The sequence below is a fragment of the Terrapene carolina genome, unplaced genomic scaffold, assembly GCF_002925995.2.
Source record: "Terrapene carolina triunguis isolate 2854851 unplaced genomic scaffold, T_m_triunguis-2.0 Scaffold66, whole genome shotgun sequence".
NCBI classification, from domain to species: Eukaryota; Metazoa; Chordata; order Testudines; family Emydidae; genus Terrapene; species Terrapene triunguis.
The window spans coordinates 4,535,599-4,600,037 of NW_020664417.1; the positions used below are offsets into that span (position 1 = coordinate 4,535,599).

Consider the following 64,439-nt stretch of genomic DNA (forward strand, 5'->3'; position numbering starts at 1 on the left):
TCACACACGCCCCAAATACACACACTTTACACTCGTATATAGGCTACCCAGACTGTGGGTCTGCATGCATGAGCATAAACAAGTGCTGCATACCCACTTGCTCCCCCCACACCTGAAGAAGGTAGTCTGGGTTGGGCAGAGCCTTGGCCTCACCCCGACCTGCTGCCCAGCACAATCTGTGCCGAGGGCTGTCATAATTTGCTGCTAGGATCAAATTATTACAACTCTCCTCAGAGCAAAAAGGAAGGAGGAGAGGAATTGAGACTTAGAGGTATCACTGAATCACAGTGTTTCCCAGGGGTGCTCCTGGAGTGGTGTTGTTTATACATCAGTCTTTGCTCAGAGCAGTGCCTGAAGTCACAATCTAGTCATTTCTAGGATTTATGATTCTATATATATGATCGTAATTTGTGTTTTTTTGGATTGTTCCTGCAGATTTACCCTAGCAGATTTAGCATTAGTAGTTCATGTTAATTATTAGTTCTGAGTCCAATCCTGCATTCCTTTTGCCCCCCAAAAAACTCCCATTGTCTCCTCAGGAATTTTGGATGCACACAGTGTACACTTAAACAAGTACAACTGGCCCTGTTGTCAGCAATGGGTAATTTTCATAGTGTAGAGAAGCTTAAGTGAATTTTGCAAAATCAGAAAAGAAGAAGACCGTCAAAAAATTGAACTTCCAGTGCCTCCACAAGCACTTGAAAATAGTAAAGTAATGAGGTTTGCCCTTGTCATTGTATACAGTAATGTGAAAGACAAATATAATTGTACTTCAGCGAATGTGGCTACTGATTTACTCTGATAAACTATAGCTGCTTGTGCTCTTTTGTAAAAACAAAAGATGCCCAACACTTTTTTAAAAGGTTAACATAACTGTCATAGACCTGGCTGGGTCCGCTTAAATGAACGGGCACCAGTCTGTTGCAACTGAACCCAATCTTTGGATCCCACATATTTCCACACCAGCATGGTCTGGGCAGAATGCAGCCACTGGTTCTAGCTCTGGGCCTCTAAGATGTACACCTAGGTGCAGACCCCCAGTCTGGCACCTTGGGGAATGGGACTCCACACTACAACTGTCCTGTGCCCCAAGACCAGTGGTGACTCCCTCTACATCTCCCCAGTTGCTTATGTATGCAGTGTTCACCTCTTTGGCTGCTCCGCTTTAAAGTTTAATTCCTCAGAGACAACATGCCAGGTAGAGTAAGGAACACAGGCTGTGCCCAGGAGTTTCTAAACCCATGATAACTCTTACTCGCAGAGCATACCAGAGCTATACATCTATAGGAAAAACAATAAAAGCCCGTGAGCCTGTGCTCAGCCCTTTTTTTGTGAGTTTAGTCCCAGTCCATACATCAGGTGGGTATGCCTCCTGTATGCCTTTTCTTGTCAGGTGATGGTCGGCCATTGAGAGAGGGAGATCCTGCCCTTAAAAAGCGTTGTCTTGTCTGTCATGTGACCACCTGATCAGCTGCAGAACCCCTGTCAGGTGGTTAGGTGGGAGGCCCCAGCCCCCCTCAAGTCCCAATTGCAAAAAACTGTTTCCTTGAGTCTGTGCCACTCCCTGTAGCAAGACCATTGTCTTAGGGAATGGACCCCTTTGGCTGGAAGATAATCACAGTTGATTACACTTGTGTTAGCTTTGAGATCTACTAATGAAAAGTGGTATATGAGAAGTAGGTATTATTATTGACCACTTATCACTTCGTCTGCCCTTATCTCTAGGCTGTTAGTGACAGTCAAAATGTAGCACACATTCTTCAAAATGTCAGTTATAATGTCAATTGAAGGCCACAATTTGATACTGGCATGTACAGACATTTTACCAATAGTAACATTTTAGGTGCTAGCAGTAATGATCTTCGTGACAAAGGAGCAAACTGCTTTTACAGCTGCATGTGTGTGGTGAGATCTCTATGGGGAATTCCCGGGACACCCCAGTGTGCATTAACAAACTTTGCCGCAAGACCCCCACTGCATAGCTGCACAGGCATGGGTGGCGTGCAAACTGCAGGCTGAGGGAGGCTTGCCCCCAGTCCGCCCCTTCCACCACCCCCTCTGGAGCCAAGTCCCCCTTTCCATCCCCCCGCCAAAGCCCAGAGCTGCCCCTCCACCGCTGCCACCGGCCCAGTCCCACGGCTAGCCCCCAAGGAGCACTGGGAGGGCGGGCGCAAGGCCCCAGCCTCCCCAGCCCCACAGGGCAGGCGGTGTGCAGCCTCCCCAATTCCAGGATTTTGATACAGTCCCACATGACATTCTCATAAGAACACAAGAGCAGCCATACTGGGTCAGACCAAAGGTCCATCTAGCCCAGCATCTTGTCTTCTGACAGTGGCCAATGCCAGTGGCCCCAGAGGGAATGAACAGAACAGGTAAGCACCAAGTGATCCATCCCCTGTTGCCCATTCCGAGCTGCTGGCAAACAGAGGGTAGGGACACCAGCCCTGTCTATCTTGGCTAATAGCCATTGATGGACCTATCCTCCATGAACTTATCTAGTTCTTTTTTGAACCCTTCACAACATCCTCTGGCAAGGAGTTCCACAGGTTGACTGTGCATTGTGTGAAAAAATACTTTCTTTTGTTTGTTTTAAACCTGCTGCCTATTAATTTCATTTGGTAACCCCTAGTACTTGTGTTAAGAGTAAATAACACTTCCTTATTTACTTTCTCCATACCAGTCATGATTTTATAGACCTCTATCATATCCACCGTTAGTCGTCTCTTTTCCAAACTGAAAAGTCCCAGTCTTAATAATCTCTCCTCATACAGAAGCTGTTCCATACCCCTAATCATTTTAGTTACCCTTTTCTGAACCTTTTCCAAATCCAGTACATCTTTTTTGAGATGGGGTGACCACATCTGCATGCAGTATTCAAGATGTGGGTGTAATATGGATTTATATAGAGGGAATATGATATTTTCTGTCTTATTATAGATCCCTTTCTTAATGACTCCCAACATTCTGTTCGGTTTTTTTGACTGCCGCTGCACATTGAGTGGATGTTTTCAGAGAACTATCCATAATGACCCCAAGATCTTTCTTGAGTGGTAACAGCTAATTTAGACCCCATCATTTTATATGTATAGTTGGGATTATGCTTTCCAATGTGCACTACTTTGCATTTATCAACATTAAATTTCATCTGCTATTTTGTTGCCCAGTCACCCAGTTTTGTGAGATCCTTTTGTAGCTCTTCGCAGTCTGCCTGGGATTTAACTATCTTGAGCAATTTTGTATCATCTGCAAATTTTGCCACCTCACTGTTTACCTCCAAAGCACGGGAAGGCAGGTGGCACACAGCCCCAGCTCCAGAGCACACGCCACCTGATGAGCCTTTGTCTGTCCCACATCCTCCTCCAACTCAACCTCCTCTTCCACCACTTTGTCCTCAGGGTTGACTCTGCTAGCTGCTGCCTCCAGTCCCCCCAAAGTATCCATGGGGCTCTTGGCGGTTGAGCTGGGGTCACTGCTGAGGCTGGCCTGGAGCTCCTTGTAGAAGTGACATGTTTTCGCTGCTGCACCGGAGCGCTGGGTAGCCTTCCTCGCCTTCTGGTACGCCTGCCTCAGCTCCTGGCTCTTAGCATGGCACCTTTTCTGCCCCTTCTCATCCATGCCACGAGCAATCTGCTCGTAGGTGTCAAAGTTCCTACAGCTAGAGTGGAGCTGCGACTGCACAGCCTTCTCTCCCCATGGACCAATAGATCCAGCAACTCCAGTGTACTCCAGGCAGGAGTGTGTTTGCTGCAGAAAGCTGGCAGGGTCAGCTGGGAAGATGCAATGTGAGCTGTCCACGCCAAGCAAACAGGAAGTGTAATTTCAAAAATTCCCAGGGCTTTAAAGGGGGATGGGTGCTTGCCCTGGGTACTTAGCTACAGAGCAGTGGAATAGAAACTGCTTACCAGAGCGGTCATGATGGGCATTGTGGGACACCTCCTGGAAGCCACTTAGGTCACTGCGTTGTTCTAACCTCATTGCAAAAAGCTCTATGCTGCTCGTCCAGGTGGTTTTATGATGTCAGCGTAGCAGGAAAGTTAAATGAGAAGGAGGAGCACTGTTGTGTGTACACCTCCACTGTTTTGTTGACGAAAACTGACTTTTGTCGACAAAACTGTGTAGCGTAGATAAGGCCTTAGTCTTTGATAATAATCTTATGACTGTTTTCACCATAAATATACGTCAGTGCTGTAATGTTATATTGGAGCTGATCCTTATCTCAAACAAGTTGGTGTGTCCCCTGTTCCTTTGGGGACAGCCTACCTGGTGATTTCTGGGAGAGTTCAGGAGTTAAGGGCTGAACACTTCAAGGGCACTCAGGACTGCAGTGTACCTATTGTTACCCCTGCAAGGCAAAGTAAGGGCTGGCAGAGCTGTGAGGAGATTGTCTGGTAACTTACAGACTGGAGTGGTCAGAGAACGGACATCCAATTATGCAAATCTTCTTGCTCGTGGCAGGGGAGTAACAAGGTGCCTCGCAGTCCAGGGCACCCCACAAAAATGTCTTAATCTCTTAGTGTGATTAACCTCTTATATCTCCTCCCAACCATTTGAAAGTCAGAAATCCATCTGTTCATTCATTCCTCCCACCTAGTAGCATTTCTCAAATAATCTAATGCCAAAAGCCTTTTAGTTTCCCATACATTGCAATTTAAGCTTGCACTGAAGCTTGAGAGCTATAAAACAGCATTTATTACACCACAGATTTATTCAAGCATGTTAGTAGCTTGGCAAAAGGAAGCTGGAACAGACAGCCGTACACACTAATGCAGGCATCAAAACGTATTCCATTGAATCCAAAGTATTTAATCACAAGATTAACAAAAACTTATTTGAGCATATGGTTGAGCAGTGGAGAGGTAGGCACAGCTGTGTACATATGTTGAGAAATTCAGGGATAAATGTTCAATAGGCATGCAGGATTTTAGGGGCATAGCTCCCATTCATGTCAATGTGTATTGAGCATCTCACTACCCACACATTAATCTCTCATTTTACAGTGAAAAAATTGGATTTTAGATCCACAGGAAAAAACCTAATGGCCCATCTGGCCCAGATTCCAGGTTGAGGATGTGCTATAATAGGGAAAAAAAAGGGGGGGGGCACATTAATGTGATGACCAAAGTCATTATAGTGAACAGGAAATAGTCTGAAGAGCGAGAATACTAAAAACATTAAACCAGTGACTCGAGAAAGAAACAATTCTGTATAGTTATGGGCTGACAAAGAATATATAAAACAATAGCACCACCCACTGGCCACAATGCAAACTATGCAAGTGCTGGATTTGTGTAAAATATTTTAAATTCCGATCTAGAAAATTTAAATTTAATCTCCCTTAGACAGAAGAAGCTCTGCTTTAATATTGCAGATATTAAAAAGACTATCAGCAAGTCTTTAAAATAATACTTTGCCCCCCCTAATTCTGCAGAAGGAAAGAATGACCAAAATATGTAAAACATTGTTTGAAAGGGATGTAAGTTTGGGTCTCACAGAAGAGAGAGACTTCTCAGTGGCTAGCAGCAGAAGACTGGAGGCTTCCCCACTGAGCTGTCATTCATGGTGCTCCCAAAGGCAAAGGCTGTGAATTATGACCAGCTGTGCAGTGATTTCTCGACAGTCAAATACCTAGCAGAGACAAAGGTGCAAACATCACACTTACTAACACTTGTGACCTAATCAGGATTTGAACCCAGGTTTCTCAAAAGTGATATAATAGCGCATTGCTGTTCCATACTTAGCAAATATTACTTTTTAAAGGGTATAGAGTGAAGGATATTTGAGAAAAAATATTTACGGAATCATTAACAGTTAAAATGTTCCAGAGAGAAGAGAATCAGATTCACATGCCAGCTCTGAAGATGTGGCATTATTATAAATTCCCTGAAAGCAGAGACTACAACAAAGACTATGACAAGATGAATAAACTTCAGAGTCATAATCCTGATCTTCATATACATCTCTCACTTTCATTTCAATACACATATTAATGTTATTTAAAGGGTTGGACTGGAAGGTTCAGAGCATTGGTAAACAGCATATACAGTAACTCTTCACTTAACGTCTTCCCAGTTAATGTTGTTTCATTGCTGATCTATTAGAGAACATGCTCGTTTAAAGTCGTGAAATGCTCCCTCATAACGTTGTTTGGCAGTCGCCTGCTTTGTCCACTGATTGCAGGAAGAGCAGCCCATTGGAGCTAGCTGGTGGGGGCTTGGAACCAGGGTGAGCCAGCAGCCCCCTATCAGCTCCCCTAAGTTCCCTGTGCCAGGCTATCTATTGCCAGGCAGTTCAGGTGTCCCTCCCCCAACTGCCATGTGCTGCTCCTGCTCTCTGCCTCCTGCTTGCTGTGCAGGGGGGAAGAAGAGGGGTGCTGATGTCAGGGTGTCCCCCTCCCCTGCTCTTGTACCTGTACCCCATCTCTGCAAAGCGGGGTGGGACGGGGGGACGACAGAGCTTAGGATGGAGGGAGCTTGCTGGCAGCAGCTCCTGTCTGAACCTGCTGATCTACTTGAAAGGGCAGTGTACTTAAAGGGGCAATGTGCATGTCTCTCTCTCTCTCAAACACACACGGTGTGTCTCTGTCTCTCTCACACACATGTACCCCCCTGGCTCTTCGGTGCCTGTGCAACCATGCATGCGCCATCCGGAAGAGGGAGTGATGTGCTCCAGCAGGTTAGCTTGGGTTCGTCATCATGTTCAGTTTCCGCAGGGAAGTGTTTGCAGCCACCGCTGTGCATCTATTGTGTCTCCTCCCTCCTGCCTCAGTCCAGTGTTGCCTCGTAGAGTCTGAGGCTACATTAACAATGTGTTAACTCTTGAGGGCGCAACTGCGTGCTAGTTCATCATTTAGCAGCAAGGCATTCCCCAGGAAATATCCCACCCTCTGACTCCACCATCTCAACCAAGCTTCACAATCATCATTGCTATGTACAGTATTAAAATGTTTAAAAATTTTTAAAAAACACTTAGTGTGTGTATAAAATGTCTTTTGTCTGGTGAAAAAAAGTTTCCCTGGAACCTAACCCCCCCCTATTTACATTAAGTCTTATGGGGAAATTGGATTCACTTAAAGTAGCATTTTTCAGGAACTTAACTACTTAAGCAAGGAGTTACTGTAGTCCCCAACTCATAGGCTTTAAGCACATGCTAACATTCCATTGATTCAATTAGACTTAAGCACATTGTCAAGTGTTTTGCTAAATCAAGTCTATACAGCAGTGGTGGGCAACCTGCGGCCTATCAGGGTAATCTGCTGGCTGGCCACCAGACAGTTTGTTTACATTTGCACGGCCACTCAACTCCCAATTAGAAAGTAATAAAATACAATGCACCATATCACCTGTGAGCAAACACTTTTTCTCAAAATGATGATTCCATATCTCATCTCTCAGTCCTTGTCCTCAGAGGAAACCTGCACAACACCTTCAAAAGACAAGCCCGGGAGCTTAAATTCATAACTTTGTTAGACATTAAAAAAAATCAAAGATACTGGATTTATGGCTCACTACAACATTCTATAACCCACTCACCCTCCTTTGTGTTATGATTGCAGCAGTGTTAACTGCCCACTTCACCTAGAATGGTCTCTTACAACATGTTAACTCCTTATGCTAAACAGATTTAGCATAACCTTGTATTTAGCTGTAACACCCTGATTACCTTTCCCAGATCAGAAGAGCTCTGGGTAAGATAGAAAGCTTGTCTCTCACCCCAACAGAAGTTGGTCCAATAAAAGATAATACCTCATCCACTTTGTCTCTTAACCTAATGAGTTATTCAGCAATATCCCAGGCATTTGTCGCCCATCTACTATGCACTTGTAGCTAGATTTAAGAGAAGTGAAATGAAATATGGGTTAAATCAGATTCGTCCCTTATTGCTTTTTCAGGAATCCCCTTTGACAGCAATGGTTTAATCGGTAAATAAGAGCCAGCAAAAGTTCCAGCTGTCCTGGAATCAAAGGGATAAAAGGAACATTGATATCAAACAGTGCTGGTTTGTTATCCACAAATAACAACATGCCCCACATGATCCTGCTTAGTTCTTATCATGAACTCTGAGCTGCACAGCAAGTATTTCATTCTATTTCCACTTGGTGTTCGTAGTTAAAAAAATCAGTAGGAATATTTAATCTAAAAGGCTGAATTATGTCATGGAGGAATTACAACACGTAACTCACAAGTAAATAATAGATCCCTAGCTTTAGTTTTAACAAGAATTTATCGGAAATCCAAATAGAGTGAATTCATACTTAATGCCTCATTACAAACCAATGGAGAAGCTGTCTGAATAAACTAGGTAAATCCCAAGGATTATTTCACATGTGCTGTAAGCAAATCAGTACTAAGAGTAACATCTCATTATGAAAATAGGCTATGCTGCAGTGTCTTATTTTGGTTCACAGGTAAATTTGAAAGAGAAGCCCTGAGGCACAGACTGGAAAACTTGGAATTTTAAATTTGCTTTAAAAATAAAAAAGTGCCCTTGACAAATGAGGGGCCTGATTCTACCACCCTTACAGCAAGTAACCCCTTACTGTGAGTACAGAGCAACAGATTCCATTCAGACTACTCAAGCTGTAAGATACTCTCTCAGTGTAAGAGAGAATTGTAAAATTCATAACACTACAAAATGATACGATTTCAGGAAACAAATAAGAAAAATGGGGAGGGAGAATAAGATTCCAGTCCCTCAGAAAATCATTTGTTGTTACCGAGAAATTTTTATATTTTATTCACTATGTAGTTTAAAATTTCTTGGCTGTGTACAGTTATTAGGCATTCCCAGTAGTTCCATCTTTAGTACTTAAAAAAAAAAAACCCAAACACACCTTAGTACTCATCTATTAAGCCAAATACCAGAACACCTCAATTAAATAACCCTCCTCCCTCCAGTTTTATTTCCTATTCACAAAGAAAGGTGCAGTGGTCAGACTTTTTAACAGACAGAGAACAATTTAAAAAAAAAAAAAAACACACATGGAATTTAAAATACCTTCCTGGCTCTGCATCTTCTGCAAATGCTTTTTTTTTTTTTAAAAAACAAAGATTCTTAGGTGACAAACATTGCAAATGAGGCCCAACCAGAACCTGTTATACCAGCACCATTATCTGCTGCATCTTTTAAGTGATTTCCTTCTTCATAAATCCTAGCAGTAAGACTACCTGGTTTAAATCTGCAAGCATTAGGTTTGTTATGACCTTCACACCTTGCTAGCACAGCTTCAAATGCCAACTGCTCACCCCACACCCTTCTACCCTCAATGATAAATGGACAGTACAATGCAGGCTGCTGCTAAGATGAGTCTTTCAAATTGAGATGTTAAAAAAAAATAAAAAATAATAAAAAAACCCACAAAGGTTCTGCATTGTCTCAATTAGTGCTGCTAATGCCATATCACTTGGAGTTTGTCTCTAGTGTCCCAGCCAAAACTTCTCCTCCCCACAACTATACATGTTGGTTGCCATTGCAGTGGGGCTATAGGCTAAGACTTTGGAAGTGAACTGGGGCACAGAAGTGTGCTTTGAAAGTTACTGGCTCACATTACTGCTGCCACATGTTGCCTTTACCTCCCTATGATGGAACACGGATAACCAGGAAGGCCTGGCAGCACAAACAGGCCATCAGCAACAAGGCACTCTCTAGAGCTTTACATAATAAATGGTCTTTTAAAAAGCAGTGGCACAGGCACAGAACAAGAATACACAACAGTCTAACAGAGCATGAAAGGGTCAGTGGCAGGGCACCGGTGGGGAAAGTAAATTTAGATTTGAAAAGCTGTTACTCAGATTTGCAATTTCATCTTATCACACCTTCTCTGTCTTGTAATTTTACTCACAATGAGTGCTGCTCCAAGGACCAGCTACAGGAACAAACTGTACCTATTCACCAGTATCAACAGATGCCACCCTCAGGAAAGGCAAACAGTGTCTTCATCCCTCGTGACAGATTGAGAAAAGCAACAGGTTTGTCTACAGGAGAAGTTAAACTACATAATCCTTGCATTGAACACTGCATGTCAAGAAGTTCTCCATTACAGAACTCCAGTCTAACTGATATCTCAAAGAGGGAAATATTGTAGCTGTTGCTAGTATTCCCACTTTACAATTAAGGTTGCCTAAGCATTTCCATTCTAAGCCATTCATAACCTCCCAAAAATGTCTAGACTCTAATCTTTGTTCACAAGAGTTTTTTTGTTTTCTTTTGCTGTCAGGCAAAATGATTGAGCAGTTTGAGAAAGTGAAAAACACCCATATTCCCTCCACTTCATTGTGACTTTTTATAGAAAACAAAAGCCAGCTTTAGCCCTCAAGCAGCTGGAGTAAATGGCTGAAGTTTGGCAGAGAATAGTCCTCACTAAGAAGTGCCTTTGAGCGGTCCAGTAAAAATTTATGGTTTTTTTTAGAAAAGCCAAACTTTGCACAAGTACAGTACTTTTTTAAACAATAATCATGCTAAGCTTGTGACTTTCAGCTAAGGAAGACTGGGCTACTCATGGGTGGCTAACTTAGCTACATACTAAACATTTTCAAATCATACCGTCCTCCACCTTCTAAGAGCCCCACTTCATACACTGCACAGCTGTGTATAAATTAATTACAAGGGTGTTTGTAGCATATGCATAGTACACAAAACTACACCCATATATCCAAGGGTGCAGAAGTATATAATTTCTCTTCCTTTCCTTTGTGAAACAGAGCTAGTTTATAAGCACTACGTAAGTGCTAGGTATTATACTACTGTATTACTTGAGTATCAGAGGGGTAGCCATGTTAGTCTGGATCTGTGAAAAGCAACAGAGAGTCCTGTGGCACCTTTAAAACTAACAGATGTGTTGGAGCATAAGCTTTCATGGGTGAATACCCACTTCGTCAGATGCATGTATTACTTGAGAAACATTTGCTCATGTTCTCAAACCATTGTAATGCATACAAACATGCAAGCATAATTTACGTATATCCTGACTGAAAGTGTTTAAACGATGCAACCATAATGTTTTACATCTAGATTTGATGGAATATTTAGGTAGTTTCTCCATTGCCCAGATTCTGGCCCAGTTGATACCAGTCTGCATCACCATCTGGTGAAGGGGAGGAGTTGTGGTTAAGGCACTTTATTACAACCCATGATATATGAATTCAATAACCAAGCTCTGCCACTGACTTCCTGTGTAACTTTTGGCAAGTCACTTAATTTGTGTGTCAGTTCCCTGCCTGTAAAATGTAGATGATAGTCCTTCCATATCCTCATGTATGGACCAAACAAGTGCCTAACTAGGGATAGTAAATCAAACTACTCTCATAGTTACTACATAGTGCAACTATTTCTGTTGGTTATCAGTCAAGATTAACGCAATATTTTCTTAAAATTGAGTAGAGGCAGGGAAGAAAGATAAATAGAGAAAGATAGTGGAAAAAATAAAGCATCCTGGGGAAAAAAGCTATTTTAATGGATTAGACTTCAGTTTACATTTACTTTAAAATAATGTTTGAGTTTTATGGTTATGATTTCAATCCTTCATTAGAAAGTTACATTTCAATACTGAATAGATTTTGGTTTTAAAGAACTGAAGTACTCTGCTGTGAGTCAATTTCAATAGCACTTTTTAAAAAAATGTGGAGTTTCTGCAGTTGTGACTGAGTGACTTATGAGCTAAGTTTTGAGCAGCTGTTTATAAACATCTTTTGAAAGCTAGAAACAGAAATCTGTTTCTCTGGTTGTAACTTTATTCTCCATCATACGCACACATTGATTTGATTTACAGGGTTGCTCATGAATGCTAAGCTAATGGCACTGAATTTAAAGGTAGAACGTTAAATAAGAATTGTAAGGACTTCCTCCCCTCAAAAAATAAGGGAATAAAAGGATTAGGAAAGATCTGGGTGTGGAATTTTGATACGTACCCCAAGTTCCAGAAGGAAAAAAATATCACTGTACAATTTGCTGTAAATGAGAACTGTGTTACTCTATCTATTCTGTCCATGCCAGTTCCAATATGTAAGTGGTGACTGAAAATGGGGAAAGATTTGAGGGTGATGGACAGGAGAAAAGTGAAAATTCAAGACTGAAGACTCTTGGCGCAATCACAGTCATGGAGATTTATGTGCTCTTGGCATCTGTCCTACTTGGGGCATGGACGGGCAGCACTGAGACACCTCCATTGCAAAGAAAAGAAAGACAAAGGACTGAAGAAACTGTACATCCCTGGGATTTCACATGCAGTACCCTATACCTTATTGAGTATACCTTCTTCCAACAATGTTGCTATCTTGTGCCTGGTTTACAGGACCAAATACACAACCTAGAAAAGCAAAAAGGGTGCCTAAAGCTCTCCCCTGACACCAATCCATCCATCTGGAAGCCACCTATCACATTATTACCTACCCATTTCCAAAGCACTATGAAAACAGAAGACATTAGGTGCAGGGTAGTAGGATCATTTAACCAATCTGAAGAAAGAATGGATTTTTTGCTTGTCAAAATAGATACAACTGTGTTGGAGAGGGGACAGTTTATTGGTACGTTATGTTTCCATTGATAGCTCACATTGTTGTTTAGCAGATTCATTCTAATAGCACCAAATACATATGAAGGATAATTTTCCTTAGTTCACAATTTTAAAGCTACCTTAATTTTTCCATCAAAATGAGTTACCATAAATGAAGTTTAAAAAAAAAGAGGTTAGAGACTAAATTTTCTTTCAATTCTTCTTGGAATGTGTGGATTTTCTCTACTTCAGCCAAACATCTATAAAAAATTGTGCATGAATCTCCATGAAGAGGAGAACATTCGCATAGTCATAAGAGGCACTTCATAAACTCCTGGGGGCTGGGATGGACAGACTTCTGCTTGGGTGCCGGTAGGAAGAGAGACTGCATATCACTTCAACAACAAGATTTTCATTGGGTCTTTTTAACGATTAGGATGCTAGTGTGGCTGTAAGCAGCTACAAAAGCACTAACATGCAAAACATAGCTAGACATGCTAACTGAGGGGCTGCAAGGCAGGAGCAGGACTGAATCCTTCATATCACTGACAGTGTTACTCATCATTTCCACCGCAGAGGAGCAAGAGTGCTTTCCTGAAGTCCCCAGATGTATCTTTCTGTGTACGAAACATAGCATTAGTCACAGTGAGTCACAACCATAAAGACATTTTAAAAAAGGGTCAAACCCAGGAAATACTCCAACAAATTACAGAGTTTTCACCGACAGGAAATCCATTTGTATGACTATCTGCTCAGGAATGACACAAGGAGATTCTCTGACTAATGTGTTACTTTTAAACATCCAGACTCCTCATTTAAATAAAAAATTCTGAAAGATTTCAAATGGCAATACTGGAGCTGGGCCATTTACTGCAAGTTACAAAGTCATTTCTTCCATTTGCAAACCAACTAACCAAGGGAAAACCACCCTAACCCAAAGCATTACAAATTAAATCTTTTTAACATATTGGAGGTGACCTTCCATAAGTTAGCAGGGGTCCAACCCTACTCCACTGGCAGTCAAATGGGAAGTTTTGCTACTGACTTCAGAGGAAGGAGTCTGGTCCCTCTTGATAACTTCAAAAGCAATTAGACACAGCAGAACTGAAGGATTGCAGTGTATAAATAGAATTGATTAAGAGATGAAAATGGAGACAATACTATATGATGAATACTTCTACAAATACTGTGCTATGGAAAAGAGTTATGGCTTATATTAAACAGCTTTTTACTTTAAAACAAATGCATGGAAATCCTGCAATATCTGGTTTTCTGACCAACTCCCTTCCCTCCCACTGAAATGATTATGATTCTGCCTTTGTCTCTGCAATTAAACTTTCTCTTGGGTAATGATGAAAAAGGAGACTAGATTGTAATTGCAGTCCAGCTCCATTGCACAAAATTGCTTTCACCGTGGGGGGGGGGGGGGAGAGAGAGAAAGGGGGGGAAATGATGGAACAGAATCACATGCAGGATTACAATCCCAGTCCATTTCCTTCTGCCACTAACAGCTTCTCGGAGACACGGAAAATGAAAGGAAAGGAGCTCAGACCAGGAAAGAAGAAGTGTAAAAAAGGCAAGAAAGGGGGAAAGTGTCTCTGATTTTCTTATCAGATCTACCCCACTACTACACATTTGCAAGGAAATCTGAAGTTCTCCTTTTTAGGAAATATCTCCCTTCCAAACTACTCCGGCATTTAAGCCCTTTACAAAAATTCATTCATTCAATATTGTTCTTCAAACGTTACCTACACTACCTAAAGAAGAAGTCTTACACCACCTATAAATACTATTCTCACCCAAGTATTTCTTTATCAGTGAACTGGATTTGAGAGATTTTACCTGAATCATCTGATGCAAAGATTTCGCAAAATTCTTTCTGAATTCACGTCTAATGTCCAGCAGATCAATTTCGCTCCTCGAAACCATGATTCTGATCAAAGTATCATCTTCAGTGCCAGCTCCCTATGTTAAAAGATATTTAAATATTATTTTAAAGCATCTATTTATGCTGCGCAGGTATTTTGATCTAGAAAAAGTTTGAGAGCCCTCTGTAGTATGGTTATAACTGATAAATATATTTCACATACAGTGAGAATGTATATGGGTCTTCAAAGAACCACTGCATTGTATTTCTATCTTATTAGTACAAAATGTTTTGGTCTGTATCATAGGGCATTCAAATTTCAACTTAAAGTAAAGAACTAATGTTGTGAAGTGCTCTGTGCCTTGAACTTCTATGAAGTTGAGGATGCTCAGAACCTCCCAGTTCATGCCCACCAGCTTGTAGCTTCAGGCCATAAGTGCCCAAACAAATGGAAATGATCCCGTTCCCAAAAATCAAACAATATGGTATTTGCATACTATGATCAAGATCAGCATCTTACTAAACGATCCCCAATTCCACCCTAAGAATTGACTTTGTTTCACTGAAAGTTGGAGCACAAAGCCCAGTGATGACTAATCAAGGCATGTGACTTGCTGTATAAGTCTGAGTCACCAGTAGAAATAACTATTTTCAAAATTATCTGACTGCTCATATGAATGGAGACTGTGGTAAATGTAGTATAACTGTGCGTGTACTCTGTTCAGACAGGCGTTTGTTGCTTTAAAAAAAAAAGTTTTGAGGGATGTCTACACAGCAAAATCTGTGCACAGGCAAGCCTATCCAAGCTAGTTTGATTCCAGCTAGCATGCATAACAATAACAATGAACACAGCACAGGCTTCAGAGCAGGCTAGTGAGCTGAGCACATACCCAGCATCCATACCAGATTTGTACTACCCCAGCAAAGATGCCTGAACTGCACTGTCTTCCCTGCTATTGTTACCCAAGCTAGCTGGCTTCAGGCTAGCATGTGCACAGCTTTTGCTGTGCAGACATACCCTTAGTGAGTTTTAGCACTGATGAATGGTGCCAGATTGACAGCCCTGAAGTCCCAATCCCCTAATGATCAACCAGTCAGGTTCAACACAGGCAATAGCAATGCAAGTTTCTACCCTAATATGCCTCAACGAGGTCCCAGGTGAGCCCCCTAACCTTATTTCTAGCCCCTATTCTCAATGTCCAGTCAATCCTTAAACTTTTGGTTGTGACTGGTGGTGGTTTTCATGGTACACATTTGAATGTTTTAGATGGCTGACCTAAGGACACTCAAATTATGCCAGGAACCAAAAAGCCCCCTTTTTGACCAGGATCAAGGAGTGGAAACCACCTTTGCCTCTTCCAGATGTGCAAGCGGCTCAAGTGCAGTGTAGAATTGAGCCTTGTGTGCAGTCCCTGAATGGGTGACTGTGTCAAGACGCATTATATTAGTAAATTTTTCTGCTGAAGTTACGAGAAAGTGGTCTCCCTACAGACAGGTTCTACAGATTTTAATACAAAATTATAAACTTTCTATAGGTTTTTTCTTTTTTTTTTTTAAAAACCAGCCTGTAGAATTTAATAAGAAATATATGCCTGCAAGAAATCTAAAATATGGTTCAATACACCTATAGAAAGTTTTTCTATTAAATGCCACAGATCTGTAGTGTATTTTCTTCAAAATTTCATTCTATTTGTATGGAACCCTACGTTTACATCTCATTTACATTTTATAGGGCTTTTCTATAAGGGTAGTAGAACAACTGTTCTTTAAAAATCCAGATATCAATTCATGATTTCCTCCAAGTAATTATTCATGCAGACATTTTATTAATATATTTTACTTCTTGATAAACTCATTTTAGATGAAGGCCTTATCTTCACTAAGGAAAAAAACTACGGGGAGCCTAGTCATTTCATGTGAAATAGCAGGTTAAACTACCAACTGCCGGCTGTCTTCACTAGGATTTTAACTCATGTTGACTAACTCAATATATGAATACATCCCCCCCCCCCCCCCCCAAGATGACGAGGCCTGAAAGGGAGCACGGGAGAAGTGGGGGGAGAGGGGAGCACAGGAATGAAGGAATCAGTAAAGCCAGATTGGTGTTTAAGTCTCTCTTTTTGGCAGCTTCTCTCTACTCCTCAAAAATGGGATGGACTTCAAAACACATTTGAATGAGGAACTAGAATTTTACTTTATAAAGTTGGGATATGGGTCTATAAATGGTCATCTTAAAAAAAAAAAAAAAAGACACTTTGCAGTCTGCAGATTTTACAACATAGCTTTTAGTCATCCTCGTTTTCAAAATAGATGTCATCTGCAGAAATTACAGCTTTCAGCAGAATGTGCTCCATTTTCAGGCCAGCGGAAGGCCCCTGAGAGCAAGCTGGAACATTGCATACTGGGATATATATAGTCTCTAAAGGTAGTGTTTCCATATTGAAGATTATAGTAACTGCCATATTGTCAATTTTATCCAAACTAGTCACAGCCTGGCAAAATTTGGGTGAATTTAAGCTTGTCTCTCTCTCAAAAAGGATAAAGAATGAAAGGGGAGGAGGAGGGAGAGAGGGGGGGGGGTTACTTGGAGGGGGAAAAAGGGTCATGTGGAGAATAAGTACTTACCTTCATGGCATAAAAGAGAGATTCGGCAAAATAAGCAGGTACACTTCGGACACATTTCACTGAGAAAATGAATCATTAATAATCAGTTTCTATTGAACATGTATGACAATCGGAGGGGAGGTAAATATTTTGACTTTCAAATTACACAATAAATACAAGTTTAAGCTCTGGAGTAGAAACTTTCTCAAGGCTATCACTCTCTTTCCAACATCTCACTGCTTCATTTGCATGGGTTTATGTCTGTGGCTCACTGACTCCCAAACAAGAATGATCAGTTTACACCCAAATATTTTTCTAATAGTCCTACTTGGGATCTGAAAGGTAGAATTCATATCTCATCAGCAATACAGATCCTGCAAGCCCAACTCTACCCTCAAATTACAAATGTGCCAACACATTATCTTCAGTAGGCTGGCCTGGGCAAATGAAGGCAGAATTTGGTCCCACAATTAGATACGAGTTAACAGTGCTTTTGATGATGCATGTGGCTGAACAGAATCCAGTTCATTCTCCCATAGCTGATAACAAGAGGAAACGCTTATTTACTAAATAAATAATAAGATCCCAAATGAGCTACTTACTTCATAAGAGGGTGTGCATTTTTAGTCAGTCACCTTTTGACCAAAGTCACTAACATCAACAACCAAAATAACGTTTTTTTAATCTGGGACAGACTAAATGAAACCATTTCTGGAATTCCTGCATCCTAGACAATTTAAATAGCTTTATTAAATTAGAGTTCAGCTGGATTTACACTGAGTCAGGATGGCAACAATAAATAGTAACATAATCCCCTGTGCTACTGGAGATTTTAGAATTTAGGTCATTGATTTGAGAAAACAGGTGTCGGCTTCACTCAGGCTGTTGATCAGGTTACTCAGCACTGTTTGAATCCCTTTAAAGGAAATGCCATGTCATCTTTTCAGAGCTCACATTATAGCACCTACAAAATAGTGTAGCAGTAGTAAGACTGTTAATTACCAATTGCCAGAAGCAGCTTCTCCAGATCCCCAGAGGTTTCACGGTCAATGGTTTCTTCAATTTGAAAACCAGAGATAGTCATGTATTTGTCAAACACTGAAAAGCCAAGGACAAATACATACTAATGCCATGTATGTAAACATTACCTCTCCCACTATCCCCCACAGTACATGCTATTTTCATCCAAGCACCATATATTATCCACTGCGCAAACCCCATCATCCAGACACTCTTCCGCCACCTTATTTTAAAGTATCTTTTTCCTAGCAGACTGTAATTGTACAATACAATTCCTCAGGGAGGAGGATGTAGTCTCCGAGTCCCCTGACAGCAGTCTACAGTCTAGCTGGCATGAGTAGCATATTTAAACAAGAACAACATTGACACCATCTTAAAGAAACAAGCTACCTCATATCCCTAACAAAGCTCTCATCTATATTGGATTATGTGGAAGATTCTGCATTTAAACTCAATCAAGCTGCCTGCACCATCAAATCTGACAACTTTCCACAGATGTGAGACAGCCTCCCCCCGCTTCCCCCATCCAACATCTAGCACAAATGCATAGAACCTTCCCCAAGTTCAGGGATCCAAAAAACAGTTCCTTCATGGCTCCTCTCCTATGAGCTGCATGGAGTTTATGGAGGGGATGGTATGATGGGATAGTCTAATTTTGGCAATTAATTGATCTTTGACTATTAGCAGTAAATATACCCAATGGCCTGTGATGGGATGTTAGATGGGGTGGGATCTGAGTTACTACGGAGAATTCTTTCCTGGGTGTCTGGCTGATGAGTCTTGCCCACATGCTCAGGGTTTAGTGGATCACCGTATTTGGGGTCAGGAAGGAATTTTCCTCTAGGGCAGATTGGCAGAGGCCCTGGGGGCTTTTCGCCTTCCTCTTCAGCATGGGACACGGGTCACTTGCTTGAGGATTCTCTGCACCTTGAACTCTTTAAACCATGATTTGAGGACTTCAATAGCTCAGACATAGGTTAGGGGTTTATTACAGGAGTGGGTGGGTGAGATTCTGTGGCCTGCGCTGTGCAGAAGGTCAGACTAGACGATCATAATGGTCCCTTCTGACCTTAAAGTCTATGACTCTATACTGGGCACAGCTGAGATTCTGGTTTTCAGTTCTACTTGCACCACTTTACCTACCCTTCCTTAGGTGACAGATACTTCGAGTTCCCAAGATGGTGATGAACTTTTCTTCATCTGTTCCCCATTTCAGCTCTCCAGCCTTAAACAAGACCTGTTATAATTTCAAGAAACCAAAATGAAGTTAGTAATTTCTTCACACATTCACTTGAAGGACTCTACACTTCATAACAACTGCAGTTGGAGGGGAGGAAGCTTGAGTGACATGTCCCAAAAATATACATAAGGAAAAACTGGATACACCATATCAAAATGCACACGAGTGCTCCATCATCACTACAGATATTTCTTGCCATCATCCTCCATCACCCCCACCTCTTTCCCTTAGTCCCAGTTTTAGTTTTGCCATCTGAGTGATGCTCTATCCTCATTAACCCGTTCATGTCCTGAGATACATGGCACATGTACAGTAATAGTCCTGCTTCATATAAACATGAGGTACCCTTCCAGCAAATGTTTTAGAAACATACTCCACCCCCCCCCCCGCGTCCCTCCCCTCCTCCAAAAAAGATTATATTTGAAAGACCCATCGTCAGCCTCCAACCCCAGTGCAATCAAGGTCTCCCTTTGACTGATCCAATTTCCACATAGCCCCATACTTAGTAAGTTTTACAAAATAGAAATTTATTGAAGATGTTAACATGGGCAAGATGTATATAGTAGCAGAAGGCTAGACTGCTGCTCTGGCTAGGAAGCCAGCACTTAAAAGAACTTAAAATGCAGCACTTCACCAGGCACCATCAAAATATACACATGCCACACCCACAAGTATTTTGCATTGGAAAGTCGAGAAAAACATGCAATCTAAAGCACACACACACAGATTTCTTGAAGTAAATTTAACAAGCTCTCATATTCTTCCTCTGTGTGTGTTATATTCTTGACCTGATTTATGACCTAGGCCCAGATCTCCAGTCCTGTGCATCAAAACCACACCTCCTAGCCCCTGGAGTCCATGTCCTCATTTGATTAAAATTTTATTTTTATAAAGTTTAATATAGATAATTTTATTATGTTTCTGCACGAGTTCATTCGAGAGCATAGTGATCGTCTCATTTCACCCACACAGTTGTCACTGGGGCATTTGGTGCTCTGGATGAGGTACACAACAAGTGATGATGAAGCTTAAATGCATACTCCAAAGTTGTCTGCCAGCCACCTCATGCAGTGAAAGATCTCTGAATATAGAGATCTAGGGTCAGTTTCACACTCCTCACCAAGTAGAGGTTAGGCAAACAGGCTCTGTATTTAGGGGTTCAAGTATTTCCTGAAGAAAACCCATGAATCCAAATATCTGCCTGTTTCCCCTTATCTGCTGCACAGAACTTGCTTTGACCAGCTGCCTGAACAGAGGAATAATGGTCTTGTTTTCACAGTATGATCAAAAAGTTTTGAATTTTCTCTTTATTCTGAGTCCGAAACTGCTACAATAAATACATCGTTAATGACCATCCAGGCTCTATTTTTTTTTTAATATAGAAAATCCAGTATGTAAGAGGAAATGCGGCCACGACAGTTCTTTGGAACACAGCAATAAATCGTTTCATGGCTGTTCATTTAAAACTGAAATATGCAAGACTCAAGTGGGTGACAACCACAATTGTACAGATTTGACCAAGCATCCTTGCACCTCCTCAGACTGGATCTTGTCAGATCCCACAAGCTAAGCAAGGGCAGACCTGAGAAAACTGAAGAACAGCTCTCACCTTCAAGGAATAACTAGAAGTGTTACAGGAAGTCCTGTCAGCAATACCCTATTCCAAGTCAGTACTAGCATTCTTCCATCTGAGTCATTACCAAATCTAATCTTCTTCCATCTGAGTCATTACCAAATCCAGCATGGTGTTAGAGGCACTGTGCTGTTGGAACTGCAGTTCTTTACACACAGAGGTCCTGACTACTGGTGATCAATAAAGGTCCCATGGCATTTTATGCAAACGTAAGGTTATTAACCCCAATGTCTTAGCCAACTTTCACATGGATAGTTACATTCTGCCTACTTGAAATCCCTCTGGCGTAAAAGGCACTACTATAAACATTGACAACCTTTAGGAATGAGGTTTTCAAACTGAAGTGTGCTCACCAACCCTGAATTTCACAGCGGGATCTTGAAACTATGGTCTACGGAGATAATAGATCCCAATTTGTTCCTTCATTGTGAACATTATAAAAATTACTTCTTCAGCCAAGACTGCAGGCCACTTTGGTGCAATACACTTCATACAACGAAGTCATCTGCTTTTTAGTAAACCACAGTTTAACACCCAACAAATTTTCCTGAGTAAAGAGGTTTGCAATCAGTGACACGTAGTTATTCATGAATGAAGCTAGAATTATGGGGAGATACAAGTGGCATCCATTATATACCTTTAGTGAAGTATGAAAGGTTCATTCATAAGTGTAAAAATGGCTTGCCACATGTCTCTTTACAACCCAGTCATAGCCAGCAGCAATGGATAATTCAGCTACAATTACCCTTAAGGGATGCTGCTTTAGCTGTGATACTTGCATTAAAATCTAGACAGTCCTGAAGTTGGAGACTAACTGCATTACTTTTGTTTAAGGTTTAGCCTGCTGTGTCATAGGGAACTTATTCACAGTGTTACACTCACAGAATGCTTCACATGCACAATTTGCAACACAGTTAGTAGCTACTGATTTTTTTTCAATCCAAGAGAATTCAAGAATTAAGCCTTTTACTCCTCCTTTACTATTCTGAGACAGTATAGTTACATGTATGTGCATATTGTTCCAAACCCCCTCTCCCTGATTCCTTACTGATTGTGCCATACTGAGGACTGTGTTGGAAATGCAAGGTATCATTTTGAGAGGGGGGGGGGGGGGGGCAGGGAGGGGGTGAGAAGAGAAGTCCTGTTACTGCCTGCAGGCTAGGGGGCTCTGTGGTGAAGTGAGAGATCTGGAATGAGACCGTTTAAAGCAAGGTTGGGTGAGTTGTCGCTTGCTGCCTTTGAGAGCAGCTTGTTTTCTCTGTGTTTTTTGGTTCTTGTGTGGTATCGTAGGAATTCTAAGAAATAAAGTAGCGTCAGGTTGAAGCCTTCCAGCAAGAATATTTGTGTTTTTTAATCCAACTTCTTTGTGCGTAAACTGTGAGCATAACACTGACCACAGCTAAATCAACAGAAGGCACTCAAACTGACTGAAGAGTGACCACACAAGGAGGTTACACTGATTTCACTCCATCAGTTTCTAAACTGATGATTTTTATTATGTGTCTCGTGGTAGCGCCTCAGAGCCCCAGGACCCCGTTGTGCTCAGCGCTGTACACACGGAGAACATTAAATTTAGTTTAGTTTTAGATTAACAGTTACATTGACTTAAAACAGTACTTTTTGGAGTGTAGAGAAGTCCGCACAAAAGAGTAGCTGCTGGCCTAGCCTCAGTTAGAGAAGCCAAAAGAAGTCTATTTACTGAGACCAGAAGCTTGCTACTTGCCTAGGCTAACAATCAATTTAGAGACAAACCCTAACACAACAAGTTTCAGTAGATAGGGAGACTGTTACTTGACTAACTAGACCGGGGTGGGCAAACTTTTTGGCCCGAGAGCCACATCTGGGTGGGGAAATTGCATGCAGAGCCATGAATGTAGGGCTGGGGGTTGAGGTGCAGGGTGTACGAGGGGGCTCAGGGCAGGGGGTTGAGGTGAGGGGTGCAGGAGAGGTGCGGCAGGGGCTCAGGGCAGGGGGTTGGGGTGAGGGTTGCAGGAGTTCAGCACCAGGCTGGAGCCTGCACCCCACTTACCTTGAGCGGCTCCGGGGTGGCAGCAGCGTGCAGCAGAGCTAAGGCAGGCCCCCTGCCTGCCCTGGCCCCGCACCGCTCCCGGAAGCAGCCGTCACCACGTCCCTGCAGCCCCTGGGGGGGGGGGGGGGGGAGGCAGAGGGCTCTGTGCACTGTCCTCGCCTGCAGGTACCTCCCCCAAAGCTCCCATTGTCCACAGTTCCCTGCTCCCAGCCAATGGGAACTGCGGGGGGAAGGGGCCAGAGCCTGCAGGCAAGGGCAGCGCACAGAGCCTTCCGCCCCAACCCCTCCCCCCAGTGGTGCCGGCCGCTTCCGGGAACAGCGTGGGGCCAAGGAGCCTGACTTAGCCCCACGGCGCCATGGGGGTGGCAATCCCACGGGCCGGATCCAGCCTGTGGGCCGTAGTTTGCCCACCCCTGAACTAGACTAACTGCCAATCTCTGATTTCTTGAGGGCTGATTTTGAAGCTCAATAGATGGAGTTGGACGTTTATGGATTTCTACAGCTCCACATCAGAGGTAGGAACAGAAGTGGAAGAGCATATATTACAAATATATATTGCCAATTCCTCTATTAATTTTGTACCAAACCTCTAGCAAGAGAGTGTATTTTATTGATCTTGTACTTTACTTTCCCTTCTTGTTTACTTTTCTGAATAATCTTTATTTTTGTTCATCTATGCCCACAACCTGTAGGAGAAAGTTTTCAGCCCAAATCTATCTGAAACAGCCAAGATGCAACATGCATTAAACAAACTCTGCAATCAAACTGCTGAGGATCTGACCCCTACTATAATTAACAACAAAGCCAATCTGATCTGCTAAGAGGTGCCATTTCAATTATTATATTGCTCCTACTCCTGCTTTTCCTGTTTGGAGTGCAGTTCTAAGAGTTGGAGGCAGAGCTATGGAAAATATAATTCAACTGCAGTATTTCACTCCCTGGAAAATTATTCAGACAGTCACCATATCAGCAGTGGCAGCTCTGGAGCTCCCATGTGGTTACAATAAAGCAACATATTTGGGCCACATATACATGAGTAATGCTAATGTTGCATTATCAGTAAATTGCAGGTCCTAAACAAGTCCTTTATGTAGAGGTTGGCCTGTTTCAGAACATCAGATCTGAATGAATGAATGAATGAATCTGAATGCCCCCAAACTTTGCAGGTGACAAACACCTGAATATCCAATGTTGGAAACATCCATTTCTCTCAGATATTTGTAATGCTCCCACTGCCATACTATTTAGGCTTCTCATTTTATAACTGGCAAAACTGGGGTGAGAAAGAGGTGGAACAGAGGGGAAGAGAGTCCTGAAACTTGTGTTTGAAATCTGGATCTGAATGTTCCAGCTTGCACCACCTCTGTTTTCACATCACTTGCAACAGAAAGGAAGCAACAGTTGTTTCCAAAACCAAGTATCTCTCACAGCTGGGCCCCACTTGTGCACCCATTTTATTTGTATATTAACCAGCTGAAACACACTAAGGAAATTATTTTCACTTACCTGAGCATCTTGCTCAACCAGACCCTCATCAATTCTTCCATCAGGGTCTCTATTAGCCTAAAAATAATATCCAATGTTTAGTCCAAAACAATGTGGTCCAATATAATGAGCATAAGATTCAATGCCAAATAATCAGTAATTTATGTTTTTCCACAGTCTTATTTCCCCTTCCTTCAGCAAAAAAATGCTAGCACACAGCAGAGTGAATTAAGTATTCTGCCCTCCCAATTATAAACAAAAATGTATGTATCAAGCTCTCTGTTATCTAACAGCTTCTCAAGAACACCATTGCAAATTGGGAGTTACACCTGTCACTGGGGGTACCAGATCAGAACTGGATCCTAAAACCACCATAACTTCCAATCCACTCACTGGGATCAATCCTGCACCCTGCTACAGTCCCTCCATGCAGCTCTGGTGTAGACCAGCTCTCTGGGTGGAATAAGCAAGCAACTATACCAATCTCCAAGATCTATGTCTATAGGTGTATGAAAATAATTCAGAGTGGCCTCTGTGTAAAACAGATTTAGATTCTGAGTTATCCTTAACCAGTAGTGAAATAAGCAAACACAGCCCTGAATTCTGCAGTCTAATACTCCAATCTCACAGATGCTCACGCACATACAAAATGAAGACTTACCTGAACAAGGACTACTAGCATCCTCTGATAGTAACCTGTTGTGTCTCCTGTGATATGATCTTCTAAGTTGGATTCATATTCTGCAAGAGAACATCACCTTACAGAATTTCTCAGCTCTTTCTAATAGAAAAAAGTGATGCCCTCACTAGTTCCCAAGAGACAGAGGAAGTTGAAGGCTCACCTAATCTGATTACCATCATCTGTTTAATCAGCCTCAAGGAGCCTTATAGGCAAAGGGCTGTATGCTGTCTTCATTTATATCTGCATAACTCAATGGCACTGCAAAGATGAGGCAGAAGGTACAATCTGGCCTTTATCAGCATAAAATCACTAAACCAACTATTACTCAAAGTCAGACCCAGGTTCGGTTCTCATTTCCAATGTCAGGGCAGGCTCTGCAAGCAAACAGTACTGGAGAATTCTGCACTAAGCAGGGAGTGTCTGGTTGTATTCAGATGTGAAACGTTCCCTCCAATACAGGAGCCTGGATGCATACATAGTTAATTTAGTAGTTGCCTTTGTTTTTAGGAAGTCCCCCTAACCCTGGAAGAAAAAGGTTTAGTCCCTATGAATCAAAGGAAGAGCCACCTGGAGATGGGAGAAAACCCATCACTCTTATTGGGGACGCTGTACTCTCTGTGGCTCATCCCATCCCAAGAAACAGAGGAAGAGATGCATTGGCTTTAGCATGAATAGCCTTAGATTGCTCAAAAGGAAGATAGCCCTAGGTGGTGCTCAGATAGCAAGCAAAAATCTTAACAAACAGCTGATTTTAGATAAGAGTTTCAGTTCGTTATGTGGTGCCAATTTCCTCCTTCCCCATTATTGGACTCCCCCACACACTTTAGAGTGAATAAAATCAACAGAAAAGGGCCAAATTTAAGTGAAATCCCACTATAAAAAGGAAAAGATATTAAACATTACATCCCAACTAAAATTCGGTCCAAAAAAAAGTTAGACTGTACAGCTGTATCTGAGCACTAGCCTCTGGCAGTGCAGGGGTCCCCAACCCACCAGAATAAAATTCTAATTGTAAGACAAGTCTTCATTTTGCACTCCCATCCCCATTTCTTCCCTCAGCTCTCAAGTACGCAGTGTTAACACAGACATTAAAAATGTTAAGAGGGATAAAGAGAGGAGACATTTTAAACACTGACTGAACTTTACCTTCCAGATAAACTTGTTTTATATTCCGCAGCTCTGCAGTTGTTCTGGAGGCAAGAATTTCAGTCAGCACTTTCTCGTTGGTTCCTGCTCCCTACATTAAGAGCACAAATACAGAGCAATTGATACAGTAACTGAGAGAAAGATAATTATTTCTTACAAACCCAACCGCAGTATTCTACCTAACAAACTTTGCGGTGGGGAGAGCACAGTTTTCTTTCTACCAGCTGTGTACTTTTCTACTTGAAATAAAGTCAGTTTTTAAGGTTTGGTTTGACTTTAAATGGGGCCTAATTGAAAGCTCAACAAAAACAATGGAAAGACTTCTATGACTTCAATGAGCTTTGGAGGAGACCCTCAGTGCTCAAGAACACCAAGCTCTATTTCATTTAGGTAACATGATCTGTAACATTAGTGCAGTTGAAATGATGTAACCATACTTCCTAGGCAACTCTCTGGTGCTCACCTTGTCTTACAACGTCTCACTAGGATCACTCGCATAACTGAGTCAACCCAGGAACTATGGCTACATCACTTGAATTGCACTACATTTACAACCAACCTTTTAGTCACCATGAACACACATTTTTTAAATAAAATTGCCTACTCGGGCACCCAAGTATTTTAAGTCAACGTGCTCTAATTACAATGTGCACAACAGTCACTTTCCACTCCTTTGAGTATAATATTTATAAAAGCCAAAGCAACACCTTATTTATGCAAGCCTGGATTGGCTGTGCCTCTAGGGGGATACAAAATGAATGCTAATCAGCCCTAGCTCAAAACGGTTTTCTTCAAACAAGAAACAGTCAGCTACCTGGCCCCAGCAGGTATTTACAACTCTTCTGAAATGAGAAAATTCTATTCATAAATTACTTATAAATAATGAAGTCATTCAGGTTATACACCATCATCTGAACACATACAGCTAGATTGACAAAGGTGTGGGGAATAGGGTGACCAGATCGCAAGAGTAAAATAGAGGGACACATGGAAGTCAGCCACAGGCTCACAGCCCTAGGAAGCTGCGAGGGGGGCGCAAGGCCCTGGCTCCAGGCCCCCGCCGCAAGCCAGGGCCGCATGGCCCCAGCTCCAGGCCCTGCCACATGCTGTGGGTCAGAGGCACACGGCCCCGGCTACGGCCCCCAGCGCATGTCGCAGGTCGGGGGCTGCAAGTGGGTGGGTCTCAGGGCTAGGGTAGGAGCACAGGAGCAGGGTGCTGAGTTTGGGTGCAGGAGGGGGCTCAGGCCTGGGGCAGGGAGTTGGGGTGTGGGAGGGTCTTCAGGTGCAGGTTCCTGGCGGCGCTTACCTCAGGCGGCTCGCTGGAAGTGGCAACATCTGCCCCTGGGTCCTAGGCGGAGGCGCAGCCAGGCAGCTCTGCGCACTGCCTCCGCTCACAGGCTTCGCCCCCACAGGTCCCATTGGCCGCGGTTCCTTGCCAATGGGAGCTGTGGAGCCGGCACTCATGGAGGCAGCAGCACACAGAGCCCCCATGGCTCTCCTCTGCCTAGGATCCAGAGGGAGAGGTCGCCACTTCCGGGGAGCTGCACGGAGCCGGGTAGGGAGCCTGACAACCCTACTGAATATCAGGACAAATGGGATCCCGATCATGCATCAGTCGGGACACGAGACAGAGTTAAATATCGGGACGTCTGGTCACCCTAGTGGTGACACTCAGTGCCTAACTTTTAGCCACCTAGAAAAATCTCTGAGATTCACAAAACCTGACTTAAGCACATAGGCTCTCTATACAATGAAAGTGGAAAGAGGCGCCTCAGATTGGGATGCACAAAAGCCAGCAGCTCCCTGCCTAAGTAGCCAAGGCACCTAAGTACAAGGCAAGGAGATGCCAAGGTGAGGGGTAGGTCCTAAGACACCCCCTCCCCCCCGAAAGTGCTCAGCACCTAAGTCTGGGCTACAAGGAAATGCCTCTCTCTGCTTGTGAGTCTGACCTGCAAACCCTCTCTTGGCATTAGACACCTACACCCGTTTTTGCAAGGAGTTCCCTTATAACCTTTAGCCCAGAGGTGAGGGCTTACCCGGGATGTGGGAAACCTCCAATTTAAGTCCCCTTGCCACCTGAGGGGGAGAAAGGATCTGCCACCTCTCCAGTGAGTGCCCTAGCCAGTGAGCTGTGGGATATTCTGACATTGGGCTCCCTCAGTCTCTCCTGTTGAAGCTGTTCAGCTGTGGATAAATAAAAACAGTCACTGGAGCAAGGGGACTGGATCCTGGATCTCCCACATGGGTGTCCTAACTACTAGACTATAGAGAATGCACGGTCCTGAAAATGACACTCTCTCTTCCCCGCCAACCCCATCACTCTCATTATTTATCCATAGCTTAAACAGGAGAGACTGAGGGATGCTGTCCCACCACCTATCAGAATATTCTACAGGACAGTGGTTACGATGCTCACCTGAGAGTTCAGGTTTTAGAGGGGTAGCTGTGTTAGTCTGTATCGGCAAAAACAATGATGAGTCCTTGTGGCACCATAGAGACTAACAAATTTATTTGGGCATAAGCTTTCATGGGCTATAACCCACTTCATCAGATGCACCTGAGAGTTCAAATCCTTTTCTCCTCATTAGGCAGATGGGGGACTTGAATGGGGGAGGCGGGGGGTGTCTCCCACATCCCAAATAAGTGTTCTAACCATGGGGCTAAAGGTTACAAAAGGAAAGTCCTCCCCCCTCATTTTATGAGCTCACCTATGAGGGCCTAATCCAGGAGGTGAGCTCTGAGCATGCTTACCAGATCAGGCCCTGCAAGCAAGTTAGGCGAAGGAGCACCTGTCTTCCCCCAGTTCATGCATAACACTGGAGCTTAGGCATCCAGATGCCTAGGGTGAGGCAACAGAGCATATGCAGAGAGGCAGAAATATAGGTGTCACGTGAACTTTTACTGCAAAAATTTAGGTGATGAACAAGTTTAGGTGCCCACAGGTCTCGGTAGCATCTGAGTGGGGATTTGGCAAATCCCAGCGATGCCTGATTCTGGGATTTAGGCACTTAAAGTGGCAGTTGGGTATCTAAGTCCTTTTGTGAATCTAGCCCACTTATTTTTAAAAAGAAAAAATGCTAACAACCTAACCATCTTTGTTTAATATCATTTATTCTATTTTAACGTTGAGTGTTAGAGGGAAAAGAAAAAAAAAAATCTTGCTTCACTATTCATCCCTGCTCTCCTACAACCCTCCATTCTGCCCATTTTTCTTTGCCTTTTTTTAAAAACAAAATTAATCGGGGGGGGGAGGGACAGTTTTTTTGCCTCTTCTCAGCCAGGCTTCTACTTGTTTCTATGTTCAATGTCCCTTCTCCTTCCCTCTCCAAATATTATTTGAGACGTTACAAAAGAATCCCAGACTTCAGAGTCAATATTTGGTTAGGATACTATTCTCATCAGGAAGGTCCTTGGAAAAGCAGTTTACGTAGCTAACCTATTAACCAGTGTGTTAACAAAGGTCTTGGGAATTTACCTCTCCAGGTCACTTGGCTGAGCACTAGATAGTACCATGTCAAGTTCAACGTTCTCTGGTTTAATTAGTAAATTCTACAAACAATTCAGAGACATTCATATTCTAACCCCTGGCCTTCAAAGCTGATGTCGTCAGGGACAAATAGCAACAGTGCTTCAGAAAAGAAGTCAAGGCACACTGAACAACATGCTCAAACTGTAGGACTAGATAGATAAAATAGGAAACTGGTGCTATCTGCTTCTTTTTCCCCAAAAAGGGAGCAATGTATTTAGCCAAAAAGAGAATTGTTACAAATTTACAGGAGTTTAATTCTTCCTATGTATTAATGGTACATTTTTAGACCTGATTCAAAAGGGATAAACACCTGCCCATAAATTTTTACTTAGAGCACCAATTTACAAGAGCATGTCATTGACTAACCCATCTCTATTCAAGGTACCACTTCATCACTCTCTGATGTCAATTCACCCGTCAAACTTTTGACCATACTAAAAATGGAAAGGGGGGTGGGGAGAGACGCATGGAGGTGAACATGACCAAACTACAGAGGGACCTGGAGAGATTAGTGCAGATCTATACAAGGAAAGCAATACAGATACCCAATGAAGGGATAAAACCAATCATCAACCACTCCTGATACCACATCGGTGCACAAGAGGATCTCTCTCTTAAATAGTGGTTAATAACAGAAGTTGGGAAACCACTGCACTAACTTATCAACTGCCCTGAACAATCTATAGACCTTGTGACTCCTAGTATGATGTGAGTAAACTGTCTTTTCTGTGTGCTGCACAATAAATATTATATTGAACAATGCGGCAAGGAGTAGTTTTGTTAAACAAAAAACACACAAAAAACCCACTACACTGAAATTAACTGCTACTAAGTAAGACAAGTCTCAAGGTGCACACCTTTTAATGCCCAACTCCACAGACACTAATCTTTTAACATCTAATGTTTCTTTGAAAACAGACATTTTTGTAATTCTTGATTTCTAACCTACCTACCTCTGATGAGCTGTTAACAACAAGTCAAGTCATGAAAATCAATGTTAGAAACATGAATGTAATCAGTATAGTATGTTATTAGCATTAAAATGAAATCTCTAACTCAAAAGAAGCAAATCATTCTTAAAGTGACAAGATCGGAGCAAGAAATATTTCATTCAATTGTTTCATTTTCTCCCACTCCTTTTACCTTAAGGGCATGCTTCAGTTCATGGGCATCAAAAAGTTGTGCTGGTCTCATCAAAGCCACCATCAGGGTTTCAAATTTGCCAGTCAGTTCTGATTTCAGGTCATCTACAAGATCCTAACTCACAGAATAAACAGTGCTACAATTAGGAAGGAAGCCATTTCAAAAGGCATGCACATAGCTGAGCCGTTGCTAAGTTTTTTGAGACGGGGGAAGTATAGCTGAAAGTCTAAGGTAGAGAATGCATAGGTATTTGTAATACAGGAATACATTTTGGTCTGTGGGTTATAGAAAACACTTTGATGAACCTCATTTGAGGACTAAAATTATTAGATGAAAGCAAAAGCAGGATACTAACAGGATAAAAGTAATGAACTAATACAACTTCAGCAAATGAAGGAGATTTTTGCACATTAAAAAATACTGTTTTTAACAGTTAAATGTCCACCCTCCCCTTTATTGTCAGATGGCCTCAGGTGTGGTGCTCTGCTCTGTTCAATGTTGATATCAGTCGGCTGCGTGCGTGTGTTCCCTCTGTGTGCTGCCCCGGCTCTGCGCAGATAGCTGGCACAGCAGACCCCAAGAGAACCCCCAATGACCACAGACTCTAGTAAGGTACGAAGGCACCCAGCCAGGTTTATTGTCGAAGAGAAACACTGCCTCTAGCTCGCTGGATTAGATATCGATGTGTCTGCTAGTACATATGTGCTCCCTGACAATGGACCGGCTCAGTCAGTGGCGGGACTTTCCACTGCCCCCTAGGCCAGACAAAGACGTCCACTCAGGGATGCAGTCTTATACACAGGCACAGACAGGTTACACATCATTGAATGCACTGAGGTACAGCCCCTCTATGCATTATGGTGTTGCCTCTCTCATGGTGCAGGACAAATAAGTATCCATCATACTGTCTATTCATCATATTGTCCTTTCATATTGTCCATCCATTATATTGTCCTTTTATACTGTCTTTAGGCTGGGTCTGCCTGTTCCTTGTTATCTGTGTGAGATGTGTTCATATCAGGCTGTTCTGGTGCCGTTCTGGCATACATTCATTTTATTTTATTAGTGCTTTCATACGTGCTTTTAGCAGCCTTCCTCTTGCCAACTTCTGTGAGCAGGGCCTGCCTCTGGCTCACAGCCTAACTTCGCTTTATGTTAGCAATGTCTTGACCATTACTTCAGTTCAGGCCTCAGGCCTCATACCGGGCTCTGATACCAAGGGTTTATGTCTCAGGGCCTCATCTTACTACACCCTTCAACTGAACTATCTTATTCATAGGGCTTGTCTACACTTACATTTTATAGCACTCTAACTTGCTGACTCAGGGGAGTGAAAAATCACCCCCCTGAGCGCAACAAGTCTGAGCGCTTTAAAGCGCTAGTGTCAACAGGCTCCGACCTGCACTCCCAGCACTCGGAGCTAATCCCCTCGTAGAGGTGGATTACCAGGTGCACTGGGAGAGCTCTCTCGTGGGTGACCACACTCGCACTTCAAAGCGCTGCCGCGGGAGCATTCCCACGGCAGCGCTTTGAAGTTTCCAGTGTAGTCATACCCATACTGAACACAAGGAACAATGGTTGAGATTTTCAATGCTGAGTCTAAATCCCCTAGACAGATTTGGAAATCTCTATCTAGATTTGGAGAAGACTCCATATGCCAGGGCCAGATTTTCCAAAGTTTCAAGCCCCCATAATGCCAACTGAAGTCAAGAGTCACAGGCACTCACCACAAGCACGGGCACTTTGAAATTTAAGCCCACAACCCCTTCTCTTTAGTCACCACCAGTTGTTTGTTTCATTACTTGTATACTGGTTTTCCTGTCCCACTAGATCAAGAAGCACCTCTGGCATCAAAATACTTGTACGTATCTGTATATCAGGAACGAGGATCAATCCTTGAAGCACACAAAGAGTAATAGGAAAGCGAAGATGCCGTTTGGACTATAGTGGGTCAGAAGACTCCACAGGAGGAGCACATGGAAAAGAGAATGTAATGTCTATGTGATAATCTAAACTGAATATTCTTATTTCATTGGTGATTAGGATATATTTTTAAAGGAAAAGTCAGACAAACAATAGAACCACATATTCTCATTAAATGAACATTCTACAGAAGAGTGGATGGACTGTGAGAGTGTTCCATTCAGCTGATTTTTAGAGTACTTTCTTCCTCCTCTTACCCTGCCAAATAAAGTTTTAAAAGCAGCTGCAATTTGTTGGCGTTGAGCATTGCTTCTGCTAGTAAGGATCTTCAGGACAGCCTCTTCATCGGTACCTGAAGTTATTTGAAGAGGGGGGAAAAAAAAGAACATTAACAGTTATAAAAACTTTTTTAGAAATCTAATGGTGTAAACTTTGAGAGGACTGAACATTATGAAGTGTCACTAAATCAAAGATAAAAAGCAGACAGCAGTTTAGTTAAATAGCCACACTGATGAAAATTTCAGTACACCTCAAGCCATGCCATTAGATTCTGACACACTGGTATGAGAATAAAATGGATGGAGTTCTAACATGCTGCTCTCAGGCAGGATACCACTGCAGGCTCAGCTCCCAACATGACAGACAGCAGCTACAGAAATTAATCATACTTTGTACTTCTATAAAACTTCTCATGTGTGACTCTCAGTGATTTACTTCAGGCTAAATGCACCCCTAGAGTTAACACCAGGGATGCATCTAGCCATTAACCCGGATAGGATAGCTATATCCTATTCTTACTTTATGTGCACCAGATGGCAAAACCCTTATTCACACAGAGCAATTACTATTTCCATTAATGATGCAGCATGAGTAGGGGTATCACAGTGTGGTCCTACATGGATAAACTGAGATACAAAGAGTATACCTATACCTTACCCAAGCTCAGAGAGGGCTAGATTCACATAGTCCTACCGGCCCTTTGCTCTGGTTATACTGACGCAAAGGGGCCATAGGAAAGAGATAAGTGCCCCCGAAAAGCAGCACCAGGAAAGGGGGCTTCTCTGTAAGACACAGAGCTGGTTATTCCAGCTCTGCATTACCCCCCACAAAAACTCCTGATGTGGAGGTCTGGCTAGAGGAGGTAAAGGGTGGATTGCAAGGGACTCCCTAAACCTCCACTGATTCCCTCCTGCTGCTAGCCTCACAGAGACCAAGGCAGTAGGGAATGTAAGCTAGGGCAGCAGCTTTTGAACAGGGCCGTGCACAAAGGGGGGCAAGCATGGGCACAGACACACACCCCAGTAATCGTCGGGGGCACAGGATTTCTCCAGCCCCAGCAGCGAGGATGAAAATGGGGGAAGTGAGCTCCTGCTGGGGCAGGCAAGAGGGAAGAGCAAGCTCCTTCCAACCAAGGGAACAGTTAGTCCCTCCTGGGCTGGGGAAGAGATCCTGCCAGGGTGGGGGAAGAGCGAGCTCCTACCAGGGCCTGGGGGAGGGGATGTGGAGGGAAGAGCGGAAGAGGGGGAACAGAATGTGCCCCTGCAAAAGGGGCCAAACTTGAATTCCTGCATACACCCCTGCTTTTGAATAAGGGAAGTGGCTTGTATCTCCCTGTGCTGGGCTAGGGGTGAACTTCCTTGAGAATGGCAGAACCAGAATAGGAAGAAACCCTGACTCTTGTGCTCACAGGGTTATAATTCCATCACACATAAAAAATTAAAAATCTCTTATCTTTGTTTGCTTTAGCTAATGTAAAACTTCAGTACACAGCCATTCTATTGTGTCAGAAAAGGAAAACGAAAAGCTTCCCATCTAGATGATAGAAATAACTACCTCTGAGCGGACATATCCATAATTCTTACCCAATCCTTTCATTGCCTTACGGAGAGTCTCAGCATCAGTTCTGGCATCAAAACCAGGGAAGTCCTTCACGGTCCCTCTTGAGAGCTAAAGGAGAAAAATGCCATGAAGCAGCAGATATCGGCTTATTTAATGAATCCACTGCACATCTGCTCATATCAGGATCCCAGCTGTGACTTGGGACTGAGATCTGAATGTTAAATTTTTTTGCTAGAAAAATGCTGTTTAAACCAGTTCTTGCTACAATATCTAAACACAATTCTTACCAGATAGGTGCTAACTTGGATTCAGTTCAGTGTACACAGGAGCTACCAGGGGCATGGGTACATTTGCATGAAGTGGCTTGCAAGACCAAGGCCTTAAACATTAGCACCTAAAAGCAACATAGTGACATGGCTCCTATAACGAACCATACCATTTGTGGCTTTACATTTACATACAGGACATGTCCTAGGAAAAGTTGTACACAGAATCCTAGGGCCACTTGTGCAGTTTTAAAAGAATTGACCCCAGACATAGAATGCAAGAGGTATATCACTTATCTGGAGAACAAGGTATTATAGATCTGTCACACAGCACCACATTTTAAGAAGTTTCATTATACTCTTCTGAAAAACAACATGACACTGTAAAATCCACACTGGCATTCAACTTTACTTCCTGTTTCCTTTGACATGAGCAACTTTTTATTATTGAATGGCCCAGCTAAATTTGGTAAGAAGTAAGTCACAATTGGCAATATAGGTCAACATAAGAATGAAAGGGTCAGCACATGGGCATGTGCACACACACACACACACACACACACACACACAATTACACTGTTTCCATTGTACATCACCTTCAGAAGTTCTCTTTTAGAATCAAATACATTAAAATTAGCCACCCTTATGGAAAAGTCCCATAGAATTTAATAGGAGTTACTATGTAGCAGTTATATCTCTTATTGGATCCTCTAAACACTGCAAAGCAGGGCCCCATTGTATTGTGCTAGGTAGGCAAAATCCCTGCCCCCAAAATCTTACAATTGTAAGACAAGTGATATACTAGAGATGGGGGAAAGGAAACACCAGAGCAAATGCAACTTATATATAAAATTATTATTATTTCCCCTTTTCCCCTCTACCCCAAGGCTAGCCATCATTCACTGAGATTTCTTGTAGGCACCACAGCAGAAAGGCAGTGATCAGCACGACGACAATGTCCCACATATAAGGCATTTGTTGGAGAAGTGGACTGTTGAGACTGGTACTGCTGGCAGAGCAGAGGTGGCGGGTGGATGTATTAAGAAACAGGAATGAGTAGGTAGAGATGGGTAGAGCTATAAAAGGCCCTGAACATGGAGGAAACCAAAAGGAGAGTCTAGAATTTTCTCTGAAAACCAATTTGATTAAAAAGAGAGAGAGACTATGTCTGTTCGGTTTTTTAAATCTGCCTGTACATGACTATCTTCCAGGATTCCATAGTAGGAATATAATCCTCTATTAACCCCCACCAGATGTTCAAAACACCGATAAAAACGCTGTACATTTTCAATTAAATTTTTTAACACTTTTACTCTCAGGGCAAGTATTTATGTTGTCCTTGCTCTAGATGTTCATTTCACATAACTGCAGCAATGTACTGAATAATCCCAGGGCCTTTTCAAAGATATGGTTTCTTATACCAAATCCTGTTCCTCCTATTCTAGCCCAGTCTGTTGTCAATAAGTTTTCTGTACATCAGTTGAATATTCCCCCGCCCAAAAAATTCCAGTCAACATTCAGGTACAGTTCAAAAATACCAACAAGGACACATGCAAATACAGTAGAAATCCTGAAAATAATTTGTTTATTTCTCTTCAACCATATTTTACAAGCCACCTGGCTTCTGAGAGGAAGTTCTGACCTCAGCTTGGCAATTTCAATTACTCAGTGCTATTGTTACAAATTGGTGGAAGTGATTTTGCATGGGGAAGAGGAGGGGGGAAGAGTGGAGAGAGGAAATAGGCCAGAATGGAAAGGAGAAAGCGTAGAACTGGCACGGGGGCAGTAACCAGCATCAGTGCACACTGGAAGTAATAGTTTCTCGAGCCAAGTTTGCATCATGCCCTAGTGGGAGCATTGCCATGTGTCTCAAATTAATCTCACCTCACACTCGGAGAAGCACTAAAGGTAAACAAACAAATTAACCAGTATCATATCAGCATTTAAACATACACATAGCAATACAACATTTCTAATAGATTTCTTCAGTTCACAACAGACGTGGGGGATGAGATACTCCCCTTGTAGCATTTTCTTTTTCCATTTCAAACAACGGGCAGTGTTTCTACTATAAGCCTTACAGCATATATTCATTGTCTTTTCTCAATAGCCCTTGGAAATAAGTCTCTACTGATCACATTAACAAACAGAACTTGATTTAGCAAATCAGACAGAGATTAAAAAAAGGCCTCCATCAGGTTACCTTGTCCATAACCCTTGCCAAGGCAAGGTTATTCAACAGAATATTCTCTAGGGCTTTACATAGTCTAGATGATAATTCAAGCCATGGAACTATCACCATTTCCCCTGGGAGACTATTCCACAGTCTCTTAGGCCTCACATTTAGAAAGTGGTTTCCAGCCTCAGGTTTTCCTTTGCTTATCCACTTACCTGGAAACACCCTGAACAATTCCTAAACTTCCTTTCAATGATCCTAAAGTTACTTAGTCATCTTTTAGCCAAGTTACACATAAAGATATTAAGTATCTTTGATCAAGAGTCTCTCTCTCTCCAAGACCTTTTTTTAGTTTTGTTAACTAAATCAAATCTTTCAGAATTCTCACTTCCAGAGACTTTCTATGGTATGCTTTGCATTTACTGAGGTTGCCAAAAGATTCCTGAATTTTTTTGGCATAGATATAAGCTAGAAAATCATTCTGGGTATTAGGGTTCATTTGCATGCTACACATTCCACTCTGAAGCAAAGTTGCTATAGCCTATACTGCTACTGTATGTATTTCTTAGACTTATAAAATGGCCCTGCCACATAGCTCATATCACAGCCTTTTAGACAGGAGCAGGGTTACCCTTCCACATAGCTTACTTATACCAGTCTTGGGAGTATCTGCTCTCCCTTTTGCAGCCTGTCTTGACCTTGGCATTTCCAGTGAATGCTGCCCCAGGCACCACAGGATCACACATACCCCCCACTGACAAAAGTGTGGGTGTGTATGCATAATTTTTTTAAAGACACATATGAAAAATGACTATAGCAGTGTTTTGTGTTGGCCATCTAGACACGTAGGTTTAAAGGAGAAAAGCTAAGCTCCGGTTAATAGACTCCAACATGGCTGTTCTACTAAACTTAAACTTCTGACAAAGGAAAGAATTACACAGCATCCAAGTGGGAGTCAATGAGTCAGTTCCTGGACTTTAGCACAGAACATGTGCAGGCTGATCCTGACACCAGTTGCCCAGAGAAACAGAAGAGGAGAGAAACCTAAGCATGCAATCATTTAGGGGCTAACCCTGAAACATTTGTTCATGCAGAGTCCTTACACAAGTAGCATCAGTGAAGTCAATGACACTATTCAAGGCTCAATTCTGCAAACACACATGTAGTTAAGCACATGAAGAATAATCTCATTGAATGATATTGAGCTCAATGAGATTACCCATGTGCTTGAAAGCAAGCATATGAGAATTTGCAGGACTGGGACCCAAGTATATTGGGATTGTCAGATCCAACCATTATTTTATAAACAGAAAAGTTTCTTACTGCTCCCTTTTTAAAAATTATTATTTTAAAATTAACCCACATCAGTAGGCACAGTTTCCAATGCATCTTGGTCAACTGAAAATTAGGAAAATATTTCTGGTGTACAATGCCATACTGGGTCAGACCATACAGCCCAGTATCCTGTCTTCCAACAGTGGCCAATGCCAGGTGCTTCAGAGGGAATGAACAGAACAGGTAATCATCAAGTGATCCATCCCATCGCCCATTCCCAGCTTTAGCGAGTGCAGCAGTGTGAGAAAAGCCAACCCTTTAGGTCAACAGCATTCCGCCAATTACAAAGGAGACTAGTTAACAGGGATGCACAGAGTTCAGTCTAGAAATTGTACTACACTATAGTGTAGCTACGTTATTACAGCTATTCCACCAGATAAATAAACCTTCCTCTGCTGGAAGCGTAGCATGCAAAAATGCTAGTAACTACAATAGTTTTTCTGCCATTACTAGGCATAACCAAATATTTAAAGGATTAGGTGAGACACTAAAGAAAACATACTACTGAACCTTTTCAACAATTTATTTGTTATTAAACATATATAGAATCATAGAATATCAGGGTTAGAAGGGACCTCAGGAGGTCATCTAGTCCAACCCCCTGCTCAAAGCAGGACTAATCCCCAGACAGATTTTTGGCCCGGATCCCTAAATGGCCCCCTCAAGGATTGAACTCACAACCCTGGGTTTAGCCGGCCACTGCCCAAATCACTGAGCTATCCCTCATAATAAAAGGTGACTATGTTGCACTGTATAACTATTTCAAACTCTGTGACCCTTCAGTTCAACACACACATACAGAATTAGATGGCAATAGTTTTATTTAAATTTCATTTTTACTTTGATTTGCATTTTAATTTCAAAGCACTGTTTCAAAAATGCTATGAAATTATCTGGGCCAGACACTAAGAAAACTGTGTGCATTTGTATATATACACATATGAATGCGTGCACAATGAAACCGAGCTTATTCTACAGACTTTCTAAAAGGTTCTGCCTTTCTCTGGGATCAATTATGGCTAAAAATGTTGAGACACTTCCAAATACAGCCCTCTATGGCTGCATAAACACACAGAGAGAAAAAACAGCAACAAACATATTAAACCAGTGGTTCAAGTCTCTGCTCCAAGAAACATTTCTACAAAATGAAACAGCTTCAAAAGGAAGCAGAGACACACTCATTCCAGAATAGTCTATATAGCCTGGTGATTATGGTACCCTCATAGGAGGTGCATTCAAGTCCCTGCCCCAAAACAGGCAGAGTGGATATTCAAACCTGGGTCTCTCACATACCAGGTGAGTGCCCTAACCACTGGGCTATTGGGTAAAATAGGACAAGTATTCCAATCAACCCCAAAATTCCCAACCTGCTCACCCCTGCTGTCTTTTGTGTGGCTAGGCATGCTCTGAGCACACCTACTGGATCAGGCCCTGCAAGCGAGGTGGGCAGGGGAACACCTAGTTTGAGAAACCCCTGGCAGTTAGTAGTGAGCTAGGGCAATGAGCAACTTAGTGGCAGGATTCTGGTGGCTTGTGCACATTTCCCCCTCTTCACCCCCTCCCTGCAGAAATGTAAGCATCTATACAGTCAGTAGCACCTGAACAGTGGTTTTGCGAATATCAGTGGTGTCTAAATGTTGGATTAGGTGCCTATCTGCCACTTTAGATACCTAAGTGTCTCTGTTAATCAGTCTACACTGGGGAAGCGTGAAATATTATTGTCACAGAGGTACTGTTTATTAGAGCATAGCAAAATAAAATGTAGTTTCCATTTGAAGTAGACTGAGGAAACTGAATGGCCTCTTATGGCTTTTTAAAAAGGGAAAAAAGAAAATATGGTCCCAATGCTAAAGGCAGTCTGCACAAGGTCAGCGGGGTTCTGTAAAGGTACAAGAGATCTGTTTCCACGATCAGGGTACCAAGCCTACATGTGCCTAACTGGACTATCATGAGCAGAATCAGCATCTTGGAACCATTCCAAACTCCTAGGAAAACGGGGTTTATAACAATAAAAGCCTAAGCATCCAATCTTTACCAAACAGGTAAAGTTCAGTAGAATAGTGTTTAAAACAGTAACAATTTCCCTTAATTTATGTAAATATTGAAGGTTGTTAAAAATGCATATTGAGGCTAAAAGCTACTGCTAGAAGTTTCATTAATATAAGTTCAACTTGATGCATAATTAAATACTTCCACAGACTACACTCTTGGAACATGCTCATACATTTAATAACTTGTGTAAACAGTTGGAAGATATGGACCAGCAGTTTTAAGTTTGTTTTTTGGCTTCTCAGACATTATGGAGTATTTATGTTTGATGGGATTGGGTAAACATATAGGGAGATTATTGTTATGTTTGTTTTTCAAACAACCATTTAGCCTAAAATGTTACAGAGTCAACTAATCATTGAAAAGGAGAGTGACCAATAACAAAGTAAAAAATAAGAAGATACTGGAAAAGGCATAAAACTTTCTGGGGGGGAAAAAATGGCTGAAAAAGCATTAGAATAGATTAGCAGTTTATGGATCTATCCGAGGAGTTTTGCTTCTCAACACAGACTTTTTATGCTACACAGATTAAATGGAGGAAGAAAGTAAAGAAGAAAAAAAATTTTCCCTTCTCCTTACTCCAGTAGAAAAAGGCTACACCCACTCTTAGCAGAAATATGCACTACAAAAAACTTGGCTAAATGAAAGGAAACTGGGAGAAAAAGTTGGTCTGATGTTTCTCTCACATGATTACGATGAGTTGTCAGAGTTCCTGTTTCAGCATCTTTGGAATTTGGGGTGAGTTTATTAGAGATAGGCCAAGAGTTTTTAAAAAGGGGAAAAAGGGCAGTTTAGAAAGAATGTTGTCTAGCTTTGGAGGAGTCCAAGAAAGCCCACGTCATTCACTCCTGCACTTTTACTGTGTTTCCACTATACTAAAATGGAGCTGTGGTTAAAAACAGCAGCTGCAACAGAAAACCTTGGCAGTGATGAATAATTAAATAAGCAGCAGCCAGGAAAGAAACGCCAGAATGGATTTAAAGCAACGGGAATCGTCATCACATTTGGTCAAATGCCCCTCCAGAGTGGGTTTGCCACGCACACAAGCACTTACCACGGCAAAACAGAAACTTTTTAGCCTTTAGAAAGCACAAAATAAGGAGAGCTGCGAAGTGACTCACCTTTGCCATGGCTCCTGAGGATCAGTGGGCAGAAAGCGAGCGTGTTCCTTGCAAGAGAGACAGGGCGCGTCCTGTGTTCCCCCTGGGCACCTCAGCCTAGTGGAAAGACAAGTTATGTGGAGCCCGGGGCCAAGAGGGCAGCAGCCCGCTGGGGACCGGCTCCGTTTCACGTCCGGAGCAATTTTGCAAGCCAAAAACACGGGACTTTGGGGAAGCTGGAGTTTGTGTCGGGTGAAATGAAGCAGGAACCCCGGGCCAACGCCCATCCCTAGGCACCCCCATCGCTCCCGTCTTCCCCGCGCGGAAGGGAGACAGAGGGCAGCCCGCTGCCACACAGCCTGCAGCTGCTCCTCGCCCCTCGGTAACCACCGAGCCCCTGCCTCGGCCGTTCGCCCCGTTACTCACCGCGGATGTCCCCGGGTGCAGACACGAGCCTGGAGCGCTGCGGCTGCTACGAGTTAAACGGAGCAATGAAGAGCCCCAGCCCCGCTCTGCTCCATCCAACGCCGGCCACGCCCGGTGCTCCGGTCACATCCCCGCCCCCGCTGGGCTGAGCAGCCGGCAGCCACGCCCCAGGCACCTAGGGTGACCAGATTGGGTCTTTTTCTTATATAGGCTCCTATTACCCCCCACCCCCTGTCCTGATTTTTCACACTTGCTGTCTGGTCACCCTACAGGCGCCCAGTGCTGGAATCCCCCGGGGCCGGGGACCTTGCCTCAGGCTGGCTTCTGTCTGTGTCCTCTCCCATCCCACTCGGCCATGCTGGGCTCCGACAGAGAGCGAGGCCTCGGGAATAACACTGGGGTTGCTTTTCTCCGTATACAACTAGTAGCAACCGTACACAGATGTCTGCTTTAACTAAAGGATAAGGCACACAGGGGCAAGATAGGCAGGCTGGCCTGAGCAGCTGGGAGCATGTTGGGCGAGATGGAGCCTGGGGTTTTAAAAAAAAAAAAAAAAAAAATCCCAACTAAGTACTATCAAGTCTTCACGGGTTTTGCTCCTGAATGCTCTTCTTGGAAAAGCCAAGCACTGGATGGAGGCAGGGTTTCTCAACCACTGATGACAAGGAGATGTGGGGGGTCAAACCTTTAACAGAACAATCTTTCCTCCCCCACCTTGTCTGTTGTTGGTAATACATAGGTGGTAACCAATCAGAAATAAGTTTTAAAGAGGCTGCTTAAAAACCCTTTCCCCTCCGGCCCGTGCACAGGCCTTACTGCCTTGATACTTGGCCAGAAAACACTGGGTAGCCCACACTTATTTATATTTCTAATGGGGGGAAAACAACAGAAATGAACAATATATTTTGGGCCTTCTTTATATGTCACAAGGAGGCTCACTGGTGATTGCCTTTAAACGACAGCCTTCCCATGCTCCGGGAGGTTGCAGTTAGGGGTGCTTTTCAGCAAATGAACAGTTCTTTAAACAGAGAACAAATGCATTGCTGCGGAAGGCTCTGCCTTCAAAATAAGGGCCTCAACCCCAATACTGCTCCCACTGAAGTCAATAGCAAAACTCCCATTAATTTCAGCTGAGGCCCTATCATCATTGTGAACAAGACCTAACAAGCCTGCACTGATTTTTAAAATTTCCCTTTTATTAGTATGACCTAGCCAGAGATTAACTTTCTTTACTCCATATATTGTCTCACCTGCCTGTGCAATGGAATTGTAAACATTTTGAAGTTACAATGGGTCATTAAGAGGTTGCCTAGTTTCACTATAGCTTAAGTACCCCTGAGCTGAGAACACCCTAGCAGCAATGTAGAATTCCCTACTATTTTTCTTCCCCCACACGCAAGAACACCCAGAGCATTGTTTGCATGGGAAGAGCTAAAGCCACCTCCCTCCTCATAGATCTCCTCCAGCTAATTTAGTTAATGCCTCCACTGAAATCCAGCAAGCTGTTCCATTCAGGTAGATTCCCCCATGCGTGTACAGAGCCTCGTTCAAATCAGTGTGGCTCTGTGTTGGCACATGGGTCCGTCAGCACAGAACAGCTTGTACAGTTAGAGCCTATGTTTGTAAAATACTTTGGGATGACACACACATAAATTAAGAATGGGGTAAATGTAAGACATTGTTTTGTTTCATAATATTGGTTAAGACCATCCAACTTGAACAACCAATTTATCCACGAGTTGGAGCAGGACATCTATGGACATTAGTGCTTTTCTATGCAACTTTTTCCTGTCTGGGATGTCCTAAACAAGAGTAAGAACCGTCTAGTAAGCCAGGTACAGAGGAGGGAACTCAGGGAAGATACTCACACAGACTATATGCTATATTGTGCAGTGTCTTCCCCATCAGGAGTTGAAATCCTGTTTCCTCAATCACATGGGAGTCTAAATCTGTTTGCTTTGGGCTGCAAGAACAAGCGGAAATTACACCATAGGGAGAAGTTGGCATTCTGCCAAGACAATGTATGAATGTGATCTCTTTAAATTAGGGTGGGTTTGTTTTTTTTACTGTAGCTACTTAAACCCAATTTAAATGTGTGTATTTATTTATCTGTGTCAACACAGAACAGTAGAATAGTGGGGGGGGGGGGAGGGTGAGTCAGTTGTTTTGCCTTCTTCATTTTATCTAGACAGTACATTAACAATCAAAGGAAATAGGATAAAGGACTAGAATCAGAGTTTAATGTGTTGCAATATATTTTAATATTTTGGGGAGAGTTTACTATAAGGATGTTTTCTTACAAAAGTGTGTGGGAGGGACACTTTGAAATCTATGGTCTTCCTGATACTGTGAAGAGAGACTGTCAGGTTGACCTCTTCACTTCCAGAGCCCCACTTACTTCCACATAGGCCCAAGGATTCTCTTTGCAGGACTGGGGCCTGAAACTACAATGTTTGCTAATTAGGGCATGTACCATGTTAGGTTCTGCAGTCTTAATTTTGCATACATGCAGAGTCTCACTGAAGGTAATGGAACTCTACGTGGGCACAGCGGTGCACCAATATGGATCAGATTCCAGATCAGGGCCTCAAATGGCAGAGTTTTATAGCTTTTGAAATTGTTGTTTCCAAAAACATTTCCAAGAGTTCAAGCTGATTGCTTTTAGACCTAAAGCATTCAGGTCTCACAGTGCAAAAGTGAAAGATAGTTTCTTTCTTTACATAGGCAATAACAGTACTTTGAAACCAGGTTTCCAGCTTTATGATGAAGGAAAGCGAGAGAATCAACCTGCAGTGGGATCCAAACTTGGAAAGTTAATAGAGTTCTAAACCAACCAAGTCAGACTGAGGCATGTAAATATCTATGTAACTGCATACACAAAGAAGGCACCAGGCAGAGAGAACCACAACTGCTGGAGCATAGGAAAGTGAAACTCAATCAGATCGTATTCATTACTCAGATCCATACAGTAGAATCCCTATAAAGGGGGAGGATTTTTAATTGGACAAGCAGCAAGTGGACTCAATAGTATCCTAAAGTCAGCAATTAGCAAGATGTGTAGAAATCCACTAGTAAAGTCATAATCCCACTTTGCCTTGACATATGCTGTATCAGTAGGTTTACACAAAGGTTTTACTGTCAACTTTGCTGATGCAAAAAGTGTTCTGTAAAGTTAGGTAAATATGGGGAAATATTCACTCAATTATAGACAAATTTTTCTAATAAATTTGTGTAATAAATTATTCAGTGAACATTGTCTGACCAGCTCTAATGCAATTATACTTCTTTGGAAAGACAAAAACCCACTACCAAGCCAAACAGGAGCCAATTCTTTTCCAGACTTTCTGACTCCAGAGAGCCTCCTCAGGCCCTAGAATTATGATGTAGGCTTTGAACGGTCTGGCCTTCAGGTTTTGGCTTACTAGAAAGAAACATTGTTTAAACCAGGTAATCCTGACATACAAAATTATTCTCACTGGATGACTGACATCTCACTTATGGTCATGTATTTTATATCACCATCTTAAGGAGATCTCTTTCAAATTACATTAGAGAAACTGGTCTTCTCCCCTGACTTCCTGTTTGATTCATGGGTTATATACTTTTTAATTTTATGGAATATCATGGATGATGAAGTTTTGCTCCTACTGATTTAATGTCTCTTGTACTATATTTAATATGCAAAACTATTTCTTGATACCCACTTTAGAAGTTGAAAAGAAGCATGCGAAGTGGTAAGAAGAGAAACTGATTTAACTTCAGACTTGAATGTGTTAAACTACATAAAATAAACAAGAAATTCCTCAAGTTACCTCAACTGTGGCAGCAGCCACTAAAGGGGCCGTGAGGATGGGAAAGATGCCAACAAGTGTGCTGAAGCTTTATAAAAAGAAAGGATTAAAGACAGCCTCCACAAAGGAGACTAGATCCTGCTCCAGTAGGGGTCTGAATGCTATAATGTATTATTAATTTATTTGTATTAGCATAGTGCCTAGGAGTCCCAGTCATGGACAATAGCCCCATTGTGCCAGATGCTGCACAAACACAGTACAGAGAAAACTTACAATCTAAGTAATAGAGTTTAGCTTTTCTATTGCTAACAGCTATGATCTTCAACTGAGTAGTACAGGCCAATTTCTTTGCCAAGCACAAGGCCCAGATGGGGTGGGGACTGACAGATGTTCTTTAGTACCAGCTAAAGCATAACCAAGGTTTATAGTAGCAAGCAAATATTTGTATAACTCTGTGGAGAAAGAAGGCTTTCCAAGGATCTCAGGATGTTTGGACTATATTTGTGCAACAGATGAGTTAATTCATTTAGCTATTACAGATGCAGTAGCCTCTCTCTTGTACCTTCCCACAGTCACAGGCTGTGTGCTGACCTGAGTGCAAGAACTGTGTGAGACTCGTACTAACCTCACCTAACCAAAATGGGCAGCAAGAGAGTGGGCGCATGACCACAGGGAGAAATACACATTGTATCCTCATAGGTACTGTCTTCACTAGAAAATTAAGTCATGTTAAAACATAGCCTTGGAGAGTTGTGTTAATTAACACAACATCAAACATGATTTAGCAGCCAGTGTACACATGTGTTTAACACCATGTCAGCTGGTTGTGGTTAAGCGTATTGTTCCAGTAAGGTTCGTCCATGAACAACAGTTGACATGATGGTTCTTGTGTTACACATGACTGAGCAGTCTGTGTAGACAACTCCTCCAGGCCGTTTTCTAACATAGTCTAATTTTCTAGTGAAGAAATTCCTGAAAGGTGGAAGCAACTCTCCCAGTGCACCAGAGAACCCTAGTGGCTTTGTGCCTCATTGTTGAAAAGTGATGCCTCCAGGAGCTGTTGTTGGAACAGTGCAGTGCTGCACCTTCCCTGACACCAGGCTGTGCACAAAGTACAATCCAACCCAAAGAGAAATGGAACATATACACATGATAATTATTTAATTATGGCAGCACCCAGAGGGTTCAAATCACGATTGGGGATGTGTTGTGCTAAACTCCAAATACACAGGAAGGTATGAACCCGGCCCATGCAAAGTAAAAGTCTGGGTGTCAAGGCTGTATCCCCACTTTGAACTTTAGGGTACAAATGTAGGGGCCTGCATGAAAACCTCTAAGCTTAACTACCAGCTTAGCTTTGGTCCCGCTGCCACCATCTCAAGAATCCCCTCCCTGGGAAGCCTTGAGAACCCTTTCACCAATTCCCTGGTGAACACAGATCCAAACCCCCTTGGATCTTAAAACAAGGAGAAATTAACCGTCCCCCCTCCTTCCTCCCACCAACTCCTGGTGAATACAGATCCAAACCCCCTTGGATCTTAACACAAGGAGAAATCAATCTGGTTCTTAAAAAAGAAGGCTTTTAATTAAAGAAAAAGGTAAAAATCATCTCTGTAAAATCAGTATGGAAAATACTTTACAGGGTAATCAAACTTAAAGAGCTCAGAGGACCCCCCTCTGTCTTAGGTTCAAAGTACAGCAAAACAAAGATAAACACTCTAGTAAAAGGTACATTTACAAGTTGAGAAAACAAAGTAAATCTAAGACGCCTTGCCTGTCTTTTTACTTACAAGTTTGAAATAGGAGAGACTTGTTTAGAAAGATGGGGAGAACCTGGATTGATGTCTGGTCCCTCTCAGTCCCAAGAGCGAACAACCCCTTAAACAAAGGACACACACAAAAGCCTTTCCCCCCCCAATATTTGAAAGTATCTTGTCCCCTTATTGGTCCTTGGGGTCAGGTGTCAGCCAGGTTACCCGAGCTTCTTAACCCTTTACAGGCAAAAGGATTTGGAGTCTCTGTACACAGAGAGCTGTTACCCTTCCCTTTATAGTTATGACACTGGGGTTAGTCTCAAGCTCATTCACTGAAAGAGTAAATTAATCCCAAAATATCTAACCGAATTTGAAGCCAGACAGTGTAGTACAGTGGCTGGCAGTTGATTAGCCAAATTAACCTCAGAAATGCAGATTATATTAGAAACCTCACAGCAGACAAAGGTCCCCCTCCGCCACAGGGCAAAGCTTCAAAGGCTGAGTTCTTGCAAAACCAGCAGCGGTACATTTGATACTCCTCCCCCTAACTATGGTTGGTCTATCAGTTTATTTGTGTCTGGCACACTATTTCAAATAGTCCTCTGAAATGTATAACATTTCCCAAGGTTTATATTGGTCCCATCTCCCCCCATAGAAGTTACATACAATCCCACAATAATACATAAACTTAGCATTTGTAATACAATGGCCTCCAAAGCTACCTAAACTTACATTTTTTCAAGAATGTTGCAGGAAATTCCTGCATCTGTCACAACATGATGGAATTTCCAAGTCTGAATTAACCAACAGGCTATAGCATATTGGAATCACTTTGAGCAGCAAAAATAATTAGTTGTATTTTGCTTCATTAACAACAATTCTGATCTAAATTAGCTGAGATCTGTATATGAGAGAGACAAGGTGGGTGAAGTAATACATTTTACTGGATCTTTTATGGGTGGAGAGGACAAGCTTTCGAGCTGCACAGAGCATAGGCTGAGGAAGAGCTCTGTGAAGCATACAAGCTCATCCTCTCCACCAACAGAAGTTGGTCCAATAATAAATATCACCTCACCCTTCTTCTCTCTCATATCCTAGAACCAACATAGCTACAACAACAATGGGAGAGATCTGTATATATACTTGTCAGTTACAATGAAAAATCATTAGCCTCCCTAGACAAAAGAAAATCAAACCCAACTGCAGCTGTTTTCAAAGTGTGGTTTCTGTACTATAAAAAATGTTAGATGTTTTGCCAGGTGATGCTAGATCCGCTAGAATCTTACACCTTCTGAATGAGGGTACTGTATGGAAGGGAAGAGCACCAGTTTGATACCAACACTGCAGAAGTATTCTATAACAGTCAGAACATTTGAGCAATTAGCTTGTATCATAATAGAAAAACTAAGGCATACTAAAGGAAGGATTGCTACAACTACTACATATCAAAACTGTATTGAAAATGGAAAGGGCCTTTTAGCTTATTTCATGGAGTTGCTACCTAATGATTCAAGTGTACAGTCTTTCCTACACTGTACAGAACAGCCAAGAATTGAAAGGATTTCCTGGGTTGCAGCATGTTATAGTCCTCCAAAAATTCCTGCTGTGATATATTAAGAGAGATACATGTTGCAAGTCCTATTATAAAGGCTGCAAAGTGCAATAGATTGGACTGAAAGTCTCTCTGGGTGGCAGTGAAATATCATGGGGCAAACATCTCCAAAGGGACTTTAGGGACATGGTGTTGATTGTATGATAAACCAGTATTCAGAGGGGGGGGGGAAAGGCACTTCTCAAATTTTGGTTAATATTAGTGATGGGAACTCTGGGGATCTGGGTTCTATCCCTAGTTCTACCAAAGTTTTCCTGTGTGGTGAGGAAGATCTCACTGAATTTCTCAGGGCATCAGTTTCTTCATCTATAAAAAGAAAAAGTTTACCTCACCTTATTTAGGTGTTAGCCTAAATGAAGGCTTGCAAAGTGCTTTGAGAGCCTGAAATGGAAGGTACTATGCAAGTGCAAATAAATTGTCTCAGTAGTATATAGAAAAGGTTAGAAAAGCCATCGCATTACTGGCAGGATCCAAAAGACTCCATTTACCATAATGGACACCAGGGCCACCCAGAGGATTCAGGGGGCTTGGGGCAAAGCAATTTCAGGGGCCCCTTCTATAAAAAGAAGTTGCAATACTATAGAATACTATATTCTCGTGGGGGCCTCCGTGGGGCCCGGGGCCTGGGGCAAATTGCCCCACTTGCCCCCCCCCCCACCGGGTGGCCCTGATGGACACACAGCTGATGAAATTATTTCTGTGCTGCATTTACTAGCACTGAAAGTCTAATGAAGCCCAGGTTAAGTATGTCAGCGAATAATGGGAAGGATTTTGTTGCTTTGTTTATTGTTTTAAGGCTTACTTTAGAAATTAGAGATGTTGGTTTGGGTCCCAGGAGTGACTACTTCCCATAAGTGATTCATAACTTTTAAACACAGTCCATTACAGAGAGATATTAATGGTAGATATTTGACCTCTCTTGAGACTCAGTATTGTAAAAGAATGTTAATGGAAACAAAGTGTGATTCATGCCAACATTACAACATTTGACGCTGGATTTAGGGCTGGTCTACACTACAAACACTGCACCAATGCAGCACTTGGATGAAGATGCTCTAAGCCGACAGGAAAGCTCTCTCCCATTGGCTTAGTTACACCACCTCCGTGAGAGGCAGTATCTATGTCAGCAGCAGAAGCTCTCCCGCCGACATAGCACTGTCAACATGCGGGAGGCTAAGGTCTGTATAACTAGGTTGCTCAGGGGTGTGGATTTTTCACACCCCTGGGCAACATAGTTATACCAAAGTAAGTGTGTCATGTAGACCTGGCCTCAGTCTCACTGGGAAAATATTCATGTTTGTCACCAGAGGAGATGCAGGCATTTCCTTCATGTGCTGTAGCTTTTCATTATAGGCCTATCCACATACAAAATGAAATGTTCCATTACAGGGACTTGGTGAGCATACTTTTCTGAATCCAGTTAACGTTTTCTACCCAAACAGTTAAGAATTTGGGCCAGATTCTGGCCCTGGCTTCAGCCCCTGTATGCTGATTTCAAATCTAGGCCTTTAGCTATAGTCTATGGAACTGAAAAGAAAAATGAAAAACTATTTTTAATACTCTAGAAAGAGTTTCCTCTTGGCAGAGTAGGTATTTAAGACAACTGTGTGATTATTAATTAGGTCAAGAGCAACTTAAGAACCAACAGTTGGAAACTCAAAGTGGGTTAGCTTGGAAATAAATATAGCTTAAAATATGCTCAATATGTATATGATAGAAGATACTAAAAAGGATGTTAAAGAAACATGAAGGGATAGCATGCTAACCTAGCAGCACGAGATTGCAGGAGGCCAGAATTTGATTTCTGGACACAGCTTAATGCACCCTAGGGAAAATAGCAGTTACCTCCCTCAAGACTAGTTAGGCAGCATGATCCGTTATACAGGGTACGGGACGAGGAGTCAGAAAATTGGATTCTATTCCTGGCTGTGTTCTTGACTCACCTTTTGTCTTTGGATAAGTCACACTATCCTCTGTGCTTCAATTCCCCTATCTGTAAAAATGAGACCAGGATAGCTTTGTAAAGTGCTTTGAAATATAAAGATTTTAAGTGCTCCATTATTTTATTAGGGAAGCAGTACAGCATGCCCCAGGCCAGACGGGGAGAGTCCATGACTTATTTCACTCAAAAGCAGCCTCTCTCGCCAACTAAAGAATTCTAAGAGTTTTCAGAGGATACATGCACATGATATTTGCGAAGTGTTTGAGCGCTTTGTAAAAGGTAGAAAATGAATGGCAACTCCAAAAGCTCACAACACAATTTAAATGCCATCTATGCTTGGCTTTGTGAATCTACAAGCTGGACAAAATACAAGGCAATTAAAATATTTGCTTACCTTCTTCCTGAAGCTAACTAGAGTGTCATAACCCCTTCTAGGACACACAGACCACTTCTAAATACTGACTGGTTATTGAAGTGGCAGAGTACAGATTTGCAGACTAACCACACAAGACGAAGAAGGCAACACTCATCCATCTCTGTATCCAGAGACGATTAGAATTAATGACCCCAGACTTTCTCAATTGGCAGTCACCCCCTCCCACTGCGTCAGCACAGACAGACACCCACAGAGCAGATGTCAGTGAAAGAGCGGGAATGGGCAACACATCGATAATAATGATAGCCGTTTAATTTATAAAATGTTTCCTCCCCATCCAGATATTAGCAGCACTTTTTAAATGATTTAAGAGCAATCGCAGGCCTGGTCTACACTAGGAGAATAGGTTGGTTTAACTACATCATTTAGGGTATGAAAAATCCACACCCCCAAGCCATGTAGTTAAGCCGACCTAAGTTCTTGTGTAGACAGCACTAAGCCAACGAAATAATTCTTCTGACAACCTAGCTACCATCTCTTAGGGAGATGGATTACCTACGCCACTGGGAGAGCCTCTCCTGTCAGTGTAGGTAGTGTCGACACTGAGGCACTACACAGCGGCACACCTGTAGCGTTTTAAATTTAGACAAGCCCTAAATCACACTGGGCTAAAACCCATGAGGTGCTGAGTAAATCACTATCAAATATAAGAGATGTGAGTGCAAAGAAATGTCACACTATTGGTAAGTCCCTTAACGTCCTTGATGAAAGAAAGAATGAGCATTCATTGCTACTTGCTGTAGATGTCTCTCGATATAAGTATGACATCAGAAAGAAGCAAATACAAAGCTACCCACAGGGAAAAAATAAAAACTGAATTTACTGGAACTATGCCAGTTTATACCATCTAAGGATGTGGCCCATATATTTTTATTTCAACAGCCTATAAAAAGAAATAAGGGGAATTAATGGGGCCTCTAGTGGAGTAGGAGTTTAAGGCTCCTTTATCCATCCAAAGTACATATTAGTCCCCCATTATTGTAGTAGTATCATGTTAATTCTCACCATGCCCCTTTGAAGTAGGGAAGTTCTATTATCCTCCTTTTACAGATGTAGAACCGAAACAAAGCGGCTAAGTGGCTTGCATAAGGTAGCAGGGAACTGAATCCAGATCTCCTGAGTCCCGGGCTAGCACCTTGACCACTAGATCAACCTTTCACCTTATCTGCTGTGGAAGGGGCCTGAGTGTAACTGGCCCGTGATTTACACCCTGCTTTGCAATAATTAGAAGTTGCATACTCTTCAAGTTCTAGGGCCTGCCCTCACTCACACTGCATGTGCATTGACTTCAATGGGGTTACTCCAGATTTACACCATTGTAAATGAGAGCACATGCAGGCCCGTAAGAGTACAAGTAAGCATAGTGGTGCTTAATAATGAGTAAATAAGTTTGGAGGCAACACCAGAGAAACTTTAGCACACTATTTGTAACAATTAGATGTACTTAATCAACTGGTAAATCTCACTAAATTTGAGAAGTCAGCTGTAGTAAGTAGAACGAACCCTCTCTGTTTGTTCTGTAAGGCACCTAGCACACGTCTAGGCATTGCTGAAATAAATACACAGGACTAGATTCTGCTACTGTTTCGTAGGGCGTGCCGTCCCTGTGGCACCCCTGCTGGCTAAGCATAGCTCTACAGGCACTCCCTGCCTCCATTTCCTTCCTTCAGCATCCCCAGTAAAACAAGTCACAAACAATCTTAACCCCTTCCAGAGTAGGGAAAGAGCAACTAAAAAGTCGCAACAAAAAAGGTTCTTCCACTCTTAAGGGGCTTCTCCTCAGTTCACCCATCCCCTTTCTGGGCTACCTTTGAGAGTCTTATTGGCTCTAGGGTAGCGCACTCAGGCAGCCCCCGGCTGGTTCCACTAGAGTACCATTCTAAACCCCTGCTGGGCACTGTTGCCTGCATCCTTTCATGTGCTGGTATAGAGAGGCTGGTTCCCCTGCAGTACCCGGCCACCTATAAACCCTGACTGAGGGCCTTCCTCAGGAGCCTGCCTACACTCTGTGATTCCACACCCCAGGGTGAGCACTCAGAGACCTTTGTATGAGGCCCAGGTGTCCATTAAGTTGTCACTTGACCCTCTTAGCCCCATGCCCTCAGGCTGGCAAGCAGCTAATTAATAATGGCACAGGTGGATCCCACTTCATCTCCTCTTAAAAGAGCCAATCACTCTTTACACACTGAGTAATATCTTATTCCACAAATTGTCTCTTTGAATACAAGGGGACTGTGTGAGAAGTAAGGTACTACTCCTCATAAGAGTAGCAGAATCTGGTTCAAAATGAAGATGACTCCAGCAAAGATATCATAAAAACAAATGGAGGGCACCACCCTTCTAAGTACTGCATGTCACTGAAGACAATGGAAACAGGGTACTCAGCAGTGGGCCTCAAAGAGCACCCCGTATAGTGCACCAGATACTCTCATAATCCAAAATGGTTGTGGTGATCAAATTAATGTCTCACTAGATAAAATTATGAGGTACAACCACACAATTTACTGTTCCTAGGTTTAGAGAGATTACAATGAAGACTGTGGAAAAAATAATAGGTTCACATCTGTTTGATGGAGGCTGGGTGAATCAGCAACTTTGGACTTTGCATCCCAGCCACAGGAAATGACAGCAAGTTCATTCCACTTTTAGAAAATGCCTAGCTTACTAACTCCTTGATTTTAAGTTACTTGTAAAAGACCATGTTAAATTTGAACTATTTTACTTAGGCTACTAAAGTGCCCAAATCTCAGTATAAACCTGTTCTATCGTATGTAAATATTCACACCACTGAACCACTGCATTCAAAGGAAAAACTAGAAAGGTTGAGCATTTGAACCACAGCTTAGAGAGGCAGTAGGTTCCTGGAGTTTGGTGACAGCTAGTTTGCATCAGACCACAGGAGGAAGTGAAAACCCACAGGAGCTCACAAAGACCTTAAAGCTACATCTTTCTCCATCTGCATCAGACAATATTCTGTGCAGCCATTAGGAATAGGAAACACTCCTTTCTGCCTCAGATACAATATGTCCCACACACTGTCCTATGCAGAATTTATTAGCCCTGTTTGGGATGATGGTGTGTCTAGAACCATACAGAGAGCCCCTGTACTTCATGGAGTGGTTTCTGCACCAGCCAGGTTAGTGCAAGTGAATTCCAGTGAGGGTGGACAAAAGAGGTTTATTTGGATCCAGAGGCCAAGAAATCCTCATAACGTGCACATGCTGTTCTAGAATCCCAATCAACCCCCGCTTAATCCATGTTTGGTTTCTCAAAGCCCGTTTTCACAGGCTTTATGCAAAGAGTAGTGCATTTCATCCTATCTGAATATTCATCAGTTGCATCTCCTCCTATAATTCGTACACATAGGCACTCAGGCACACCCACGGTACATCAATGAGTCATCCAGCACTATTTGTGCATTGTAGATATGCAAAAGGGGAATTTGTGCTGAATCCATGCTGTCAGCGGCTGCAGGATTGGTAGTTTCCTTTAGTTTGGACTCCACTGAAGTTTATGCCCTTGGCTAGTGATATTGTGTTACAATGTAATTTGTGAGATGACAGAATGATTTTCCTACAGACTAGCATGACTGGCAAAACCACACAGTTAGAACACTGAGCACACACTCCTCGTGAGCCCCTGAAAAGAAATTTTAGGTGCTCCAACTCGGTACTGACAAACAGTTTAGTATAAGTAGATCTATTATGACTGGGACCTGTTAAAAGTTTTGGCAAACAAGTATAGCTAAGCAAAGGGGCTCAGGGTTGCAGAGGGGAAAGGGGAAGTGAAAAGATGAAAGCATTTAACCATTGATATATTGAAATCCATTCTGTTCAAATGTAAATGATATTTGAATTTTTACAAAGTGGCACCAATTATGCTTCCTTTTGGAAAAGGAGACATCTAGTGATAGGTTGGGAGTGTGGGACCTGCAAACCTGTTTATGGAAAAGGGATGCTGCCTTTTCTAAAATGTAGTTTTAAATTGCAGATCTCAAGATTGTTATTTATTAATACATATTGGTACAATTGAATATAAGTATGAGCACAGTATGAATACAGGCAAACTTTAATTGCTAGGAACACAAGAGATTTGCACACTGGCTGCCTTTTCTAAGTAGTTTATGAAACAGCAGTAATGTGCTCAAGCAGGTCTTGTAGGAGAATACTATAATTATTCATTTTTCTTTTATCAACACATTCCACACTTTCACTGTCTTTTTGTCCTAAATCAGAACACTTAGATTATGCCATCCAGCAGCACTTACATTAGGGGCTGGCACTAATAAATATCATGTCAGTGCTTTCAATATTCTTTGTGGGGACTTATGATTAATAGTTCTAGAGCTGGAAAAAGAAGGATGTGTTTGCTTATCAGATCTATTCAGTGTTTCAATATTTGATTCCAAAATGTTTTTATTTGGGGGCATTCCCACCACCTCTATGCAAATTCATCTGTAGCTCAGTATGCTGTCTAATACACAGTCCATGGAGAGATTCTCCACTTTACTCAGTTTGGTCAGCCAGTAGAATTGGTCAAATTCATAGAGATAAGCATGTGCTTAAGTGGTTTGCCTCTATGACAGGGAAGCTAGCTTTTGAGTAGAATGTGGGCCCTGATAAAAGTTCAAGGTCTTGGGGTCCTATCTTCAAGGGCTCCATGGCCTGGGGCCAGACTATCTAAAGACTGCCAAAAGCTCCAGGATTAAGACCATGATTGACAACTATGCATCTCTGGAACAATGGAACTATTCACAATAAGCATAAAGCTTATCTGCATAGAAGAGAGAACTTTCTCAGGGGCGGGTCCGAGATTGTACAATGAATGCCCCCAGGACCTAAGGACCATCACAAACCTCATCACCTTCTGCTCCAAATGCAAACATATTTCTTTGACCTTGACTTTTCTAACATAAATACAAAGCAACAGGTATATTTATAAATATATATTTTTTAAAACCCTCTAACTAAACAAAACACTCCACTGCACACTTCTCTCCTTGAGGAGAGGATGAGAGAGAAAATACATGATGACAGGTGTCAGTCATGTTGCTTAATCCACTTCTGGAACACACTGGAGGTATGTCTACACTGGAAACAAACAAACCCCCACGGAAACGAGTCTCAGAGACCAGGTCAACTGACTCGGGCTCACAGGGCTTGCACTATAGGACTAAAAATAGCAGTAGAGAGGTTCTCACTTGGGCTGGAATATGGACTCTGAGACCCACGCTTCTCGCCAGATTTCAGAGGGGAACATCTACATGTGAGCCCCATGAGCCTGACTCAGTTGAACTGGGCTCTGAGACTTGCTGCCACGGGGAATTTTTCACATTGTAGATGTCCCCTCCAATGTTACGGTGATGTGTGCAGTAATAGCATCGCTTCAGAACAGAAGAGAACACAAAGCCCACTGAAATCTATGGAAAGACTCCCACTGATTTCAGTTCATATACATCTGGGGACTTGCATATAAAGTTGGATTATATTTTATAGACTGAAGAACTAGACATAATGTCAGAAACATCAGAGCTTGACTAATTCTGCACCAAAAAGGTGAAAAATGAGCACAGAAGAAGGAAAATAAATATGTCTAGTTACTTCAGTGCAAAACACAAGTAAAAGCATCATAGTTTATGAAAGCACATGATTTCTTCAACTGCACTGAAAATAAATACAGTTGCAGTGTTTTCTACTATTCAAATATTCGTTTCATTTGCATTTTCACAACAGTGAACTGTCTATAATATTAGCCCAGACAAGTGTCAGTCAAGTAAATCCTTTTGAATTGCACAATCCTATTAACTAACTGAAAAGCAGCTTTCAAATGGCTAATGACGGAATAGGATACACACTGTGCTATACTCAAACTTAAACCACTTAAACTGAAATAAACTGAATGCATCAAATAAAAATGAATCTATTTAAAGTATCTTTCTCTTAAATCAACATGGTTCAATTGCAAAATTATACATGTTTAATGTTAAAAGTTGGTGTAAGCATTTTATATAACAACTCCCAGTCAATACAATACTTCATTTATCAGCACTGTATGCCTAGAAAGGTAAGCGGATTAGATCAGTCAGTCAGTATTGTGTCTTCTCATCTTGAGTGGTCCTGACCCTCAATCCTAAACATTTCACATGCCCTTCAGATTCTAAAACTTTGTTGTTTCAGAGATTTCCATAGAAAATGTCTTCACCTAAGAGGGTTGAAGGTTCTAGATCATTCTGGGGATTAGTGAAGGGCTATAGAGCGCCTTTCACATCTACTTTACTGGTTCAAATCCAACACAGCTTGTAACGGAGTACAAGACTTTTCCATTTGATGACTATTAAATGGCCTCTGTGAAATGAGTTTGCTGGGCTCTGTGCATCTCTTAGGAGTCAGGTGTTCACATCTCTCTCTCTCTCTCTCTCACACACACAAAATCGGCTGTCAAAATTGTCTGTTTCCCCAGTACAGTCAGTTTCCCCTGTTTGTGTGGGTCTTTCACATGGCAACAGGAGAGAAATAAACAATTGCTACCTATATTCTTTGGACAACAGAACTGAGGTCAAATGGTAAAAAGGAAAATCATGCATCCTTCTTAGGTCTGCATTCTGAGGCATTCCTTGCAGGGCTTGAAGGTTTAAACGGTTATATCTGCAAAATATCTAAGTAAAAAAAGATTGTTACCAAAGTGCATATGTATATGGCCCAGAGCATATTCTGGGAATGATTAAGGTTAGGACATGCCAAAGAGAACATGCTGCAGAGTCCTAAGAATACTACTTGTAATTTTTGCCTCAAATGCCAAAGAAGTCTAGATGGCTTGACCATACTTGCCTTGATTCAGCATGGTTTAGACAGCAGTATAGTTGAGTAGATAGAGGACTGAACTAGGACTAAGGACAAAATGGTGAATCATTGCTTCATTCCATTTTTTTGTCTGGTGTAATTCCATTGATTTCATTGAAGTTACACGAGTGTAACAATAACGTAGAGCAATGGTGAATGAGGTCCTGTGAACGGAAACATCTCTCAGTCAAGCTTATTCTTTGTTTGCATAATAATATACCGCGGAACCCTATTGCTCCTGCTAAATATCCATAATCTTCTGATTCTACATTGAAGTGTCCAAACTTTATATATATTTAAATTAAGGCAATGCACATCAGACAGTTCAGTTAATCATTTAGGCAGACTTTACAGAGGCAGTGTTTGGAAATTCCAGTATCTTTATTTTAACCAGACAGAATTAACATTTCATAGAGCTGTGGTTTATAACACTTGGTCTACTGGCCAATTACTAATAAATAAGAAAAGAAATCACTCTTATTTCATTTAGAGCCTGGTGCAAAGGCCACAGAATTGAATGGAAAGGCTCCTACAGATTTCAGTGGGCTTTGGATCAGGCCCTTCTCAACTATACCTGCAGTGCAGCTTTGCAAAAACAAAACACTCCCCTTTAAGGCTAAGTAATGGAATGGCAAGCATACATCTGCAACCCATGTGGTTCAGTTATCCTTTTCATACTCCGAAAGCAATATCATTATTTTATGTATATTACAGTAACACCCAGAGACCCTACTCAGATTCAGGCCCCATTTTGCTAGACACAGTACAAGCACATAAAGAGACAGTCCCTGCTCCAAAGAACTCACAGGCTAAGACTAATATAAAATTTGGTTTATAGAGAGAGACTTTCACAAAACTGAAGGTACCACAGAGTACTTTTGCCATAATAAGTAAGACGCTTGTACCATAGTGACTGTGTAGGAACATGACCAGCAGCTATTAAGCACACAGCAATATTTACTGTTATTTTATTTACGTTGCAGTAGCACTGGAAGGCCCTAGTTGTGGTTTCCATTGTGCTAGTTGCTGTGCAAACACATGGAGAAACAACCCCTGCTCTGGAGAGCTTACAATTTAAAATATTAGAAAGAGAGCTGTGTGAAATATTCATCGCTAAATTGATCATTAAGTTTACCTGTTTATGAAGCATATGCAAAAGCTTTGTATTTTGCCCTTCATTATCTGGATGTCAGCAAAGATTTTGGCGCTGCTTTTTATGATGCATTTTCAAGTTCTGAGATGGGAAGGTTGGGTTTCATCACATGGTTGAAGTTACATGATATTCTACCATTGTGTATGAAAGGCTGGTTTGAGTATATTAATTAATCAATCAATCAAAATGAAAAGGAAATCAGGGGAACAAAAAGCCCTACATTCTAGCTATATATTCTAGCAACAAAAATAGTAAAATCTGCCTAAGCAGCCAGCCACTCAAGGCACCAGCAAAACTTGGTCTGCTAATAAGAGGTGTCTTTAGTAACTACAGAGTGAATAAAACTCTATTAGAAACTGCATGGAGATGCTTAAGATAGAGGATTGCCTATTAGCATCTTCTTTAGTGCAGTGTTAATTCTAATAAAGCATACCCAAACAGCTAGCTATGCTAGCATTAGCCCTGCTGGGGGTTTTAGAGGAACAACTTCTTGAGGTCTCAATATTGGGGGAAGAGAAAAACAGCTACAAAGCTGTGTCCAATGCCCCTCCCAATGATCTATATATTTTTTAAGGGCCTCAGTTTACTTCTGCCATGCACTTTACGACAAGATTCAGCTGCTTTGCATCATCAGCCCATATATCACTTAAACGGTTTGTCCTCCCAAATTATTAGTCATCTGTGTACCCCAATTCTGAGTATCTTTTGAACAGCCCTTATACTGGTATTCAGTATCTTCCAGCTGTTATACTGAAAATGATATCAAAGGCAGGGGACCAATTTCTCGCTTTACATTCACATTTATTTATTGTACAGTTGTGGCCTCTTAAATGGACAACCAAGTGGAAGCAGAAAGCTCAGGAACACACATTGTACTGGTAGATATTCCATGAATTGCTTTAAAAAATAAAGCATGGGACAAATCATCAAACTCTTGAAATATATACTGAGATAAATATTAGCGGATTTAGCAGCCACAATAGAGCAGGGGAGAAACATTTACTGTACAGTTTAAAGAGCTGCGCAGAAGGAAATTCATTTAGCAAACCTATTCACATTTGCCTAATACTATGAATGGGCTCAGAGATCATACAAGGCTTTCAGTTTATCCAGTGTTTGAAATGCATTGTACTGAATCACTTCAGTTGAGTGGGAGCGTCATTTATTAAGGTGCTGATTAAGTAGATCCTTCTGTATGCAGTTAGGAGTAAAATGTAATTCAGTTTTCTTCATCGTTTGTCATCTTCAATGAAGAAGGAACATAACCCTTTAACCCTGTAATATGCATTGTTTCAGAACACTGTTTCCAGCAAGGCAGGTACAAATAGTCACAAAAACAGAGCACAGAGTTCATGTGTAAAAAAAATAAAAAATAATCCATGAAGATGTAGACAGGTTAGGCAGGTCATTGGTGTGTGCATTTCCATTCTTGTTTGTTTTGCAAAAACAAAACAGGAAACCAGCAAAAGCATACCCTCTCTCCATTCTCATTGGTGCACTCTCAGCTAGGGAAGTTATATATGGGCTAACAGGCTTTCTGAGTTTGGAAAACAACGTATATGAATGTTGAGAGATAATACATTAGTATTTCTTCACTTAAAACCATGCGGTAATCATAATGATGTCTGGATTTCTGTGGCCTCCTTTAGTTACTCTGGTACTTGACCAGTCCCCTGACAGAGCTGTCATGACACTTTGTTCTGTTCCAAATGGCATAGTCCCATTTTCTAAAGTTCTCAGCCACCACTGAAATGGCAGCCGGTCCTGTTTTCCAGTAGGCTAGACTGTCCATCTGAAAAAAAAAAAAAATAGGTCTTTTTGCGTCCATTAATATCACACCCTCCCTAAACATATGATTAGCTGAGAGTAAACAAGATGGGCCAAGATGGCCAATCAAAGACAACTTCATGCATTCACAGTAACTTCTAGTTACCTAAAAAGGGGAATCAAATGTTTTCTCTCATCCATTGTAGCAAAATCTGAGATATAACTAGAGAACTGTGAACCTGCACTGATTCCACCATGCCTCTTCCCACACTAATGAGTAAAACAGCCTGAAGAGTTACAATACTGAGTAATGTGGACCACAACTATGCAAACTAAAAATACAGACCAGGCTCAGGAAAGTTTCAGTAATCTTGGATTACTCCGCAATGTTCTCCGCTGAATTTCAATATTGCTAACCCCAAGCATTCAACAATCATCTGTCAGGCCCCCCAAAATCATTAGATATGAGATTTTTAAAAAGAGTAAATGTTGGGTTCTTTTTGGTTGCTTCCTGGTATTGGAGCCTGTAGGGACTATATTTTCAAGCTTTTCTCTGCTGTCACAGGAGCTAGACAATATTTTTTTTAAATGAAAGCTGAGAGTCTCACATAACCATGTGACTCCAGGAGCTGGGGCTTAAAACCCTCCCACAGATAATCAGGAGACTGGCAATAAAATCACAAGCATTGGCTGAGGGTGTCATTAATCTCCATGCAGAGGCCAAGCACAAGGTCTGCACCACTAAAGTCCCATTTAAGACTTATTGTGAGGGCCTTAAATGGTGTGTAGTCTTGGTGCTGGCCCTCAGCACAGAGGTGAATTGTCCCTAAGTATTGAATTTCAAACTCAAGGGGAATAAAGGCAGGGGCAGTGGAAAGCAAAAGGTTCATTGGAAAGCCTGCAAATTAAAGAACTGAGTGAGTCTTGTGTAGTTCTGACTGTGGATAATAATGTGTTACTTGTTACTAGAAAGTTCTACAAACTCAATTAAGTATTTGATACAGAAATAGGTAATTGCATTTATTTTACGTTATTTCCCAGAACTCAAATTGGTCCAAAGCCATGGTATAATTCATCTGGGTTCACCAGGAATGACTCTGGTGCATTGTTTCTTAGTTTCCCTGAGTGTGGAGCTAGACAAATAATTGTTTGGATATTTACTGAATGTTCCTGCCAGTGCAGGATAATTCCCTATTGTACATTGGTTTTAAACATGTCAAGCTTTGGGCTTCCAACAGTCCTTGGGAAAGTATTCTATAATTTAATAATGTAAAGACATTTTTCCTGCTATCCATTTTAATATTCCCATTCTTAATTCCATCTCATTTCTCTTAGTTACAAAATTCTTTAGCTGGGCTAAATAATTCCTCATCTTCCTTGGTGTTTACATCCTTCACGTGTTTGTAGACTGTTACCATGCTCCCCTTAGTTGTCAACGAGCAAAGCTATACATCTTTAACTATTTTAATCTTTCCTCAGAAGTCCCTTAACCATTTTTGTTGCTTTTATCTAAACTCCCTCCAGTTGTCAATATTGTTTTAGCAATTAAGTGCACAGACAAAACACAGTATTCTCAGTTCAGTCACACCAGAGCTGAACAGAAAGGGATTCTTACCTCCCCACCCAGTGAAATGATGCCCATGCGTATGCAGCTCAGCAGTGCACTGGGCTTTTTTTTTTTTTTTTTTTTGCAATATTGCTTTGTAAACTCATGATTAATTTGCTACCTGTCCCTTCAGGACTTCAAGTTATTCTCTTACTCCATCCACGTATATTGGATGGAATTTTTCTAAAATCAGTCTTGTGTTATTTTCTGCCCATGTTACTATTCTCTTAGATCCTTTGTATTATTTCTCTTTCACTGGTTAAACAAAACAATGCATGTCCCTCATTTTGAAGGCCAAAAACTGATCATAGTGACTGAACCAAGAAACTTCACACAAACAGCCCTTGAACTAGGATGCTGCACCATCTGTGCCACGCGGTATCTGTCCATTTTCCTCACTAAGCAAGCATATCAGGAATAATGTGTGGCATTTTTAAATTCTAAAATATCAGATATGACATTGGCATAGAGAAGCTTGAGCTCCACCTGACTCTTTTGTCCTGTTGTTGTGCTCCAGATGGCCTCCACAGCTGTGCCCTAAAATTCATATCCAAAAATGGAAACCTATTTGGATAGTGCAGATGTCTGTCATCACTTGTGTGTGTGATGTCAGACAACTTCACTGATTGTCCTTCCAACTTGCGTTGCAGATCACTACAGTGAAATTTGGAGATTATTGTCAAATAGAACGTGGCTACTTGCAGTGGAATTTAGGGACACGTACCTCTATATGGCAGAAATTTGCAAAATCAGGACATTTGAGATATGTTACTCATAGCACAACAGAATAGAGGCCTGAGTCGCCTCTCACTTACACTAGTGCAAATCAGGAGTAACTCCAATGAGGCTACTAGTGTAAAACTTGTATAAATGAGAGGCAATTCAGCTCCTAGTTCCCAACTTTCTAAGAAATGCAGTTCAGCATCTTCCTTGCCTGTCAATAGCAGTGCTGAAGGGCTGGTCTACACTGGGGGCGGGGGGGAAAAAATCGATCTAAGATACGCAACTTCAGCTACGTGAATAGCGTAGCTGAAGTCGAAGTATCTTAGATCGATTTACCTTGGGTCCTCACGGCGCGGGATCGACGGCCGTGGCTCCCCCATCGACTCTGCTACCGCCGCTCGCTCCGGTGGAGTTCCGGAGTCGACGGGGAGCACGTTTGGGGATCGATATATCGCGTCTTAATGAGACACGATATATCGATCCCCGATAAATCAATCACTACCCGCCGATATGGCGGGTAGTCTGGACGTACCCGAAGACTCATTAAAAAAAAACAAAACAAAACAAAAACCCAACTCATTCCCAGTTCATAGGTTTTGGGCAGTCAGGATACAGGTAGAGTCCTAGGGGGGCAGTTAGGGGACAAGGAACAGGGAAGCTTAGGTAGGGGGTGGGGTTCTGGAGGGCAGTTAGAGCAGGGGTCCCAGGAGGGGGCAGTCAGGGGACGAGGAAGGGGGGGTTGGGAGTTCTGGAGGCAGGGCTGTCAGGGGGCAGGGGTAAGGAGAGGGATCGGAGCAGTCAGGGGACAGGGAGCAGAGGGGTTTAGATGGGTCGGGA

At 42.1% G+C, this 64,439-nt stretch overlaps 1 protein-coding gene across 1 annotated transcript; it reads right to left on the reverse strand.

The window, feature by feature from the left end:
- Nucleotides 1-12,496: 12,496 nt before the first annotated feature.
- Nucleotides 12,497-42,097, reverse strand: ANXA5 (annexin A5). The gene is made up of 13 exons (XM_024213033.3): nt 41,980-42,097; nt 41,575-41,670; nt 34,651-34,735; nt 33,046-33,140; nt 30,866-30,979; nt 26,194-26,284; nt 25,027-25,106; nt 24,387-24,443; nt 19,122-19,215; nt 17,961-18,056; nt 16,980-17,038; nt 14,330-14,452; nt 12,497-13,104 (listed from the first exon to the last, which is right to left on the reverse strand). The coding sequence occupies exons 2-13, from the start codon at nt 41,581-41,583 to the stop codon at nt 13,042-13,044; spliced, it is 966 nt and encodes a 321-aa protein (XP_024068801.1). The 5' UTR covers nt 41,584-41,670; nt 41,980-42,097; the 3' UTR covers nt 12,497-13,041.
- Between the last annotated feature and the right edge of the window lie 22,342 nt (nt 42,098-64,439).

Excerpts from the sequence above, each read along its gene's own strand:
- ANXA5 (XM_024213033.3), bottom strand. Across the intron at positions 30,980-33,045 it reads TTAAAACTTTATTTGGCAGG|GATCTTGTAGATGACCTGAA; the intron begins GTAAGAGGAGGA and ends TCTGTGAGTTAG. Across the intron at positions 19,216-24,386 it reads TGGTTGAGCAAGATGCTCAG|GTCTTGTTTAAGGCTGGAGA; the intron begins GTAAGTGAAAAT and ends AAATTATAACAG.